Raw genomic sequence first — 65,059 nt, 5'->3', positions numbered from 1 at the left:
TAAGGACACTCTATCACTCACACACACAAACACACACACACACACACACACACACACACACACACACACACACACACACACACACACACACACACACACACACACACACACACACACACACACACACACACACACACACACACACACACACACACACACACACACGAAAATACTGAAAAATGCTAACTGCAAAGTGTTAAAAATGATTTTACTTTTAAATTATGCAAATAGATGTATGTTTTCAGTGGTATTCATGTTATAACGTGCTTCTAACATGTATGTCATACTGACACAGTAACTTCCTGTAAAGCAGCTGTTAGCAGTGGTCCATTCTGATACAGTAACTTCCTGTAAAGCAGCTGGTAGAAATGGTCCATTCTGATACAGTAACTTCCTGTGAAGCAGCTGTTAGAAATGGTCCATTCTGATACAGTAACTTCCTGTAAAGCAGCTGTTAGAAATGGTCCATTCTGATACAGTAACTTCCTGTAAAGCAGCTGTTAGAAATGGTCCTCTTGTAGCTGGTAATGTCACAACCTTGAGTCCGTGCGTGCGTGCGTGTGTGTGCGTGCGTGCGTGTGTGCGTGTGTTCTCACATCAGTGTGTATCTCCTCAGGACCTAAGGATTCAGGGAGAAGACTCTACAGGATGGTTGCTGTGAGCTTTGGGATGCTGTGTGTTCTACAAGTCACTCTCAACATCTCCCTGCGACTAGTCTGTGAGTTTCAGATGAATTTTATCATCTGTGTAACTAAGGTCCTTGTTTGTTAGACATGTTTAAAAGGGTCAATATACAGTTGTTACATACATTTTTGAGTCTGTTAAATTAATGACATATAGCCATTGATTCTTGAAGACTATAACTTACAAATAAATGGCCGATGAGCAAGTTCAACTGTCATACCCCATCCGAACTTAAAAGCTGACTTGAAGTGTCAGGTTTCAGATCCTACATTTGCATAGGGAGTGAAGTGCAGTTTGAAGGAAGTTGCTAACTAGCGCTAAGGCAATTGTTATCTAGCGTTAGCTCAATGACTGGAAGTCTATGGATATCTGCTAACATGCCGTTAAAGGCTCTTTATTTCCACAGAGTCAGATGAACTCGTCGTTACCAAGGAAGTTGTTAACATGTGTTTGATGTATATGAACTGGGTGAGCAGTGTTGGCAGAGATCAGTCCATCCAGATGAAGCTCTCACCAAAGGAGTGGAGCTACTGCAGGTGACCGGAGTGGCTCCATTCTGGGTGTGCACAGGAGGCCTTGGTGTGGCTCCATTCTGGGTGTGCACAGGAGGCCTTGGTGTGGCTCCATTCTGGGTGTACACAGGAGGCCTTGGTGTGGCTCCATTCTGGGTGTGCACAGGAGGCCTTGGTGTGGCTCCATTCTGGGTGTGCACAGGAGGCCTTGGTGTGGCTCCATTCTGGGTGTACACAGGAGGCCTTGGTGTGGCTCCATTCTGGGTGTGCACAGGAGGCCTTGGTGTGGCTCCATTCTGGGTGTACACAGGCGGCCTTGGTGTGGCTCCATTCTGGGTGTACACAGGCGGCCTTGGTGTGGCTCCTGTTGCAGGGTTGGGGCTGCCATGGGGGGGCAGGAGTGTCCCAGGCCTGTCCTGGGGATGGGAGTAGGGAGAGAGCCTCAGAGGGAGGTTGTGGGGGGAATTGAAGAGGGAGGTACGGAGGGCAGTGGGACTGGCAAAGCTCCAAACTCTCAGCATATGAGGGCTGATAATGTGCTAGGAATTTGCAATTTATACAATTTAGAAGTTTTAAAACAAATTTCCCAGCAGGCCCCCCCAGATAGCACATGAACACATTATAAGCCATGATTTTTTTTTTTTTGAAATACAGGAAATTAGCTTTAAAACTGCAACATTTTCTCTCAGTCTCATGTAAAAATGTGTAAAATAGCATGAGATTAGCTATAAAACTGCTCATTTTTCTCTCTGCCCCATCCTTGGGTGACCACATGTCCCGGATTGTGTGTGACAGTCCTGCATGTTGTCCCTTTATCCTGAGTCTCAAACCAAACAATCATGTCCTGCATTTTATCAACAAATTCAAACACCACTAATTTAGAAACAAAGGTTGATTTGTCCCATACTTCAGTCAGACATTCCAACCTGTCTCGTGCACCCCCACTTTTTCCCTCAGAACAGCCTCAATTCACCAGAGCATGGACTCTACAAGGTGTTTAAACGTTCCACAGGGATGCTGGACCATGTTGACTCCAATGCTTCCCACAGTTGTGTTAAGTTCACTGGGTGTCCTTTGGGTGGTGGACCATTCTTCATACACACGGGAAACTGTTGAGCTTGAAAAACCCAGCAGCGTTGCAGTTCTTGACACAAACCGGTACACCTGGCACCTACCCCTTTCAAAGACAATTAAGTATTTTGTCTTGCCCATTCACCCTCTGAATGGCATGCATATTCAATCCATGTCTCAATTGTCTCAAGGCTTAACCTTATTTAACCAGTCTCCTCCCCTTCATCTACACTGTGACATCAATAAGGGATCATAGCTTTCACATGGATTAATCTGGTCAGTCTATGTCATGGAAAGAGCAGGTGTTCTTATCACTGTCTCCTGACCCCTCCTGTCTCAGCCTCCAGTATTTATGCTGCAGTAGTTTATGTGTCGGGGGGCTAGGGTCAGTCTGTTACATCTGGAGTATTTCTCCAGTGTCCTGTGTGAATTTAAGTATGCTCTCTAATTCTCTCTTTCTCTCTTTCTTTCTTTCTCTCGGGGGACCTGAGCCCTAGGACCATGCCTCAGGATTTGATTTGATTCTTAATGTTTTGTACACTCAGTGTATTAAGGAAGTGGTACTGGTCATGTTAAACACATCTCCAATCCTTGTTGAGATCTGATATTCTAAGCAGCGCAAGACAAGATGAAGGCCAACGTCATAGGCCTATCGTCAGCCAATCACATTTCTCAAATTCTTTCAGGGCAAAATTTCAATTTGGAGAGGACAGTTAGGACTAAGTACTTACTAAAAGCGTGCTTCTGATAAAGAGCTACAAAAGTAAGTAAATGGTCGTATTAGACTGAAAGATAGAAGGTGATTTAGTCAAACTTGTGAGCCTCTCCATGCTCATTAGAAGCTCATTCAACATATTTTTGATGCTACTTCATTTAATACCGTTTTAAATGTTTCCCTTCCTAATGCTTTACATTCCCTGAGACCAACCAGAAATGTAAAGAAGAGCATTATGGCCAAGTGAAGAGAAACAAATAAATCAACAGGGATGGGGATAACTTGGATAACAAAAAAAAAATAATTAAGGATAGTACTTAGTACTTTTGAGAAAGTCAAAATCAATTTCGGAGAATAAAGTCCAAATTAAATGTTGTGAACAAAGTGACAACATTTTGAAAATATAGTGGCAATACGTGGCAACAGTTCTAGAATGTTCTTTTTTTTTCAGAAGGAGGAACTACACAGACTTGGATGAGTTACTTCATCCATGTCCTGTGGTTACATATACAGTATACAGAGACGGGTAGGTTGTGTGTGTATGCAGGTGTGTGTGTGTGTATGCAGGTGTGTGTGTGTATGCAGGTGTGTGTGTGTATGCAGGTGTGTGTTGGAAGGAGACTGTAAACTCTCCTTCCAGACTCATATTAAGCATCTCCAATCCAAAATTAAATCTAGAATCGGCTTCCTATTTCACAACAAAACATCCTTCACTCATGCTGTCAAACATACCCTCCTACCGATCCTCGACTTTGGCGATGTCATTTACAAAATAGCCCCCAACACTCTACTCAGCAAACTGGATGCAGTCTATTACAGTGCCATCCATTTTGTCACCAAAGCCCCATATACCACCCACCACTGCGACCTGTATGCTCTAGTTGGCTGGCCCTTGCTACATATTCGTCACCAAACCCACTGACTCCAGGTCATCTACAAGTCTTTGCTAGGTAAAGCTCCGCCTTATCTCAGCTCACTGTTCACCATAGCAACACACAGCCGTAGCACGTGCTCCAGCAGGTATATCACACTGGTCATCCCCAAAGCCAACACCCCTTTGGCCGCCTTTCCTTCCAGTTCTCTGCTGCCAATGACTGGAACGAATTGCAAAAATCACTGAAGTTGGAGACATATCTCCGTCACTAACTTTAAGCATCAGCTATCTGAGCAGCTTACCGATCGCTGCAGCTGTACACAGCCCATCTGTAAATAGCCCATCTGTCCGGCCCTGACCTTAGAGATCCCTTTTATTCTCTATTTGGTTAGGTCAGGGTGTGACATCTATGTTTCTATTTCTTTGTTGGCCTTGTGTGGTTCCCAATCAGAGACAGCTGTTTGTCGTTGTCTTTGATTGGGGATCATACTTAGGCAGCCCTTTTTCCCACCTTAGATTGTGGGATCTTGTTTGTGTGTAGTTGCTTTCTGCACTGCATATAGCTTTATGTTCGTTTTTGTATTTTGTTGTTTTTTCCGGTGTCATTTTTAATAAAAGTAAAATGTACGCCTACCACGCTGCACCTTGGTCTCATTCCAACAACGAGCGTAACACCATCCAACTACCTACCTCATCCCCATATTGTCATCATCTGCAGATATCACTCGTGCTAAATTGTAACTACTTCGCTACTATGGCCTATTTATTGCCTTACCTCCTCACGCCATTTGCACACATTGTATATAGATTTTTCTATTGTGTTATTGACTGTACGTTTGTTTATTCCATGTGTAACTCTGTGTTGTTTTTGTCGCACTGCTTTGCTTTATCTCAGCCAGGTCGCAGTTGTAAATGCGAACTTCTTCTCAACTGGCCTACCTGGTTAAATAAAGGTGAAATATATATTTTTGTATTTTTTTTACTTCAGACTATAGTCATCCACTCTTCTAACAGACATGATGCATTATTAGCAAAAACAAACTATCTTAGCATTGTCACTGACTGTGAAGAGACATGTGGTTGAGTCCCTGTCTGTCATTGACTGTGAAGAGACCTGTGGTTGAGTCCCTGTCTGTCATTGACTGTGAAGAGACCTGTGGTTGAGTCCCTGTCTGTCATTGACTGTGAAGAGACATGTGGTTGAGTCCCTGTCTGTCATTGACTGTGAAGAGACCTGTGGTTGAGTCCCTGTCTGTCATTGACTGTGAAGTGACATGTGGTTGAGTCCCTGTCTGTCATTGACTGTGAAGAGACCTGTGGTTGAGTCCCTGTCTGTCATTGACGGTAAAGAGACCTGGGAATGAGTCCCTGTCTGTCATTGACTGTGAAGAGACCTGGAAATGAGTCCCTGTCTGTCATTGACGGTAAAGAGACCTGGGAATGAGTCCCTGTCTGTCACCGACTGTGAAGAGACCTGTGGTTGAGTCCATGTCTGTCATTGACTGAGAAGAGACCTGGGAATGAGTCCCTGTCTGTCTGCCCTCTGAATTCACTACACCGTTCTGCTGCTTAGTCTTGGCGAGCACCTTGCATAGCCTACACACAGTCATTTAAAGAGTCTAACTAGGCCTACAGTGCATTCAGAAAGTATTCAGACCCCTTGACTTTTTCTACATTTCGTTACGTTACAGCCTTATTCTAAAATGGATTAAATTCTTCCCCCCCTCGTCAATCTACACACAATACCTCATAATGACAAAGCAAAAACAGGTTTATAGAAGTTTTAGCAAAAAAACAAATATCATACTTACATAAGTATTCAGACCTTTTACTCAGTACTTTGTTGAAGCACCTGGCAGCGATTACAGCCTTGAGTCATCTTGGGTATGACACTACAAGCTTGGCACACATGTATTTGGCGAGTTTCTCCCATTCTTCTCTGCAGATCCTCTCAAGCTCTGTCAGGTTGGATGGGGAGTGTCGCCACACAGCTATTTTCAGATCTCTCCAGAGATGTTCGATATAGTTCAAGTCCGGGCTCTGGCTGGGCCACTCAAGGACATTGAGACTTGTCCCGATGCCACTCCTGCATTGTCTTGGCTGTGTGCTTAGGGTCGTTGTCCTGTTTGCTCCATTCATCTTTCCCTCGATCCTGACTAGGTCTCCCAGTACCTGCCGCTGAAAAACATTCCCACAGCATGGATCACCTTAGGGATGTTGCCAGGTTTCCTCCAGACGTGACGCTTGGCATTCAAGCCAAAAGAGTTCAATCTTGGTTTCATCAGACCAGAGAATCCTGTTTCTCATGGTCTGAGAGTCCTTTAGGTGCCTTTTGGCAAACTCCAAGCGGGCTGTCACTTACACAGAGGAGTGGCTTCTGTCTGGCCACTCTGCCATAAAGGCCTGATTGGTGGAGTGTTGCAGAGATGGTTGTCTTTCTGGAAGGTTCTCCCATCTCCACAGAGGAACTCCGGATCTCTGTCAGAGTAACCATCAGGTTCTTGGTAATCTGTATAGCTTGCTTTGATGGTTGAGCTATGTACTCAGAATATTGAAAAATGTGCTTTCTCCGTAAAGCTACTTTAAAATCTGACACAGCAGTTGCATTAAGGAGAAGTATATCTATATTTCTTTCAATAACTCTTGTAAATTTTATCAATGTTTATGATGAGTATTTTTGTAAATTGATGTGCTCATTCACCGCATGTTTTGGTGGGAATACATTTTCTGAACATCACGCGCCAATGTAAAATTGGGTTTTTGGATATAAATATGAACTTTATCGATCAAAACATACATGTTTTGTGTAACATGAAGTCTTATGTGTGCCATCTGATGAAGATCATCAAAGGTTAGTGAATATTTTAGCTGTATTTTTGTTTTTTGTGATGCATGTCCTTGCTTGGAAAATGGATGTGGGGTTTTTCTTGCTTAGTTTATGTCCTAGCATAATCAAATGTTATGCTTTCGCCGCCAAGCCTTTTTGAAATCGGAAATGTAGTTAGATTAACGAGAAGTTTCTTTAAAATGGTGTAAAATAGTTGATTGTTAGAAAAAATGAAATTATGAGATTTTTGCTGTTTTGTATTTCGCGCCATGCTATTTCACTGGCTGTTGATAGTGTGTACCACGGCTAGCGTCCCACCTAGCCCATAGAAGTTAACGTGTAAATGCCTTCAGTCGTCGTTTATCTGTCGGATCCAAGCCTTCTTGTTAAGGGTTTTGGTGGGGTCTCATGTGTGTGTAATGCTCTGATTGTCCACAAGAGGTCACAATGTCCTTCTTCTTAGTTGTCTGGTCTCCATGGGTGTTCATTCCTCAGAACAGCTACTTAGCTGTACCAGTGACTGAGAGGGGAATCTTCTCCTTTCTCCACCTCATGTGGATAGTCAGAGTTTGAACCACTTTACATGCGCAGCTGCAGACTGGCGATGTCCTGGTCTGGTAGGTAAGTTCATTTTCTTCACCTCATGTTGAGGTTGAGAGTTTCAACCATTTCAAACGTGTAACTCTCCGCCTCACGTTTCCTGGTCAAAAGGTTGATTTCTCTTCCAATCCTTTATCTTGGTCAAAAGGGGTGTTCGGTCATGCTGGCAAGCTCTCAGACATCACTGGGTGCGTGGCTACGGAAAACCTGTTAGGGACAGACGTTCCGCTAGCGGAACACCTCACCAATATCCAATGCTATAGCGTGGCGCGAAATACAATACCTTAAAAATGCTATAATTTCAATTTCTCAAACATATGACTATTTTACACCATTTTAAAGACAAGACTCTCGTTAATCTAACCACATTGTCCGATTTCAAAAAGGCTTTACAGCGAAAGCAAAACATTAGATTATGTCAGGAGAGTACCCTGCCAAAAATAAATCACACAGCAATTTTCAAAGCAAGCATATATGTCACAAAAACCAAAACCACAGCTAAATGCATCCAAGATTTTGAATGACAACACAAAATAATCAACCATATGACATTAGTTCTCCATAACTCCCCACATTCTTCATGTTAGAATTATTGTTCCATTATCCACTTTTTGAACATTAGAGTTTTGGGTGGGCAAAGGTCTCTGGAGACAAAGGGACATTCCTTTAGCCAATACTGGAGGGTAGAGAGAGTCACCTCCTGCTTAATTCACAACCTTGTGTGGAGGTTGACCCATTGTGATCCTCACAGGCCCCAGCCAGGAGGATCACTGGGTTCCTCTACTACAGTCTACTGGCGTAGAGAGTGCTGAGCAGCAGTCTGTCTCCAAGCAACAGACACCGGTTGTCACAGGCAATGAGGATGAGTCCAGGGAACTGGTTTCCCTTACAGAGGAGGATGTAGTGCCTAGTGCGAGTGCTGGGGTGCAGGGAGGGAGTGATGTGGCGGGGGACAGCCAGGCGGCTATGACCATTGAGGATGAGGATATAGATGTCGGAGCCTGCTGGTGATAGCCTCTGGTTCCTGTAACATGTTTATAAAAATGTTCTCTCTCATAAATATCATTCAATGAGCTGTCCACACATCATAGAAAACAGGTACTATTTCCATATGAAAATGTAATGGAAAGAGTTTTGTTTCAAATCCTTTTTGTTGATGGCCCGCTCTTGATGAGGGAATGTACAGTACATCTGACAGAGCGTGGCTTTAAACCTGAAAAACAGACTTGTGTGTAGGCTATCATTAAGGACAATGTTTTTACCACAGTGTCTGATTGGTTCTGTGTGTTGGTAACCCTCTAGCTGCTGCGGGGCAGGACAGCCTGATGATGCCCACGGGAAGGAGGCCTGTGTTGAGATATACTGGGGATAAGAAAACCCTGTTAAGACATGGAATGATTTCAATTGAGGCACAACCCATACCTGGATTTGTGAGAAAATGGTTTAGCAATAATCTACTGTAACAACTCCCCCCTCCCCCCTCTCCCATCTCCATCCCTCTCGGTGATGTGCTTTCTGTTCTGAACATATTCATAACATTCCTATTTACTTCCTGATATACAATAGAAGCTTCCTGTCTTCAGTAGTTATATGATATAAACATCACCAGACAAAGATAATGAATGAGACATTTGGCCGGTTATCTACTTCCCTTCGCTCGGATGCTAGCTGTTCCTGTAGACTTCCAGTCATTGCTTTAATGCTAGTTAGCATTGACTCGCAAAACTACCTCCAACTTCCTTCCTGCTGGACGCAGAGACATAGAAATGGTATCCATGAGTCTGTGGTACTACTTAAAATCTTTCAAACGGTCAAATATTTTCAGCATTTGCTTTACTTTAGCCTGCCTGGATTGGCAGATGGGTTTTCTATTGCAACAGGCAACAGCACAGCTTAACCTGCCAAACATACTAGTACTGACACACACACAGCTGCTGCTATTTTGCACAAAACACAATACTAATGATATGGCGAAAGAAGAAAATGCCAATCACAAAAGTCCTGTTTGTCAAAAAGTGTTTATTGATACAAAGTCATCAGAGAGAGAGACAGACAGACAGACAGGTACAGTTGAAGTCGGAAGTTTACATACACTTAGGTTGGAGTCATTAAAACTCGCTTTTCAACCACTCCACAAATTTCTTGTTAACAAACTATAGTTTTGGCAAGTCGGTTAGGACATCTACTTTGTGCATGACAAGTAATTTTTCCAACAATTGTATACAGATTATTTCACTTATAATTCACTGTATAACAATTCCAGTGGGTCAGACGTTTACATACACCAAGTTGACTGTGCCTTTAAACAGCTTGGAAAATAACAGAAAATGATGTCATGGCTTTAGAAGCTTCTGATAGGCTAATTGACATAATTTGAGTCAATTGAAGGTGTACCTGTGGATATATTTCAAGGCCTACCTTCAAACTCAGTGGCTCTTTGCTTTTCATTGGAAAATCAAAAGAAATCAGCCAAGAGCTCAGAAAAAAAATTGTGGACCTCCGTAAGTCTGGTTCATCCTTGGGAGCAATTTCCAAATGCCTGAAGGTACCACGTTCATCTGTACAAACAATAGTACGCAAGTATAAACACCACGGGACCACGCAGCCGTCATACTGCTCAGGAAGGAGACACGTTCTGTCTCCTAGAGATGAACGTACTTTGGTGCGAAAAGTGCAAATCAATCCCAGAACCGCAGCAAAGGACCTTGTGAAGATGCTGGAGGAAACGGGTACAAAAGTATCTATATCCACAGTAAAACGAGTCCTATATCTACATAATCTGAAAAGCCACTCAGCAAGTAAGAAGCCACTGCTCCAAAATCCCCATAAAAAAAGCCAGACTACGGTTTGTAACTGCACATGGGGACAAAGATTGTACTTTTTGGAGAAATGTCCTCTGGTCTGATGAAACAGAAATATAACTGTTTGGCCATAATGACCATCGTTAAGTTTGGAGGAAAAACGGGGGAGGCTTGCAAGCCAAAGAACACCATCCCAACTGTGAAGCACGGGGGTGGCAGCATCATGTTGTGGGGGTGCTTTGCTGCAGGAGGGACTGGTGCACTTCACAAAATAGATGGAATAATGAGGCAGGAAAATGATGTGGCTATATTGAAGCAACATCTCAAGACATCAGTTAGGAAGTTAAAGCCTGGTCGCAAATGGGTCTTCCAAATGGACAATGACCCCAAGCATACTCTCCAAAGATGTGGCAAAATGGCTTGACAACAAAGTTAAATTATTGGAGTGGCCATCACAAAGCCCTGACCTCAATCCTATAGAAGATTTGTGGGCAGAACTGAAAAGTGTATGCGAGCAAGGAGGCCTACAAACCTGACTCAGTTACACCAGCTCTGTCAGGAGGAATGAGCCAAAATTCACCCAACCTATTGTGGAAAGCTTGCAGAAGGCTACCCGAAACATTTGACCCAACTTAAACAAAGGCAATGCTACCAAATACTAATTGATTTTATGTAAACTTCTGACCCACCGGGAATGTGATGAAAGATATAAAAGATTAAATAAATGATTCTCTCTGCTATTATTCTGACATATCACATTCTTAAACAAAAGTGGTGATCCTGACTGACCTAAAACAGGGAATTTTTACTAGGATTAAATGTCAGGAATTGTGAAAAAAAGAGTTTAAATGTATTTGACTAAGGTGTATGTAAACTTCCGACTTCAACTGTAAGTCATCACTTTGTTATAGTATGTGTTATACATGAGCAGGTGCTGACTGACTGACTGACTCCTCTCAGCCTTCCGGTTTTATCACAGACAATAACATTTTCTCAAGCTGTTGGTTAGTGGGTGTGACCTTGCTAAACCTTTCTGTTAAAAGGCTTGTTGAACATTGTACTGGACAAAGCTGTGTAGCGGCAGAAGTCTTATGTTAATGGAGGTTATTATTGGGGGTTATTATTACTAAACTCACAACACGCTCACACACTCTTCTTTTAGTTCAGAACGACACTCTATTCCACCATGTCTTTGTGATGAGTGTGATGCAACAGTAACACTCTTGATAAGATCTCAGATGTTTCCTCAATGATGTGTATGTTTCTATCCTCCACTGATCTGCCATGTCATCCAGGTTCAGCTTAGTAGCCAATAGTCCATCTATATCTCATGTTCTCTCCGCCCTGCCTCTCCCTCTCCTCCCCCTGCCTCTCCCTCTCCTCCCCCTGCCTCTCCTCCTCCCCCTGCCTCTCCCTACCTGCCTCTCCCTACCCCTCTCCCCTGCCTCTCCCTGCCTCTCCCCCTCAGATATCCCCCGCCTCTCTCCGTCCCCCTCAGATATCCCCCGCCTCTCTCCGTCCCCCTCAGATATCCCCCGCCTCTCTCCGTCCCCCTCAGATATCCCCCGCCTCTCTCCGTCCCCCTCAGATATCCCCCGCCTCTCTCCGTCCCCCTCAGATATCCCCCGCCTCTCTCCGTCCCCCTCAGATATCCCCCGCCTCTCTCCGTCCCCCTCAGATATCCCCCGCCTCTCTCCGTCCCCCTCAGATATCCCCCGCCTCTCTCCGTCCCCCTCAGATATCCCCCGCCTCTCTCCGTCCCCCTCAGATATCCCCCGCCTCTCTCCGTCCCCCTCAGATATCCCCCGCCTCTCTCCGTCCCCCTCAGATATCCCCCGCCTCTCTCCGTCCCCCTCAGATATCCCCCGCCTCTCTCCGTCCCCCTCAGATATCCCCCATCTCTCCCCGTCCCGGCAGAGTAATCTTTTTATTACACCCATCACACCCTGCCACCCTTGTCCTCTCTTTCATATTGTAGTCAAAGCGTGGTAGGAGAAGGACACTGGGGTCTCTAGGATCTCCACCTGGTGACCTCTCCTCCTCTCCCGCCATGATGCTCTCTACCAAACACATGATGGCCGCATCAATGTTGGTGTTGTCCTACGAGGGGGAGTGGGATGGGGGGAGAGAGAGAGAATTCAATGTTGATAAACTCCCATATCTACTGGGTGAAATACCACAGTGTGCAATCACAGCAGAAATGTTTGTGACCTGTTGTCACAAGAAAAGGGCAACCAGTAAAGAACAAACACCATTGTAAATAAAGTACAAAATCCCCTTTTGTACTTAAACTATTTGCAAATCGCTGCAACACTATATATAGACATTATTTGACATTTGAAATGTCTTTATTCTTCTGGAACTTTCTGTGAGTGTAATAGACAGAGAGAGACAGAGGGAGAGAGAGACAGAGGGACAGAGGGACAGAGGGAGAGAGGGACAGAGGGACAGACAGAGGGACAGAGGGACAGACAGAGGGACAGAGGGACAGACAGAGGGACAGAGGGACAGACAGAGGGACAGAGGGACAGACAGAGGGGCAGAGACAGACAGAGGGACAGAGACAGACGGAGACAGAGACAGACAGAGGGACAGAGACAGACGGAGACAGAGGACAGAGACAGACGGAGACAGAGGACAGACAGAGGGAGAGAGAGAGAGACAGAGGGAGAGAGAGAGAGACAGAGAGAGACAGGGGGAGACAGAGAGAGACAGGGGGAGACAGAGAGACAGGGGGAGACAGAGAGACAGGGGAGACAGAGAGACAGGGGGAGACAGAGAGACAGGGGGAGACAGAGAGACAGGGGGAGACAGAGAGACAGGGGGAGACAGAGAGACAGGGGGAGACAGAGAGACAGGGGGAGACAGAGAGACAGGGGGAGAGAGAGACAGGGGGAGAGAGAGACAGGGGGAGAGAGAGAGACAGGGGGAGACAGAGAGACAGGGGGAGACAGAGAGACAGGGGGAGACAGAGACAGGGGGAGAGAGAGACAGGGGGAGAGAGAGACAGGGGGAGAGAGAGACAGGGGCAGAGGGAGAGACAGGGGCAGAGGGAGAGACGGGGGCAGAGGGAGAGACGGGGGCAGAGGGAGAGACAGGGGCAGAGGGAGGGACAGAGAGGGGCAGAGGGAGGGACAGAGGGAGGGACAGAGGGACAGATAGAGAGGGAGAGAGACGGAGAGAGACGGAGAGAGACGGAGAGAGACGGAGAGAGACGGAGAGAGACGGAGAGAGACGGAGAGAGACGGAGAGAGACGGAGAGAGAGGAGAGAGAGGGAGAGAGAGGGAGAGAGAGGGAGAGAGAGGGAGAGACAGGGGCAGAGGGAGAGACAGGGGCAGAGGGAGAGACAGGGGCAGAGGGAGAGACAGGGGCAGAGGGAGAGACAGGGGCAGAGGGAGAGACAGGGGCAGAGGGAGGGACAGGGGCAGAGGGAGGGACAGGGGCAGAGGGAGGGACAGAGAGGGACAGATAGAGAGAGAGGGAGAGAGAGGGAGAGAGAGGAGAGAGAGGGAGAGAGAGGGAGAGAGAGGAGAGAGACGGAGAGAGACGGAGAGAGAGACGGAGAGAGAGACGGAGAGAGACGGAGAGAGAGGAGAGACGGAGAGAGACGGAGAGAGAGGGAGAGAGAGGGAGAGAGAGGGAGAGAGAGGGAGAGAGACAGAGAGACAGAGAGACAGAGAGAGACAGAGAGAGACAGAGAGAGGGAGAGAGAGGGAGAGAGAGGGAGAGAGAGGGAGAGAGAGGGAGAGAGACAGGGAGAGAGAGGGAGAGAGACAGGGAGAGAGAGGGAGAGAGACAGAGGGAGAGAGAAGGAGAGAGACAGAGACAGAGGGAGACAGAGGGAGAGAGGTAAAAAGACAGTTTATAATCACAGTCCCTCACTCAGCCAGCAATTAGTAGGTATTTACATTCTATGACTGTGCTCTGTTAAGACTCACACACAGACACACTGTCTGCTAACATATCCTAACATAAAGCATAAATCCCCTGATATACACTCCCTCCCTATGCCGCGACCCCATGTAGTGACTTTTTACCTCTTCACTTCTGACCTCTCACCTTGGCTGAGGTCTCGTACCAGCCCACAAAGCCGTGGTCTCTGGTGAAGTTCTCCAGTTTGGGCAGTTTGGAGCAGAGACCAGTGCTCAGTTGGTCACACTTATTACCCAATAAGACGGCCGGAACTGGCCTCCCGTTACCCAGAGCAACCTGGGAGGAGAGAGGGATGAAGGAGTGGTGAGACAAAGTTGTGGAGAGAGAGAGAGAAAATGACTGATCAAGGTCTTTATAAAATGTTAACAAAGGTTATTATTAGCAAATATGACAGCAGCCACTGGCTGCGAGACAGTGAGAGAAGAAACAAAGACAGATAGGAATGAAGGAGGGAAGGAGGGAAGGGTGAAATAGAAGAGTGAAGGGGGAATGTAAACAAAGCTCTATTAAATGTAAACAGAACTTGAGCCTCAGAATCTACTATGTCTTTCTGTTATTTCCATGCATGTGCGGAGCATTACAACTGGTTATAAGCATGTTATAAGCATATTATGTCCCTTGTCTTAGACCTTGGAGTCGAGGTCTCCCTTCCACTTGAAAACAGCCTGGGAAGTACAGGCCCGTGTCACGTCAAACACCACCAGGTATAAGGCTTTATTACTGGTTATAAGCATGACTTGTCAGTAACCTTGGAGTCGAGGTCTCTCTTCCACTTGAGGACAGCCTGGAAGGTAGAGGCTCGGGTCATGTCAAACACCACCAACGCACCCAGAGCCTCACGGTAGTACACCCTCGTCATGTTGCCATAGCGCTCCTGGCCTGGGGACACAACAACAACGATATACCTACAAAAATCTTTTTCAATTAAATTATGTAAGCAACTAAGTGTGTGTGTGTGTGTGTGTGTGTGTGTGTGTGTGTGTGTGTGTGTGTGTGTGTGTGTGTGTGTGTGTATATATAAGTGAGTTTTGTAGTGTGTAAATGTAATTTCTCCTGGATGTTAACCTCACTCACATGATACTAATATACCGGCTGATAGACAGACACGCTATTTTAGGGCACACACACACACACACACACACACACAGGTCTGAAAAGACCATAACATTTAGTTAAGAGAGAACAGGCTCTCTCTTAACAACACCACATTCCGTTCAGGATGTGTAATGAAAAACACTATATATACAAAAGTATGTGGTCACCCCTTCAAATTAGTGGATTCGGCTATTTCAGCCACACCCGTTTCTGAATCTCCATAGACAAACATTGTCAGTAAAATGGCCTTACTGAAGAGCTCAGTGACTTTCAACGTGGCACCGTCATAGAATGCCACCTTTCCAACAAGTCAGTTTGTCAAATTTCTGCCCTGCAAGAGCTTCCCCGGTCAAATGTAAGTGCTGTTTTTGTGAAGTGGAAACGTCTAGGAGCAACAGCGGCTCAGCCGCGAAGTGGTAGGCCACACAAGCTCAGAACAGCACCGCTGAGTGCTGAAACACGTAATGCGTAAAAAGAATCTGTCCTCGGTTGCAACACTCACTACCGAGTCCCAAACTGCCTCTGGAAGCAACGTCAGCACAAGACCTATTTGTCAGGAGCTTCATGAAATGGGTTTCCATGGCCGAGCAGCCGCACACAAGCCTAAGATCACCATATGCAATGCCAAGCGTCGGCTGGAGTGGTGTAAAGCTCGCCGCCATTGGACTCTGGAGCAGTGGAAATGCAGTATCTGGAGTGATGAATCATGCTTCACCACATGGCAGTCCGACGGACGAATCTACGTTTGGCGGATGCCAGGAGAACGCTACCTGCCCCAATGCATAGTGCCAACTGTAAAGTTTGGTGGAGGAGGAATAATGGTCTGGGGATGTTTTTCATGGTTCGGGCTAAACCGCTTCGTTCCAATGAAGGGAAATCTTAATGCTACAGCATACAATGACATTCTAGATGATTCTGTGCTTCCAACTTTGTGGCAACAGTTTGGGGAAGGCCCTTTCCTGTTTCAGCATGACAATGCCCCCTGCGCACAAAGCAAGGTCCATACAGAAATGGTTTGTCGAGATAGGTGTGGAAGAACTTGACTGGCCTACACAGAGCCCTGACATCAACCCAATCGAACACCTTAGGAATGAATTGGAACACAGACTGCGAGCCAGGTCTAATCCCTCCCAACATCAGTGTCCAACCTCACTCATGCTCTTGTGGCTGAATGGAAGAAGCATATGTGGCAAGTCCTCACAGCAATGTTCCAACATCTAGTGGAAAGCCTTCCCAGAAGGGTGGAGGCTGTTATAGCAGCAAAGGGAGGGACCAACTCCATATTAATGCCCATGATTTTGGAATGAGCACGTGTCCACATCCTTTTGGTTGTATAGTGTAGCGGTTGCTGCTAACATGCATTGCTTGAATAACATCAGATTAGCAGGGCTTTTCTGTCAGGTTTTCCTACAATGTCTATCTCTGTTTACCACACCATCTCTGTCTATCCACTGCATGCATGCATTGTGCCATTCCACAACGTCTACCTCCCTTCACTAAGTCCACATATGCTTCTTCAGGAGAGATGAGTTCCCACTGAGCTTTAAACACATAGCCCTAAGGACAAACTGTATAGGACTCCTATTGACACAATGAGGCTCAGGGCAGGAGTGCTGATGTAGGATCCGTTTAGGCCGATGTAGGATCCGTTTAGGCCGATGTAGGATCCGTTTAGGCCGATGTAGGATCCGTTTAGGCCGATGTAGGATCCGTTTAGGCCGATGTAGGATCCGTTTTATATCTTTATATAGCAGCGTTTCCCAAACTCGGTCCTCTGGACCCCAAGGGGTGCATGTTGTCGTTGTTGTATAATTTTTGGGGGCTACTTTGACCCCTTTTTCGTGATCTCGAAATTGGTAGTTACAGTCTTGTCCCATTGCTGCACCTCCCGTACGGACTCGGGAGAGGTGAAGGTCGAGAGCCATTCATCCTCTGAAACACGACCTTGCCAAGTCGCACTGCTTCTTGACACACTGCTGGCTTAACCTGGTAGCACCAATGTGTCGGAAGGAACACTGTCCAATTGGCAACCATATCAGCGTGCACTGCACCCTGCCCGCCACAGGAATCGCTAGAGAGCAATGGGACAAGGAAATCCTGCCGGCCAAACCCTCCCCTAACCTGGACGACGCTGAGCCAATTATGCGCTGCCTCAAGGGTCTCCCAGTCACGGCCGGCTGTGACACAGCCTGGGACTGAACCCGGATCTGTAGTGACGCCTCAAGCCCTGCAATGCTATACCTTAGACCGCTGCGCCACTCAGGAGGCCTGATGTTTGTTTTTTTGCCCCAGCACTACACAGCTGACTGAAATAGTCAACTAATCATCAAGCTTTGATCATTTCAATCAGCTGTGTAGTGTTTGGGCAAAAAAACAAGAAGGTTTGGGAAACGTTGGTCTATAAATGACAATAAACAGGATGATATGGACGTGGCAGGGGACCTGGAGGCTGTATGTATAAAGCGTATCAGAGTCAGAGTGCTGATCTAGGATCAGATTTCCCCCTGTCCGTATACTCCAATTCATTTTTATCTAAAAGGAAATCTTGACCCTAGATCAGAGTTATTCAAAAAAATACAGACAGACCCTGGCGTGAGAATGATCGATCATACACTTTCCCTTTTAGATCATAATGAATACGATTATATGGACAGGTCCCAGATCAGCACACCTACTCTCAACGGAGCCCTGGCGTGACCTTCATACACACTGACAGCTGGTAGACATGGTGTGATGATGTCATTATCTATGGTGGAGATGATTAGGAGGAAAAGTCTAAATGATACAGCACCATAAAACGGTCTGTTGACAGATGGGCTAAAGTACACACACACACACTTTACTATACCTGAGAAGACCTTTTGTGGACCAACAATTGATTCTCATTCAAAATCCTATTTTCCCTAATCCCTAAACATAACCTCAATTTTAACCATAATTTTAAAACCTAAAATAACCTTTTTACAAGTGAGGACTGGCCAAATATCCTCACTTCTCTGAATGTTACAAAGACGCAAGAATATTTAGGTGCTTGTGTGCGCGCCTTTGTCCGGGGTGCGTGCATGCCAGCGTTTTGGGCATCGTTTGCTACTGATTAGGAGCTTAACCTAATTGTTAAGACTCCGATGTGTCAAATAAAAATAGAAACGTTACAAAACTATAGGGTATTCTAGTTACACGTAATTAACTTACCAACCGAGTGGCCGATACCATTTAACGTGGAGCATGGCTTAAGTGCGTGACATATTGTAGACTTGTGTGTCTTATAAAATAGAACACTTATAAAACCAAAAAGGTAAGCGACGTTAGGGTAGGTAATTACAATAAGGTAATTCATTTAGGCTACTAACCGGCTATGTCCCATAACTGCAGACGCACCACCGTCTTGTGATCCCAATTGAGGATTTTGAGGGCGAAGTCTACTCCTATGGTGGCCCGGTAATGTTGAGAGAATATCTGATGGACATAACGCTTGATTATGGACGTCTTGCCGACACCCAAGTCACCGATGACCAGGACCTTGAGCAAGCGATCTTGATGCATGGTTGGGTTATGGGTTGGTAGAAAACAATAAAGTCTAGTTACACCACATTGTTGTCCACATAGAAAAAATTTATGAAAAATGACATGCAGAAAAAAATATTCCAAAAGGCAGTGTCTCTTTTTTCAGTTGTTTTTATTCCATATGGGTCCACTTTTCGCCGCTCTCTTTTCCCGTTACCTGAAGTTGTCTGGATGACAAATAAGGCAATCCTCCACAAGATAGTATACAAATGAATTGATAGAGAGAAAAAAACAATTACATCCTGTCTCACTTATTCAAAATGTGCATTTTCAAAAATATTCCAGAAGTTATTTTTTATTTTCTCCGTTTTTCCTATACAAGTCCAATGAATCCACGCAATAAATCCACGCACGACTGTGCGTATTGGTGACTCTTCACCTGTTACCCAACCTTCATTCCATCTAGCGCAAAAAAATGAGAACTTCTAAAAAGTGCTGTCAGCGGAAAGTCATTAACTAACTGTCAAATGAGGGCAAACAGCCTGCGGTCTGTGTGCGTGCTCAACTTTTCGAGAAGTCGTTGCCGTTTCTCTGCCCGTCAGCTGTTTGACGACCACACCCCTTTCACCGATCAAATAAAGGCCAACAACACCACATAGTTGTCCACATATAAACATGTCATGAAAAATGACATAAAGAAAATAATTGTCCAAGCAGTGGGTGAAAAAGGACCCAATTGTCATACTTGAGTAAAAGTAAAGATACCTTAATAGAAAATTACTCAAGTAAAAGTCACCCAGTAAAATACTACTTGAGTAAAAGTCTAAAAGTATTTGTTTTTAAATATACTTAAATATCAAAAGTAAAAGGTATTGCTAAAATATACTTAAGTATCAAAAGTAAAAGTAAAAATAATTTCAGATTCCTTATATAAAGCAAACTAGACGGCACAATGTTGTATTTTTTAAATATACGGATAGCCAGGAGCACGCTCCAACACTGACTTAATTTACAAACGAAGCATTGTGTTTAGTGAGTCCTCCAGATCTGAGGTAGTAGTGATGACCAGGGATGTTCTCTGTTTAGTGAGTCCACCAGATCAGAGGTAGTAGGGATGACCAGGGATGTTCTCTGCTTAGTGAGTCCTCCAAACCAGAGGTAGTAGGGATGACCAGGGATGTTCTCTGTTTAGTGAGTCCTCCAGATCTGAGGTAGTAGCGATGACCACGGATGTTCTCTGTTTAGTGAGTCCTCCAGATCAGAGGTAGTAGTGATGACCAGGGATGTTCTCTGTTTAGTGAGTCCTCCAGATCAGAGGCAGTAGGGATGACCAGGGATGTTCTCTGTTTAGTGAGTCCTCCAGATCAGAGGCAGAAGGGATGACCAGGGATGTTCTCTGTTTAGTGAGTCCGCCAGATCAGAGGCAGTAGGGATGACCAGGGATGTTCTCTGTTTAGTGAGTCTGTCAGATCAGAGGCAGTAGGGATGACCAGGGACGTTCTCTGTTTAGTGAGTCCTCCAGATCAGAGGCAGTAGGGATGACCAGGGATGTTCTCTGTTTAGTGAGTCCTCCAGATCAGAGGCAGTAGGGATGACCAGGGATGTTCTCTGTTTAGTGAGTCCTCCAGATCAGAGGCAGTAGGGATGACCAGGGATGTTCTCTGTTTAGTGAGTCCTCCAGATCAGAGGCAGTAGTGATGACCAGGGATGTTCTCTTGATAAGTGTGTGAATTAGGCAATTTTCCTGTCTTGCTAAGCATTCAAAATGTAACGAGTACTTTTAGGTGTCAGGAAAAATATGTATATATATAAAAAGTAAAGTAAAGTACAGATACCCCAAAATACGAATTAAGTAGTACCTTCAAGTATTTTTACTTAAATACTTTACACCGCTGAGCCCAAGTCAGTGTATATTTTTTCCCCATTCCATATGGGTCCACTTTTCAGCAGCTCCCTTTTCCCCATTACCTGAAGTTGTCTGTATGCCAAATAAGGTAATCCTCCACATCTTCTAGCCTAAACGAGTACATTAATTGATAGAGAGAAGAAAAAAAACAACATTCACATCCTGTCTCACTTATTAAAAATATGCATTCTCCAAAAAATATTCCAGTTGATTTATTTTCTCACTTTTTCTATTTCCATACACGTCCAATGAATTTACGCACAACTGTCCGTATTGGTGACTCTTCTTCACCTGTTACCCAACTTCCATTCCATCTAGTGCAAAAAAAAAGTGACGTCATCAGCTGTCGAGTCAGGTCAAGCAGCCTGTGTGTGCGCGCTCGTCTCATGTAGAAGCAGTTTCCATTCCTCTGAGCGTGAAGCGTCTTCTGCCCAGCCGTCAGCTGTTTGACGACCCTTTAACGGATAAAAGTTGTCTAGGCCCACACAAGCCTGGTCGTTCTACGCCTGCTACGATAGGTTAACACAAGCCAAACGTTCACTGTACTGTCTGTCCATCGCTCTGACGCAACATAGCGCAGCAGGGGGAAACAAAAAATATATACGTATACCAGTGTATATGTCCCGAGTGGAGCAGCGGTCTGAGGCGTCACTACAGACTCTGGTTCGATTCTAGGCTGTCCCATAGCGCGGCGCACAATTGGCCCAGCGTCGTCTGGGTTAGGCCGTCATTGTAAATAAGAATTTGTTCTTCACTGACTTGCCTAGTTAAATAAAGGTTAAATAAAATAAAGAAAAATTCGTCCCAGCGCACTGCCAAGCATTGGTTGGTTACCGACATGTCCCCCTTAACGCATAAAATAGTCAATTTTACACGCAGAATTATAAACCGTTTCCTCAATTGAACAAGCTCCAATACATGTTTTATATCAGCGGGTCTGTCTGGTAGGCAGTATGTTGGGAATAAACCGTTTCGTTATTAAGGATTCATGCGTTTTCACCCACCAAAAAGGGTTGTCATACAACAGGTAAAATGATATGCAATAAAAACATAACTACAATATTCGTTTTTTTATAATGGTGTTATAACAAGAGTTGATATATAGGCCTATGCTTATCGAGTTTTCTATGCTATCTGTGTCGCTGTGGGGTTTTGTAGAGATGAGAAAAGTGGTTGTCCGCCTCTATATTGATGTTTACGGTAGTAGTGGTGCTGATGCGGGCGGGCGGGCGGGCGGGCGGGGATGAGTCAGGTTCTGTAATGCTGCTGCTAGCGCTGCCATTTCATCAACAGCAACATTCATTTCAGAACATTTAGCGGCCTTCAAAAACAGGAAACGAACCCTTCGAATGTATCACATTCGAAACCAGTGTGGTTGTAGACAATAGTGTAGACTTCCGTCTACAAATTATAACCTTTTGTGGAGTAAAGCGTGCTGTGGATTTCTCTCTTAGACCTAGGCCGTTCGAGCCCGTTGTTAGCGTTATAGACCGTAATATAGACATTACACAGAAGACCCGTCGTTGAATCTCTCCAGGGGAATTGTAAACTGTGGTTTATGTGTTGCTGTTAAGACTTTTTTTTCGGCGTTTGTTCTACGAAAGAGGAGACGAGCTTCCCGATACGATGGAACCTGCAGCATTCGGGTTCTGAACGCCGCAACCAATCAACGTAAGATGAAACCATTCCATGTTCTCGTAGGCTATAGGCCTTTCTCGTAATTGTGACCTAAATCCCAATAAAATACATTTTAATTTCAGCATAATAATGAGAGAAATAAGAAAAGGCTTTGAATAAAGTGGATGAAGTTACACTGCTTGGTCTTGGAAGCCTATTATAAGAGTGACAGATGGGATGTTGTGGTAAAGTTCAGCATCAAATGATCGTGTAGATTCTAGCCTAATGTTCTCCATTCGATTCCCCATTAGCCTACTGACAGATCAGGTTGAATTATCCCTACAATAATAATCAATTATCCTGCCATAAGGAAAAATGGAGGGGCCCATTCATTGACCTTGGTAGGTCTGGAAAAAAAACATTTGATTTGAATCCAAAAGCACCTTATGTGAAATATCATTTTGACATTTTAGTCACTTAACAGACTCTCTTATCCAGAGAGTAGTGAGTGGATACATTTACATACTGGTCCCCTGTGGGAATCGAACCCACACCCCTGGCGTTGCAAGCGCCACGCTCTACCAAATGAGCCACATCCACGGTATGCTCTACAATAGACATCGTTTTGTCCTCTTTAGGTGACTGTAATAGGTTATATCCAACTGTCTGTGTCAACGCTCCAGAGATCCTAAAGCCTGTATCCGGGCTGAGTCAACAGCTAGGGGGGTGGGTGTTATGGTTATTCTCTAGGGGATCTGTGTGTCCACGGTAGACCCAGTGTTTGCATATTAAGCGGACTGTGTAATCCCCAGGCCAAGCAGAGTGAGGTAGTGTCGGTGGGCTTTAGTTGGCACTAGAGGCAGTGTGATGGCTGGATAACCAGGCCCGCGCATAGAATGCAATACCATAATAAATTCTTGCATTGTGGGGTTTTCAAGAAGCATAGGTCTATAGAACATGGGATTATAGAATAAAATATGTTAGCTATATTACCTACTTGCCACTGTGCTACAACTAGAATGAAATAACTATTTTTCTTAGAGGGAAATTCAACAGGGCTTTTTATATTCAGCAATCAAATAAATCATTGATAATGTAAAACAGACTATGAAATAGGTGCCATAACCAAATCAAGTGACTTGAAAGTAGGCCAACATAGGCTAGTAAATCGGATTTCCAATAGTCACATGCTTGTAATTTAACATGTGGATATAATAGGCATAATAAACTGGGTGGTTTGAGCCCTGAATTCTGATTGGCTGAAGGCCATGGTATATCAGACCGTATACCACGGGTATGCCAAAACATGAATTTTTACTACTCTAATTATGTTGGTAACCAGTTAATAATAACAATAAGGCACCTCGAGGGTTTGTGGTGTATTGCCAATATACCACGGCTAAGGGCTGTATACAGGCACTCCGCGTCGTGCAGAGGAAACAGTCCTTAGCTATGGTATATTGGCCATATACACCACACCTCCTCGGGCCTTATTGCTTAATTATAACACCGGGGGCCCAGATAAAAACCATGGCCAAATCAAGATGAGAAGTGTAGCCTTTTTTCTCCTCACCAAAGGCAGGGCCGTCTCTAGCCTTCTGGGGGCCCTAAGTCAACACTGTTGTTACGGGTTAACTGTCTGACTCTGGTTTTATACGTGCATCCGCCTGTGTCTCTCTCCACGTGCCTGATTTACCCGACAACAGACGCTAGACAGTAGTCACCATGGAGGCGATTTGGCTGTACCAGTTCCGACTCATCGTCATTGGGGACTCGACGGTGGGGAAATCGTGTTTGATCCGGCGGTTCACAGAGGGACGCTTCGCCCAGGTGAGCGACCCCACAGTCGGCGTAGATTTCTTCTCTCGCCTGGTGGAGATTGAGCCGGGGAAACGGATCAAGCTACAGATCTGGGATACCGCGGGACAGGAGCGTTTCAGGTATGGTGTGTGTGTGTGTGTGTGTGTGGGGGGGGTCTAAGGATGGTGACAGGTATTTATAGTCGAATATTAACTGCTTTCGGTAGTGATCTATCATAGCCTACCTTTCAAATGACAACACACTGTGGTGTGTCAATGCTGTTTCTTGTCCAACAAGACTCAGGCCTCCGAGGTCCACACTGAAGACTCAGGCCTCCGAGGTCCACACTGAAGACTCAGGCCTCCGAGGTCCACACTGAAGACTCAGGCCTCCGAGGTCCACACTGAAGACTCAGGCCTCCGAGGTCCACACTGAAGACTCAGGCCTCCGAGGTCCACACTGAAGACTCAGGCCTCCGAGGTCTACACTGAAGTCAGCTTGTGTCATTCCACTACTGATTAGGGTTATTGACTAGTCAAAAGAGCCTTATTATGCAAAGTACAAAGGGTATGCGGTTATTGGCCTATTTCAATATTTACTTTTTGGAACATCAGTGACACAGTGAATATGCATACCTAAATAGGCCTGATAGACATTTCTAAAACATAAAAAAACAAGTATATGAGGACCCTTTTTTCATAAATAAAGATACATTTTACATTTAAAATAGGTAGCAGCCTTTGAACACACACACTTTGCTTCGTCAGCGTTCCATCTGTCTCCATTTCCTGCTCTATATCTGTGTCTTCTGATTCATTTCAACAGTTTATGAATATTTTACCAGCCTCCTATCTTCATTCTCTTTCTTGAAGTCCTCTTCTTCCACCTCCCCTTCCCTCTATCCACCCACACCTTTCCTGCCTGTCATATCCCTCCTCCCACTTCCTCTCCCCTTCCTGTCCTCCCTCCCGCCTCTCACATTTTCTCTTTCTCTCTTCTGCCAAACTTTCCCTCTCCCTCGCTACCCAATCTCTCCCCTTTTCTAACCTTTATATCGGTCTCCTAACACCTCTCTCTCCCTCACACACACTCTTATTTTAGTTCAGAACGACACTATTCCACCATGTCTTTGTGATGAGTGTGATGCAACAGTAACACTCTTGATAAGATCTCAGATGTTTCCTCAATGATGTGGATGTTTCTATCCTCCACTGATCTGCCATGTCATCCAGGTTCAGCTTAGTAGCCAATAGTCCATCTATATCTCATGTTCTCTCTCTCTCATCCCTCTCTCAGGTCCATCACCAGAGCCTACTATCGTAACTCGGTGGGCGGGCTCCTGCTGTTTGACATCACAAACCGTCGCTCCTTCCAGAACGTTCATGATTGGCTAGAGGAGGCCCGGAGTCACGTCCAACCACACAGCATCGTGTTCCTATTGGTCGGACACAAGTGTGACCTGGAGCCTCAGCGTCAGGTAGCCTATCGGAATGTGTGTCTGTGTGTTTGATTGAGCATTGAAAGAAAGAAAGAATCCTCACCCTAACTAAGGACACTATAAATGACGCCTGAAACACATTTCTATGAAATCAGACAATAAAATCAAATCTTTACCTTTAAAAATCGCCAGGTGACTCGTCAGGAAGCTGAGAAACTCGCCGGCGCCTACGGGATGCGTTACGTAGAAACCTCGGCCCGCGACGCCATCAATGTGGAGCACGCCTTCACGGAGCTGACCAGGGACATCTTCCACCTGGTGAGGAGATAACCTTCTTCAACCCGAGTCAAGAATCAAAATGGAGTCACATTTTCAATGCTAACCCTTGACTATTAAAGCAGTGGGCTAGTCCCATAAACTGGTACCAAATGGTACAAACCTACGCTTGTGAAAACATGAATCTCAAAGAAACTAAATTGTAATTATTATACAATTATTAGGTTATTGCCATTTTAACAAGTAATTTCAAAATAAATACCTGACAAATACTTGGGCTGGGAATTGCCAGGGACCTCACGATACAATAGTATTACAATACTGACAATAGTATTACAATACTTAGGTGCCGATACATTATGTATTGTGATTCTCCCGATTCTATATGTATTGCTGTTCGATACTGTGATTTTATTGCGATGATGATGTTCCAAACATATCTCTCACTATGTGTCTGCTGCAGAGAGACGAGAGAGCAGGAGGAAACAGTTTTAATCAGTCAGGGAAATAAATAGCATGTTGGCTCACTATTTAAAAAGAAGATGGAGAACAAGCTATAGGTTTTGGAGCAGGTATAGCCAACTAGTGCTAGTTAACGCTACCTACAGTAGCAATAAATAAATACTTGAATAATATTGCGATATGTAACTATCGATTTTTTCCCCCCCATCACTACTAATACTGGCTGTAAAATCAAAGTGTTACCTTGGTTAATTAATCGAAAGCCTCTGCATGTGAATACGACGTCGTCCCTCTTAACCTTGATATCTTGGTCCTAGGTGAGGAGTGGTGACATCACTATCCAGGAGGGTTGGGAAGGGGTGAAGAGCGGCTTCGTCCCCAACGTGGTCCACTCCTCCGAGGAGGTCACCAAGAGCGACCGGCGGTGCCTCTGCTGATCTGGAGGGATCACTAGAGAGATCCCTGACCCAAGCCTGGTTTCACCTGGATCCATTTCAGCTCTCTAGTTTAGCAATTTCCCTCTGCTGATCTGCATCAGGATGGAGGGATCTTACCCACAACTACACTACATGATCAAAAGTATGTGGACACATCAAATTAGTGGATTCTGCTATTTCAGCCACACCCGTTAATGGCAGGTGTATAAAAATCGAGCACACCGCCATGCAATCTCCATAGACAAACATTGGCAGAATGGCCCATACTGAAGAGCTCAGTGACTTTCAATGTGGCACCATCATAGGATGCCACCTTTCCAACAAGTCAGTTAGTCAAATTTCTGCCCTGCAAGAGCTGCCCTGGTAAAATGTAAGTGCTGTTATTGTGAAGTGGAAACATCTAGGAGCAACAGCGATTCAGCTGCGAAGTGGTAGGCCACACAAGCTCACAGGTTGTCGAGATCGGTGTAGAAGAACTTGACTGGCCTGCACAGAGCCCTGACCTCAACCCCATCGAACACCTTTGGGATGAATTGGAATGCTGAGTGCGAGCCAGGCCTAATCGCCCAACATCAGTGCCCGACCTCACTAATGCTCTTGTGGCTGAATGGAAGCAAGTCCCTGCAGCAATGTTCCAACATCTAGTGGAAAGCCTTCCCAGAAGAGTGGAGGCTGTTATAGCAGCAAAGGGGGGACCAACTCCATATTAATGCCCATGATTTTGGAATGAGATGTTCAACTAGCAGGTGTCCACAGACTTTTGGCCATGTAGTATAGATCCCTGGTTTCCCCCATCTCCTTTCTTCCAATATGCAATCCCATAACACAATTTATACAGACAGGAAGTATCGCACACCATGGTTGGGCAAGGTTTGGCCAAAACGACATTCTATTTGACTCAGTTTAAAGGAGACTAAGATGGAGGGGGCTCTCAGTCTCTCCCCCTAAAGGAAACTAAATCTGCTCTCAAAAACTCTGTGGTTCTCTACCTTTTTTTTCGCCCATCATCCAACTACCACTGTACAATCCTTATCCAACACCATAATGGACTTTATGGACCCTTTGGACAGGGATGTAAGGGAACGACTGTTTGACTGACAGTACAGGTGGACAAAGTGACTCCAGGGACGTATTCACTTGATATCAAACGGAGGAAAATGGACAAAACAGGAAGAGACAACCTGAACCAATAAGAAACTTGTTTTTTTTAATGGTGTGCACTAATGAATATGACCCAGTAAAAGGTGGACTATAATGGGATATTAGGCATCCCTGAGTACCGGTACATTACCTGTCCCCTTTGCAAGAATCCAAATCCCTGAGGAGGGTCAAACTGACAACAGAGGAGGTCTATTTATTTTAGTACGTTTGAACAACGACTCATAATGACTCTGGAACTTGTCCTCCTAGTGATTCTGGAATCTAGCTGAGGAACCCATGGTAACAGTGGAGAGACAGCTAGGAGAACATACTCTAAAAACACCACATTATCTATAATTCCATACCTGCGGACATCTAAATTACAGTTAACTCTATAGATACAACAAGTATGGCAACAGACATGTGCATTTAATATCTCAAATCAGTATAGAAATAAGGACATTCATTCCAAAAATAAAATCACATTTTGTTAATGACTAAGACGATGTAACAATAACCTTTCTGGTTTGGTAACTGAAACATGAAATGGTTTGGGCACAATAGGTGGAGGGACAGAACTTGCTGCATTGTAACAAATGGTGTCCTACATTTTATTTTCAGTTGAAGATGTTTTGTAGCCACTGTGTTCAAGGTCAATTTCTTTCTCATCAGAAAAAAAGGTATTCCTTCGTCTCTAGTGATGAGATTGAAATAAGATTTGATCCATAATCTGATAAGGTTATTTGGTTTGGATAGGGGAAGCACCATTGCTTTCCTCTGAATGGGTGAGTGTATACTACTGATTCTCTAGGGCACCTTTTCATCTACTTGATTTGTGTAATAACTGCAAGGATGAACTGCTATCATCCACCTTTTCCAAAGAGTGATGCATTATCGTATGTCAATCTAAGATTTAAGGGCCAGGGGAGCTGGGGTGACTGTGTACATCTATCATGTAGGATTACCCTTGACAAGGAAGAGTGGATGGGAAACGTTCTCAATCATTAAATCTGGGACCATTTTGCAGAGTCTTGACGAGGGACTTTTCACTCCTTTACGACTTGGAACAAGAATGGACTTCTTTGGGTTACCATGTGCTTTTCCCAGTTTCATGGACATTCTGGTTCTAGAATAGAATCTTGGACATGATGATGTTCCACCCATCGAATTAGAACAGTAGAATTCTATTCAGTGCTCTTAACTGAACAACGGTGGCTTCACCAAATCTCCACACACTTATAATCTCCTCCAATGCTTATATCGTATCAGAGTAGTCTGTCTCGACAGATGGGTCGAGACTAGTATCAGAGTAGTCTGTCTAGACAGATGGGTCGAGGCTAGTATCAGAGTAGTCTGTCTAGACAGATGGGTCGAGACTAGTATCAGAGTAGTCTGTCTAGACAGATGGGTCGAGGCTAGTATCAGAGTAGTCTGTCTAGACAGATGGGTCGAGACTAGTATCAGAGTAGTCTGTCTAGACAGATGGGTCGAGACTAGTATCAGAGTAGTCTGTCTAGACAGATGGGTCGAGACTAGTATCAGAGTAGTCTGTCTCGACAGATGGGTTGAGACTAGTATCAGAGGGTTGAAGGAGTTTGGATCAGTTGCTCCTCATCATCTAATAAGACACTATGTAGGAGTAATGTCTCTAACCACAGATCTATGATCAGATTACCAGAACCCCCAGCACTAACCTTTACCAGTAGACTAAAGAAAGACATCGGATCCTGTATCAGTTCTTAGAAGTTGCCTCTATCTACTATGTCACACACAAGCAAACGTGGGGCACGTTCAGCAACGTTTTGGAAAGTTCAGATAGAAAATATGCTCTGTGGCATATAGAACAATTTTTAAATCGTCAGCTCTATTCATGGAAATTCTAACTGCAGCATTCGACAACGTCGGCTACTGAAAGTGGACAAGCAGTTTCTTAGCCTGATGAAACCAGACATAATAAAGGGAAACAAAAGAGAAGTGTTGGGAAATCAGTTGGATACCAGACTAGCTGTTGCTCATAAACAATATAACATGCAAGTAGACCATCAATGTACAGCATTACTAGGGTCGTATTCATTGGGCACCAAACGGAAGACAACAGACTGAAACAGAGAGGGAACTACCCCTCTCTGTTTTGCAACGTTGTGCCCTAATGAATACGACCCAGGATGAATCTTTTCATTTTACTCAATGATATCTTTGACTCATCTTCTTCTCTTTATCTCCAAGCTGTACAATACCATGTAACTAGTGTTCATTCAATTCAACATCTACGGAACTTTCTGGGCCACTACTATTCTATCAAAACAACTTGAAATGTACTAAAAAAATAAAAAAATGTGACCGGTAAAACAGCAGTTTTGCTCTGTGTCTTACAATGTAGCACCCCTGTGTGTGGCTAAAATAATGTACTGACCTCATAATGGGTTACTCATTGCAGTGCCAGAAACCAACCACTAGATGGCAATACAAGGCAAATAGGCGTCATTGTCAACCAGCTTGTATCCGTCTGGGGGGGGGGGGGGGGCGTCTAGTTATACCCAGACCAGAGGTGTTTTCTCTCCTCCACTGATTAGTAAGGAACTCCCCCCTCACCTGGTTGTCTAGGTCTTAATTAAAAAGGGGGGGGGAAATATGCATGGAATGAGTTTGACACCCCAGCATTTAGAAAGGGAAATACATAGTTGTCCAACTAAATGCATTCAACTGAAATGTGACTTCTGCATTTAACCGAACCACTCTGAATCAGAGAGGTGCGGAGGGCTGCCTTAATCGACATCCACGTCTTCGGCGCCCGGGGAATAGTGGGTTAACTGCCTTGCTCTGGGGCAGAATGACAGATTTTTACCTTGTCAGCTCGGGGATTCGATCCAGCAACCTTTCAGTTACTGGCCCAACGCTCTAACCACAAGGCTAACTACCGACAATGGATAAATTAATAATTGCCGGGAGAAAAAAAATAGGACATTGAAGGAATTATCCAAATGGCTAGATCAGGTCAAACTCTCCAAAGCTCCCTATTTCACTCATAGCGGTGAGTCCGGTGATACTTTCCTAATCCTATTCAGCCCTTTAGGCACATAGGCTTCAGTTCAGATCACATGGGTTAACCCCTCATAGGGAATAATTCAACCTAAATACCAACATTTGTCAGACATAAAATCTCAAAAGCCTGGTTCCTCTCTAGGTTTCTTCCTAGGTTCTGGCTTTTCTAGGGAGTTTTTCCTAGCCACCGTGCTTCTACACCTGCATTGCTTGCTGTTTGGGGTTTTAGGCTGGGTTTCTGTACAGCACTTTGTGACATCAGCTGATGTAAGAAGGGCTTTATAAATACATTTGATTGAAAAGTGATGCCAAGCATCCCGAACCTTTGGGATTGAGGCCTGTAGATTTCTCCTCTTCCATAAATCACAACAAATGGTGTGGAATTGTCATTGTAAATAAGAATTTGTTCTTAACTGACCTGCCTAGTTAAATAAAAAATGAGATGTTACTATCAGATAGTTTGACATGTGGTTGGAGGGGGGGGGGGGGTTGCTATCCTTTTATTACGTTGATAGAGATCAGCCCCACAGTCTCAGAGTAACCACTTGATCACAGTCACCTCACGCCACTGGTAGGCGTGCTCTAGATGTCACGGTAGAATTAACTTGACAAATGGACACTGGAGTACTATTACTTTATATCTGAAGCATGGTAAGAATTAACACGGCACACAGGCACACTTCAAACCGCAAGACTGCTCATTTACATATCCCCTTGACCGTCAACCTCAGGAGTGATACTGATTGGTTGTTAAACACAAGGGTGTTTCATTAAAAGGTGTACAGTTCCGTATATTACACAACTCTGTTCCTGGAGTGATGCAGATACTGCAGGATTTTGTCCCAACTAGGCACCACACCGAGGTACTTAGCTAATTGATCAGTTCAGTGTTTAAAATCAACATGTGGTCTTCCAGGTCAGTTAAATATAAAACATGCCGTGTCTACTGATGAAACTCTGGGTTTGCACCAGTGGAGGACCATCCTCAGTGAATTTCATTAAAAAAAAAAAAAAAAATGGTAAAACATTTTTTTAAAGTTATCCTTTTTAGATAAAACTATACTAAATATAAATCACGTCACCAAATAATTGATTATAACACACTATTTTGCAAATAAGGTCTACAGTAGCCTCAACAGCACTCTGTAGGGTAGCACCATGATGTACCCAGAGGACGGAGGCTGACTTCAATACAAAACCTAGGAGGCCCATGTTTCTCACCTCCTTCCATTGACTTACACAGTAATTATGACAATTTGTGGACGTCTTCCAGCCTATCAGAGCTCTTGCAGCGTGTACTGACATGTTGTCCACCCAATCAAAGGATCAGATAATTCATCTAGTACTGACAGCATAAACTACAGCTAGCTAGCACTGCGGTGCATAACATATGTTGAGTAGTTGACTCAGAGAGAAAGACAATAGTTGAACAAATTAATTTCTTTCAAAATTAAGCAAGAGAGAAATATTTCCCCCCCCTCACTTAGCTAGCAAATACAGCTAGCTAGTTTAGCCTACTGAATCACCCTGCTCAGAGGGATGCTATGTTAGCTAGCTGACTCTTCCAAATCAAGGTAAGTTTATGGTATTACTAATTTATTGCCACCGGGGCCCGCGGTGTAACTGCTTACTGACTGTACGGTTACTGCATGAAGCGGGTTTACTAACGCGCTAGTAGTCCTGTTAGCTATGCTGACTGACGTTACTTTAGCTAATACGGTGACGACGACCTAGGCTGTGTAGCGGTTTGGCTTGGAAAGGGTTTTTCGCCTGGTCACATACAGCTAATGTGTTGTGTCTTTAACGGAATTGCATTTAATTTGTTCCCATTGTCGTGCCATTCATCTGCTGCTATCACCTCATGTTTCAGCATGATAATATATGGCCCCCAATGAGGATCCTAATGAACTACACTACCTGCGAGCTGTTGGCTGGAAGCGCAGGTGCCAAAACCAGAATAGGAACATTTGCAGATTAGTCACAAAACTATCGGTCGAGTTGAAAACGTTTAGATTTTTTTCTTCTTTTTTCGGTGCATGAAAACTTAACCAAAAATGTATTTTGTGTGCACCATTATCACACATTGTTTTTTTTTATACGCAACAGGTCCATTTGGTGGAAACATAGCCTACCACTAGGAAAAATTAAGCATATTCTCTCTATGCGGATTATAGAATATTCGCATAAAAATCTGTTCGAAACCTAGTTACTATTTTCCTCCAGCAGTTCCTCAACAATCTAGTTCAGTGGAAATGCACAGTAGCAGGCTATTTTTCTTTGCCAACTTTTTAAATAATAATACAACAATAAAATAAAAAGTGGACAAGTTGATGGAAAACATAGCTATTGTTGCATGACTATTGTGTAAGGAATTAACAAGAGCAGATACTGCCTGGCACCAAACACAGATCACAAATAGAACACAAGACCAGCAGGTACATTTCGCTTTCCCAAAATGTTCTTTTGTTGTTTGTCATTTCTTTTTTTCCACTCAAGTATTCTAATGAATACAACGTGACATATACATTGACAGAGAGGAGGAAGGAAGACAAGAGGAAAATAAAACAACACAGACAGGCAGCAGAAGAGACTACATTCAAAATGGGACCCTATTCACTACGTAGTGCACTACTTCTGGGAATAAGGTGCCATTTCGGAGGCAGTCGGGGGACTAGGAGTGAGGGACAGAACCTACAAGAGAGTGGGCTCGACATTTAAACATTCTCATAATCACAGGAAGGTGTCAGCTTGAACTGGTGAGATGCTCCTCCTCCTCCTCTCCCATTTCCTGCCCAGCAAGGATTATGGGTAATGTAATAGCCGGGGGTGTTCTGAAAGCAAACCAAGGCACCAAACGAGTATATAGCAAAGATCAACGTCAATAAGAGTTTGGAAGAAGAAGCCGTACTCAACAACTTAATGGAAGAAAACACAACAAAAGGAGGAAGAAATGTAGGACAGTGACAACCTAAAGACTAAGCAGGGGGATAAAAAAATATTAGTGCTTAATAAAAAGAATACAAAAAACTGCCATAGTAACTTTTGTTTTGTCTTTTTTTACTTGAAAAAATATTTTAAAAAGTAACAAATCAATAGAATAACGCTTGGTCCACATCCCAAATGGTATCCTACTCCCTATACAGTGCACTGCAGTGGAGGCTGCTGAGGGGAGGACGGCTCATAATAATGTCTGGAACGGAGTATTCCGCTCCAGCCATGACCACGAGCACGCCCTCCCCAATTAAGGTGCCAACAACCTCCTGTGGTGCACTGCTTTGGACCAGAGCCCTATAAGCCCTGGTTAAATGTAGTGCACTACCCTATGGGCCCTGGTTAAATGTAGTGCACTACCCTATGGGCCCTGGTTAACAGTAGTGCACTAAATATGGAATAGGGTGCCATTTAGGTCGCAAACATGTTGTAGAGACTAGAGATGTGAACATGGAGTTGGGGCGGGTTACTGGGGGGGGGGATTTATTGTGGGGGGGGGGTCCCCCTCTCTCAAGACTTCTTGACTGATTTAAGGAGGTTGTCCTTGCTCCTCCTCTTAACGTCAAAGTTGTAGACTCGTGCCATGTCTGAGGGAGGCGATGGGTTAAGGATTACACACTTCTCATTTTTGTCTAGTATTTTCAGAAGCACTGTAAACACTGTCATTACCAGTCTATCAAAACAGTACTTACCAACGGTTGAAACAAGATCCAATTGTCAACACGAAGTATGCAACTCGGTTTCAAAATGTTATTTTCTCCTGGTTCGTGTCTACTGAACACAACCCTACTTTGACACACCTGTCTGCCACACCTGCACCAGTAACTCTGCCCTGCCAGACCATAAACTGCCTCAAGTCGTAAAACCACAAGACAAGGCAGCACCCAAAGACAAGTTTAACCATCCCTGACACACAGAGAACATTGTATCACAGCTTTCTTCACTCAGGGTATCTGTAGGTTCCATCAGGTTGAATTTAAGACTGAAGACCTTTTTTAATGCCACTTGAAATGCAATTTAATACCAATGGGAGGTCTGCGTGCGCCACAAACCTGCTAATATTCGCATATTGTTTTCACACCATCACCAATAGAAATAAAGAGTAGGCTAATCATCTTCGCATGCCGTTCACAGTGCTTTAATAAAGAAGTGCAATTGACTACTGAGATGGTATTCAAATAACTTGGTTCATCTAGGCAGGAATGCATGATTGAAGATATTTTGATGATGTGCACTGCAACCTAATCCAGTGATCGTCATAAATTTTGGGTAGACAATTAGACTATTGTTGTTATAATTTAGTGTTAAAAATAGGTCAATATTTTTTGTTAAAAATAGATTAATTTGCCGAAAACTTTATGTGCACTAATATATTTGGTGCTAATTCACCAGCTGGGTAAGTGGAAACTCAAAACACATGAGCTAGATCACTTCCTCTAAATCTAATTTTCACTGGAAGTAGCCAGGTTTTAATCTAACAGTAAAGTAATTATTAATGTCCTAAATAAAGATGTTGTCATAGCCTAATACCCAATGAGGCCGAGGCTCATATCAATAACTCTGTTGTAAAATAGACAGCTGAGAATATATATATATATTTTTTTTAAATACATACCTGCATAAAGCTGATAACATCTTCTCTTCAACTGTGACAAGTATTGCCAGAGCCTAAAACGAACTGTTTTGCATACCAGCCACTGTGGCAAGTAGATAAATAAAAAAAATCTACCCACCACTCATTTTTTTTACCAGCCAATTTTGTTGTTGCCACAATTACACAAAGAAACACAATAAAACAGATGAGCATGCTTAGTAATGTTGGGGCAGTTAGAGCGTTGGGCCACTAAAATGCATTACTAGTAAGATTTTATTTAATTATCCGTGACCTGAGTATTTTAACAAAAAATGTTAAGTTGCCCCTTTAAGGTTACCTTGGTAACAGGGCCACTGAGTAATCACAGTGCCAGTGAGAATGTCACTACTAGAGGCCAGATGTCTCTTTTTGCTAGCAGTAGGAGCAAACTGAAACACTGAAAAACAACCTAACTTGTGAACTAAACAATGTAAATAGCCAAGAAGCACGAGGACAGTCTCACTTTTGTAGACTTTAGAGTAAATTAGAACAACTTGTATGTCTGTGTCCATTGGTTCTTAAAGAAAAACTAAATCTTTCAGCACTCACAGCTCCCCAGACAGGCAGTGTTTCTGCATAAGGTGGGATAGCTTGCACTTGTCCCCATACGTGATTATTTTTATTAAAATGCTCACACTGTAGGGCCCGGCGTGTTACCACCTGCCAACCTGGCTGATGAATTAGACATTCTTACATGCCAATGGCAAAATCTACCTGCGTTTGGCAGGCGGCAGGTGTTAATTTTAGGCCCTGAGTATTACACAGGATAGATGTGTTTTTTTCTTATTAGATATACATCTGATTTCTACAGGAGCAGTGTGAAAGGCAGAAAAAAAGTGTCTTGCTCATTATCACCGCAGCAGGGCCCAGAGACACAGGCACACTTTGATTAGAGGAATTATGAAGAGACTGCACTTTACGGTTTGACAAAATCACTTAATAGCTAAACAGTTAGCTTTTTAGTTAACGAGTGAGCTAACTAACCAAGCTAAAAGCAATGTTTCGAATTGGCCATCTTACTCGCTGTGCCCTCTCGGCTGGCCATAGCCAGCAGACTTGCAGTGGCACACAGAGAGAGACACAGTCGTAGGCTACATGTGGAACTCTCTAGCATCTTGAAAATGCGCCTCGGTAGGAATAGGCTATAATTTTATGTTTTTATTTTATTTTAACCCATGCTGCCCATTAACCCACGCTGCCCATGGGCCTATTGACCCACGCTGCCCATGGGCCTATTGACCCACGCTGCCCATGGGCCTATTGACCCACGCTGCCCATGGGCCTATTGACCCACGCTGCCCATGGGCCTATTGACCCACGCTGCCCATGGGCCTATTGACCCACGCTGCCCATGGGCCTATTGACCCACGCTGCCCATGGGCCTATTGACCCACGCTGCCCATGGGCCTATTGACCCACGCGGCCTATGGGCCTATTAACCCACGCTGCCTATGGGCCTATTAACCCACGCTGCCTATGGGCCTATTAACCCACGCTGCCTATGGGCCTATTAACCCACGCTGCCTATGGGCCTATTAACCCACGCTGCCTATGGGCCTATTAACCCACGCTGCCTATGGGCCTATTAACCCACGCTGCCTATGGGCCTATTAACCCACGCTGCCTATGGGCCTATTAACCCACGCTGCCTATGAGCCTATTAACCCACGCTGCCTATGGGCCTATTAACCCACGCTGCCTATGGGCCTATTAACCCACGCTGCCTATGGGCCTATTAACCCACGCTGCCTATGGGCCTATTAACCCACGCTGCCTATGAGCCTATTAACCCACGCTGCCTATGGGCCTATTAACCCACGCTGCCTATGAGCCTATTAACCCACGCTGCCTATGAGCCTATTAACCCACGCTGCCTAGGCCTGTATGCTGGCTTCAGGATACTGTTTACATCTCAACTAAAAATCAGTGTTTACCAACTCTCTTGGCGGACCACCAGACACATTTTTGTTCTACCCCTGCACTGCTGGAACTTTTGGAACTTCAGAACACTTTTGGCAGCATCACATACTTCTCCAGCCTCCGAGCCTGTTCACCCATAGTCCCTGGGCTGAGTGGGCCTATATTTAGGCGTAAGGATACTGACTTCGGTGGTGGTGAACTGGTCTCTGAGGAAGTCCAGGTCTTCCTCCAGGGAGTCTAGGTTGCGTGATGCGGTCGCTAGGTTCTTCTCCAGAAGAGACTGGGCCTCGTCGATGTCATACTCCAACATCACATTGGCCTGGGTGAGGGGATAGAGGGAAGAAAGGGAGGTTAGAGTATGGAATGGTAGTATATTGTAGTTTTTACTATTGCTTGCTTAATGGTTCCTTCCTAGGAGAAACTGGGAATTGTCCCTAACAAGGCTCCTTCTAGTCTTCATTTAAGAGGGGTGGGAGATGGGTCAGTCCAAAGAACATCACTTTGGATATACATGCACAGGCTGAGGAGGATCAATCCCAAAGTACTCACCCCTAGCCACTTGAGGACCTATCCCAAAGTACTCACCCCTAGCCACTGGAGGACCTATCCCAAAGTACTCACCCCTAGCCACAGGCACACTTTGTCGGTGGGCGGGACTGACGCCTTGCAGTAAACGTTGTCAGCCAATAGGAAGTGTGTCTCCATCGGGTCTGTGGTTTCCTATTGGACGAGAGGAGCGGGACACAGGGTGAAACACAATACTCTACAGTGGTTTCCTGTCCTCAGTCCCTCCCCTCTGAAGGCTCTGGATAAGCAGCATAGTTTCCACCATATTACTTAAGGGTCTGCAAACATTGAACAGTTAGGGCAAAGGAGGAGTAGGGAGAAAACGGGGATGGGCTGGCAAGGTCTGAGGAGAAGACAAAGTAAGTAAACACCACATTTGTTTGTTTACCTTCTTCTTCTGCATGTGTCGTAGGATTTCTAGAGTCTGCTTGATCTGTGGGATCTGGCTTTTCAACCTGAGGATCGCAGCGAGAAACACCATAGAAGAAGAATTAGAATCATTGTATTACATCTCAGGGTTTCCTTTAGCCGCTAATTGCTGGATATTGGCTGATAAAATAAATTAAATAAAAAACAGATAAATAAAACTGTAGCTTGGCCGGGGCTGCATATCATAGGCTACATCCCGTGTTCATGGTTCGGCACCATTCCTTCACTCCTTGCATGTTGCTGCGAGAGAGTGCACGCACGAGAGAGAAGCCTTGGGCTACTGTTGACTGAAGGAGGCTGCATTTTTTATTTTCGTAAAATGAAAGTTAGCGAGTATGCCTATAGTCGGCGATTCAGATGTAGGAATTTATGCCTAATTTATGACATTTTCAGCTTCCAGGAATTGTGTACAGATCCATGCGACATGGGGGCCGTGCATTATCACGCTGAAACATGATGGCGGAGGATGAATGGCACGACAACGGGCCTCAGGATCTCGTCACAATATCGCTGTGTATTCAAATTGCCATCAATAAAATGCAATTGTGTTCGTTGTCCGTAGCTTATGCCTGCCCATACCATAAACCCACCATGGTGCACTCTGTTCACATCGGCAAACTGCTCGTCCACATGACACCATACACATGGTCTGTGATTGTGAGACCTGTTGGACGTATTGCCAAATTCCCTAAAACGATGTTATAGGCGGCTTATGGTAGAGAAATGAACATTCAATTCTCTGGCAATAGCTCTGGTTGACATTCCTGCAGTCAGCATGCCACTCAAAACTTGACACATCTGTGGCATTGTGTGAGAAAACTGCACATTTTAGTGGCCTTATATTGTCCACCAGCACAAGGTGGAATGTGGATTGATCATGCTGTTTAATCAGCTTCTTGATAAATGAAGCAAATAAAGTTAAACAATGTAATTAAATAATGTAGACTATACCAACTGAAGGGAACTAACAGTAAATTGGCAGTTGAATGTGTTGTTAGGCCTACTGACGGTCTATCCTGATAGTAACTAATATCTAACATGTTAAAAATAGGAAACAGAAAGTCGGGTAGTCTAAAATTAAGAAAGTTAAAACGCCGTAAAATTTCAATTCTGCATAATGGAACAGGATTTCAAAAACTTTACTTTGTGAAAGTTGATATGCTTCAGTTTTGCTGCCGTATGACTGGTTTCACATGTCTTCAGCGATTAGAAGGTCAAATATATTTTTTTAATATGTATTATTTATCTAGGCAAGTCAATTCTTATTTACAACGACGGCCTAGGAACAGTGGGTTAACTGCCTTGTTCAGGGGTAGAACGACATTTTTACCTTGTCAGCTCAGGGATTCGATCTAGCAACCTTTCAGTTACTGGCCCAACGCTCTAACCACCTGCCGCCCCTGTTATTTCTATCGGAAAAATAAAGTACATACCTAATTAATTCAATCTCCACCCCAAACGAATCGTGGGTGAAAAGCGTGCTATTCTCATGCTGAAGTTCAAAGTTTGAATATACATAGAGGGAAAAAAAGTGAATTACGTTCCATTTACGAGGCGCTTAACTCAGGTCGGAATTCCCCCAGATGGGAAGCCTACAGGGGGAATGTCCTCTGTATGGACAAGTGTTAATATTGTAGTGGACAAAGATGAGAAGAGCGTTGGCACGGCTACTGTGCAACTTCCTTTTAGGTAGGATGCCATTTTGTAACTTTATTTTTTCCTTATCTGTTTTATCATCATTATTGTATATCGTTGTTGTAGGCGTATTTATTAATCTAAACATGTTTTGTTTCATTCTGTTGAGATATTTGTTGGCTAAATTAAGTTTGATCTGTTTTTAAATTGTGTGCTCCATATTTAGTTTAACATAGGCCTGTCGTAAAAAATAAATATCATTAGCTTATTGCTGTCATTTGTTGGGTATGGTAGGCACTAGTCTTTCTTGGTTAATACTGCAATATAGCCTGTTCAAAACTTTTGTGAAGGTTTAAACCAGTTCGCAAGTGTTTGGTTTTGTTCTGTTGAGTCATTTTCTTTGGCCAAATACAGTTCCAACTGTAATGTGTTTGCCGCAATATATATCCTGCTCGTATTTTCCCTATAAACAACGTCTCGATTTACTTTTGATATTACCTTAATAAAGTTTAGAAACTTTTGTTAAGGTTTGGTGTGGTTATTAGCTTATTATACTGCCTATAATATGAAGGCAGTGCACACCGGTGCTCCAGAGTTACTCCTATAATCTAACAATATAATGCTTCTTTATTTAAAAAATTAAGATAGAAAATTAATAAATTAACCTCGTCCTGTAGACCTACATCTGTATATCTGACAAGGATAAAGAGATAATGTTGGTATCGTAGCACGCCACTCTGGGGCTAGGCCTAAGCTTATCTTTTATATTTATTTAATATATCATACAGTGGAGACCAAAGCCTAAAGGCCTAAGCATGCAATACCCTGATGCATTTAGTGCTCAAATCTCCGACAGCTGAACCGTGTGGAGGACGATTGTTGTTTTAGGAAACAATAGGCTATAAAGTTGTCTATATGATACACATGGAAACACAAGGAAGTGTTTTTGTAATTTGTTATACTGTTAAGGTCCCGTAAATGTGGCCAATTTGGCCAATATCCCGCTTTTATTGATGCCGCTGGCTGGCTGGAAGCCCTAATGGGTTACGCACCCAATGCATATGGGTGACCGGTAAAGTTCTCAAATGTCCGATAAATGTAAACCTTTTTACCATTAAATTCCCATGTACCGAATGAAAAATACAAGTTAAATGGGTTTCCATTACATTTTCAACTCCACTGATGGGTTTGTCACAAAACAAATGTTGCGTTATATAGCAAATGTGCCCAATCTGATCTTGTACTGATAGATAGGCCTAGTGCACGGTTCTGACTGGTGGCCGACCTGACTATACGGTTCCCCTTCCCTGAGTGACTCTCACTCACTTTTTTAAATTTGAGAATACACAGAGCTGGTGAAAGTATTTCCGGATAATTTATTCTGCTAAATTAGATTTAAATCATAAAATTCCATGAAAACTATAGAATGACAAACTAAATACACATGTAGGCTATATCAGCCTATTAGGTGGGTAAATTGTGGTTTCTTCCCTGTCTTCTCTCTCTGGTGGTGGTGGTGCGAATGATGAATAACTGTAGGTGTGTGTGCAGAGGCCCGTCGGTCGGAGGCTTGACCACTTCGAGCGGGCCAAATCCGACGCATCAAGAAGAGCCAGAGACAGAAAACTCTACCAGGGGTTGCTAAAACAGCTATCGTCCATGCACAATGCACTTTCAACTCACCCTCCTGTCCAAGCTGAGCTTATAGAAACGTACCACCTCTATGGCATATGCAGACAAACTGATCCACCGCATGAACGTTAATCACACCAACGAGATCTAGGATCCAAATTCACAGCGTGTCTGCCTTGATGTTCATAGAACTCCGCGGACTCTTGCACAGTGGAACCCAGAATGATATGGGAAAGGGGGATACCTAGTCAGTTGTACAACTGAATACATTCAACTGAAATGGGTCTTCCGCATTTAACCAAACCCCTCTGAATCAGATGGGTGTGGGTGGCATGTGTGACCAGCACCATGATTTCAACGGCGCTCAAATCGATTAAAATAGTAATGAAGATATGTTACCTACGCCTAATAGTCCTACTAATCACTTACTATTGGTTAATCAATATGAATTAATGTCTCGCAATATCACATAACGATTTATTAGTATTTTACAGAACCAAATATAATAGCATATAGGTCAACTGTAGCATAGTATGATTATAATATGTTACACCAAAAACACCTCAGTCATTTCTTATATGAAGCTGAATAGTACATTTTTTTAGTACATCAATAGTACATCATGTGGCCAAAACCCAACAGTGTGTGCCACTAGGCAGGATAGATGCTTTGATTGAAACAAAATACAAGAAAATCTACTGGTTTGTTAACACCGTGTGCTCTAATTCACTGACGAAACAGTACTTCAAGAAGACCTGAACTCATATTCCCATGAAATTGATTGAGATCAAATGATTGGCATGCAGTTTAATGATTTCACCGGTAAAAATGTGATGGCCATACCAAATTTCAAAATAGGCTAACTTGTTGTTTGAGGGTATTTTAAAAAAAAATGACATTTTCTTGAGACAATGTGTGTCTCAGACGTTGCAATAGGAGGATGCATTTTATGCATAGGCCTACTCTACAATGACATTGAATAGGCTACATCTGTCGGTAAAAACTTTGAGAAATGATGTCAATCATTTCTTTGCATTCCCTCACCTAAAAAAAAAATAGCACTAGACCACTGCCTGTATGGCAATACTTTGAGAAGTTAAATAAGAAGGAATTGCAAACTTTGTGTGGTGGAATTGAGGTACACTATTGGTAGCACAGGTGCAAAGCTTAACCAACTGAAAGGGACATACGTGAAACCTAAACCTTTGCTGGAAGTAAAGCAGCTGCATTGTGAATTCATGTGGAATGTCATGAATTTTTCTTATCGCTTTAATGTTAAAACAATTTTTTTTTAATGGCAGTTTAAACGTTAAGAGAATGTTTCCATTTGTCACATTCCTAATACAGGCACACTTTACTAGGTAACGGCCCAGCTACACTATAGCCATAGAGGAATTGCTTCCTTTGAAAATCAATGAAAGTTGCTACACTGCCCGTGTTGTGCTCATGTTGCATCACGTCCAATGGCAGCGTCCAAGCTCAAGAATCACAGAGGTTCAATTCTCTATGGCTGACGCGGGCCTTCATTCTATCTTGCGAATTTAACTTGTTATGGATAGGGGGCAGTATTTTCAAGGCCGGATAAAAAACGTACCCGATTTAATCTGATTATTACTCCTGCCCAGAAACTAGAATATGCATATAATTATTAGCTTTGGATAGAAAACACTCCAAAGTTTCTAAAACTGTTTGAATGGTGTCTGTGAGTATAACAGAACTCATTTGGCAGGCCAAAACCTGAGAAGATTCCAAACAGGAAGCGCCCTCTCTGACCATTTCTTGGCCTTCTTGACTTGATCATCTCTATCCAAAACAGGGGATCTCTGCTGTAACGTGACATTTTCTAACGCTCCCATACGCTCTCAGAAGGCGCCAGAACGTTGAATGATGACTTTGCAGGCCATGGCTGAAAAACAGTAGCGCATTTGGTAAGTGGTCGATCTGAGAACAATGAGACTGGTGCGCGCGTGCACGAGACGACTCCATGTTTTCATTTTCAGTCTTTGAACGAAAACAACGACTCCCGGTCGGAATATTATCGTTTTTTTACGAGAAAAATCACATAAGAATGGATTTTAAACAGCGTTTGACATGCTTCGAAGTACGGTAATGGAATATTTTGAATTTTTTTGTCACGAAACGCGCGTCACCCTTCGGATAGTGTCTTGAACGCACAACAAAACGCCGCTATTTGGATATAACTATGGATTATTTGGAACCAAACCAACATTTGTTATTGAAGTAGAAGAAGTCCTGGGAGTGCATTCTGACGAAGAACAGCAAAGGTAATCCAATTTTTCTTATAGTAAATCTGAGTTTGGTGAGTACCAAACTTGGTGGGTGTCAAAATAGCTAGCCATGATGGCAGGGCTATCTACTCAGAATATTGCAAAATGTGCTTTCACCGTAAAGCTATTTTAAAATCGGACATATCGAGTGCATAAAGGAGTTCTGTATCTATAATTCTTAAAATAATTGTTATGTTTTTTGTGAACGTTTATCGTGAGTAATTTAGTAAATTCACCGGAAGTGTTCGGTGGGAATGCTAGATCTGAACCCTCACATGCTAATGTAAAAAGCTGTTTTTTGATACAAATATGAACTTGATTGAACAAAACATGCATGTATTGTATAACATGTCCTAGGAGTGTCATCTGATGAAGATCATCAAAGGTTAGTGCTGTATTTAGCTGTGGTTTTGTTTTTTGTGACATTATATGCTAGCTTGAAAAATGGGTGTCTGATTATTTCTGGCTGGGTACTCTGCTGACATAATCTAATGTTTTGCTTTCGCTGTAAAGCCTTTTTGAAATCGGACAGTGTGGTTAGATAAAGAGGAGTCTTGTCTTTAAAATGGTGTAAAATAGTCATATGTTTGAAAAATTGAAGTTTTCGGATTTTCGAGGAGTTTGTATTTCGCGCCACGCCTATCATTGGATATTGGAGCAGGTGTTCCGCTAGCGGAACGTCTAGATGTAAGAGGTTTTAAAGAATGAGAAGTTAAGTCGATTTTGGTTGCAAATGGTCTCGACTATACACCACTGGTTATTTTACTAAGATTTATGTAGTCAAGAAGCTACTCCAAGCTAGCAGATACTCTAGCTAGCTACATTGACTCAGGGGTCACGTTACACGGAACCCAAACCGGCTGCGCTCGTGCGCCATCGTGCATAAATGTATTTTGTTCCCCCCCACACCAAACGCGATCAGGTTAAAATATCAAAACAATCTCTGAACCAATTACATTAATTTGGGGACAGGTCGAAAAGCATTAAACATTTATGGCAATTTAGCTAGTTAGCTTGCACTTGCTAGCTAATTTGTCCTATTTAGCTAGCTTGCTGTTGCTAGCTAATTTGTCCTGGGATATAAACATTGAGTTGTTATTTTACCTGAACTGAACAAGGTCCTCTACTCCGACAATTAATCCACACATAAAACGGTCAACCGAATCGTTTCTAGTCATCTCTCCTCCTTCCAGGCTTTTTCATCGTTGAACTTATATGGTGATTGGCATCTACACTTTCATAGCATTACCACAACAACCGGCAAAACAGTTCATCTTTCAATCACCCACGTGGGTATAACCAATGAGGAGATGGCACGTGGCTACCTGCTTCTATAAACCAATGAGGAGATGGGAGAGGCAGGACTTGCAGCGCGATCTGCGTCAGAAATAGGAATGGCTTCTATTTTAGCCCTTGGCAACGCAGACGCTCTTTGGAGCGCTCGAGCAGTGTGGGTGCAATAATTGAATAGCGTATATTCTTACATTTATTTTGCAACGCTCGCGCCCGCGACACGAGCGGTGTAGTCAGAGTATTAGAGTTCAGAAAATCTGCCTTTTCATAATGCTGACCATCACAAAATCACGTTTCAAACCATTTCACCTGCATTTTATATTGAAAGTCAGTGTTGTTTTGCGTCAATAGAGTGATCATGGATGTGGAACTGTAGTTTTCCTTCACATAAAATACATTAGTGCAACACATTCAGCAGAAAACAGCTTCATTTTCATCAGAAGACAACATAAGTGCAACGTTATTTTGGCTGGCAGGCACAAGTAAATGAGTTTACACTGAAAAAGCAAGGTAATTTTGCAAAACCAATGCATGGCCATCATATTTCTAATGTTTCTCATGGAAAGAATGTAGCCAGCTACATTTCTTCATGTTTTGCTTGAGGCTAATCTTGCATTTTACCAGAGAAAAGTAGGCTACTCTGAGAAAAGTACCAGAGGAAGGTAGCTACACATCTGTCAGAGAGCTGTCTGCTGATGCCCATTTGTAAATTCTCATCTAAGTGGAGAAGTGCAACTGAAGCACAAAGTTAGTCTGATGCCGAGGAGAACTTACAATAAGAGGCATTGTAGATAGGCATTTACAAAACGCAGAAAGATATTTCTTATGCATTCCATTTTTTGGTTTATTCTGCGTGTACACAGAATTCTGCATTAACGCGACCGCTGTGACTGTTCACAATGTAAACAAAAGTAACCTATGAGGATAATTTAGTACAACCACTAGTAACAATTTATGAGTACTCGTTGGCAGTCATTGTAAATAAGAATTTGTTTTTAACTGACTTGCCTAGTTAAATAAAGGTTAAAATATTGTAACGACCCTGGGTTTATAAGCGCGGAAATCGACTCTGCCGCTCGAGCATGCTTTTGCGGCACAGTCGATAGTGCGCCGGACTTCGGGCTTGAAGGTCGAGGGTTCGAGACCTGCTCCCTGCCTGTTTCATTACAATATATATAATCCAGAGCGATTTACAGTAATGAGTGCATACATTCTCATCGTTTTTGTACTGGTCCACCGTGGGGCCTACCTTTGTTTCTTCTGCGCCAAGTTTAGCTCCATATATTTGTATTTCTGGTACTGTTCATCCAGTTTCCTCAGTACGGCGTCTGCGGTGTCGTTGCCTGGCTGCTTCATAAACGACTCGACATCCTCCTGCAACCGTTGACAAAATAACGTTAGCCATCTTAGCTAATATTAACGTTATATCAGACGAGTCATTCTCACACTAAACCTATGGTGACATACAAGGTATTTAACGTTAGATAACTGTTTAATTGCATTTGGACGACAAGAGAAATTGGATAGGTAGCCAGGCCGGCTAATGGGCTTCGTCGGCGTTATTTCCCTAAAAGGATGTAAATGAGCATAGCACCACTTTGCTTGATAACGTTAGCTACCTAGCATTAGCTTAGTTAGCATTTGTGACAGGCTAGCATAGAGGCTAGACAACGGCGAATTATTTTTTTTGGGAGAGCCTCATTTCACAAAGTAACGTTATAAATGACACACTGTCTATAAACTTCATATTTTACCCACCACAAATATTGCTTCGGGGATTCCGAGATGCTTTTTGCTTGTCGCCTGTACGGCATTGCTGCTGTCTATGGTCGTTGCCATCTTGGAAAAGACTTTCTACTCTCGTTACGTAGAAGTTGGGCGTGCGGTTCCTACTGAAGAGCAAGCGAGACACCCCACTTGCTGTTTCTTTTTTCTGGTTCAATGAAAGTTAATGATTTAAGTAGACCAGACCCAGCAGCTATTGCCACCTCGGGCGTTAAGTAGACCGGAACTGACATTTTTTTGTATATATAGTTAAACAGCGAAAGTGAGTCATCTTTATTTATCCACCATCTTTGGTGCCCGTCTTGAAAGCTTGATTTTGCGCTTGTGAAGTGACTTACTTATTTTCCTTGTGTCCTCGATCACTAGGCTGACATGGTTAAATAAATATATTGGAAGACCATATACATTTACTATGTAGTAGGCAAGTGTAACAGTAAAATCTACTTTGCAAGGCTTGGGAACTGTCTAACAATCTGTTTGATTTGAATACCAGGGAAAACACAAAAATACTTCAAAGATGATTGGTTTAGAATTTGTTATACATGATTTATACAGTTTCCATTTCACATGAAATTATGGATACCTCATTGTTATTCTTCAACATAACCTTTGTGGGCTATACTCGGCCTTGTCTTAGGACGGTAAGTTGGTGGTTGGAGATATCCCTCTAGTGGTGTGGGGGCTGTGCTTTGGCAATGTGGGTGGGGTTATATCCTGCCTGTTTGGCCCTGTCCGGGGGTATCATCGGATGGGGCCACAGTGTCTTCTGATCCCTCCTGTCTCAGCCTCCAGTATTTATGCTGCAGTAGTTTATGTGTCAGGGGGGCTAGGGTCAGTCTGTTACATCTGGAGTATTTCTCTTGTCTTATCCGGTGTCCTGTGTGAATTTAAATATGCTGTCTCTAATTCTCTCTTTCTCTCTTTCTTTCTTTCTCTCGGGGGACCTGAGCCCTAGGACCATGCCTCAGGACTACCTGGCATGATGACTCCTTGCTGTTCCCAGTCCACCTGGCCGTGCTGCTGCTCCAGTTTCAACTGTTCTGCCTGCAGCTATGGAACCCTGACCTGTTCACCGGACGTGCTTGTTGCACCCTCGACAACTACTATGATTATTATTATTTGGCCATGCTGGTCATTTATGAACATTTTAACATCTTGACCATGTTCTGTTATAATATCCACCCGGCACAGCCAGAAGAGGACTGGCCACCCCTCATAGCCTGGTAGCCTAGTGGTTAGAGTGTAGGGGTGACAGGTAGCCTAGTGGTTAGAGTGTAGGGGTGACAGGTAGCCTAGTGGTTAGAGTGTAGGGGTGACAGGTAGACTAGTGGTTAGAGTGTAGGGACGACAGGTAGACTAGTGGTTAGAGTGTAAGGGTGACAGGTAGCCTAGTGGTTAGAGTGTAGGGGCGACAGGTAGACTAGTGGTTAGAGTGTAGGGGTGACAGGTAGACTAGTGGTTAGAGTGTAGGGGTGACAGGTAGCCTAGTGGTTAGAGTGTAGGGGCGACAGGTAGACTAGTGGTTAGAGTGTAGGGGCGACAGGTAGACTGGTGGTTAGAGTGTAGGGGCGACAGGTAGACTGGTGGTTAGAGTGTAGGGGTGACAGGTAGACTAGTGGTTAGAGTGTAGGGGTGACAGGTAGACTGGTGGTTAGAGTGTAGGGGCGACAGGTAGACTGGTGGTTAGAGTGTAGGGGCGGCAGGTAGCCTAGTGGTTAGAGTGTAGGGGTGACAGGTAGACTAGTGGTTAGAGTGTAGGGGCGACAGGTAGACTAGTGGTTAGAGTGTAGGGGTGACAGGTAGACTAGTGGTTAGAAGGTAGGGGCGACAGGTAGACTGGTGGTTAGAGTGTAGGGGCGGCAGGTAGACTAGTGGTTAGAGTGTAGGGGTGACAGGTAGCCTAGTGGTTAGAGTGTAGGGGTGACAGGTAGACTAGTGGTTAGAGTGTTGGGGTGACAGGTAGCCTAGTGGTTAGAGTGTAGGGGTGACAGGTAGACTAGTGGTTAGAGTGTAGGGGTGACAGGTAGCCTAGTGGTTAGAGTGTAGGGGCGGCAGGTAGACTAGTGCTTAGAGTGTAGGGGTGACAGGTAGCCTAGTGGTTAGAGTGTAGGGGCGACAGGTAGCCTAGTGGTTAGAGTGTAGGGGCGACAGGTAGCCTGGTGGTTAGAGTGTAGGGGTGACAGGTAGCCTAGTGGTTAGAGTGTAGGGGCGACAGGTAGCCTAGTGGTTAGAGTGTAGGGGTGACAGGTTTGTAGTGGTTAGAGTTTTTTTAATTTTTTAAATTTTTTTTATTTCACCTTTATTTAACCAGGTAGGCTAGTTGAGAACAAGTTCTCATTTGCAACTGCGACCTGTCCAAGATAAAGCGTAGCAATTTGACACATACAACAACAGAGTTACACATGGAATGAACAAAACATACAGTCAAAAATACAGTAGAACAAAAGAAAACAAAAAGTCTATATACAGTGAGTGCAAATGAGGTAAGTTAAGGCAATAAATAGGCCATGGTGGCGAAGTAATTACAATATAGCATTTAAACACTGGAATGGTAGATGTGCAGAAGATGAATGTGCAAGTAGAGATACTGGGGTGCAAAGGAGCAAGATAAATAAATAAATACAGTTTGGGGATGAGGTAGGTAGATAGATGGGCTGTTTACAGATGGGCTATGTACAGGTGCCGTGATCTGTGAGCTGCTCTGACAGCTGGTGCTTAAAGCTATTGAGGGAGATATGAGTCTCCAGCTTCAGAGATTTTTTGCAGTTCGTTCCAGTCATTGGCAGCAGAGAACTGGAAGGAAAGACGACCAAAGGAGGAATTGGCTTTGGGGGTGACCAGTGAGATATACCTGCTGGAGCGTGTGCTATGAGTGGATGCTGCTATGGTGACCAGTGAGCTGAGATAAGGCGGGGCTTTACCTAGCAGAGACTTGTAGATAACCTGTAGCCAGTGGGTTTGGCGACGGGTATGAAGCGAGGGCCAACCAACGAGAGAGCGTGACAAAACAGATGGCACTGTGATAGACTGCATCCAGTTTGTTGAGTAGAGTGTTGGAGGCTATTTTATAGATGACATCACCGAAGTCGAGGATCGGTAGGATGGTCAGTTTTACGAGGGTGTGTTTGGCAGCATGAGTGAAGGATGCTTTGTTGCGATATAGGAAGCCGATTCTAGATTTAATTTTGGATTGGAGATGCTTAATGTGAGTCTGGGAGGAGAGTTTACAGTCTAACCAGACACCCAGGTATTTGTAGTTGTCCATGTATTCTAAGTCAGAGCCGTCCAGAGTAGTGATGCTGGACGGGCGAGCAGGTGCGGGCAGTGATCGATTGAATAGCATGCATTTCGTTTTACCTGCGTTTAAGAGCAGTTGGAGGCCACGGAAGGAGAGTTGTATGGCATTGAAGCTCGTCTGGAGGTTAGTTAACACAGTGTCCAAAGAAGGGCCAGAAGTATACAGAATGGTGTCGTCTGTGTATAGGTGGATCAGAGAATCACCAGCAGCAAGAGCAACATCATTGATGTATACAGAGAAGAGAGTCTGCCCGAGAATTGAACACTGTGGCCCCCCCATAGAGACTGTCAGAGGTCCGGACAACAGGCCCTCCGATTTGACACACTGAACTCTATCAGAGAAGTACTTGGTGAACCAGGCGAGGCAATCATTTGAGAAACCAAGGCTGTCGAGTGTGTGTGTGTGTGTGTCTGTGTGTGTGTGTGTGTGTGTGTGTACTCAGGTGTGTCTCTGTTTAGGTTTGTTTTGGTATAAGGTCGTGTGTGTGTGTGTGTGTGTGTGTGTGTGTGTGTGTGTGTGTGTGTGTGTGTGTGTGTGTGTGTGTGTGTGTGTAAAAAAGCTGTCGTCTGTCCCTGAACAAGGCAGTAACCCACTGTTCCTAGGCCGTCATTGTAAATAAGAACTTGTTCGTAACTGACTTGCCTAGTTAAATAAAGGTAAAAAAAGAGACAATTGTCACTGTATTGATCAATTTGTTCACAGGAACAGAAGCTAATAACAACATTCAGTTGAAATAAAAGTCTGTCACATGTTGAACAATCCAAAAGAAGCATTCCTTACCCCAGGACAGTTAAATCCAGGAAAATAAAGAAGAACGAGAAGTCTGTGTCTGGCTGCATAGATCTGAGTTTATTCACGGGACAAACAAACAGGCTTACGTTCCGGACGCCTTCATAAGAGCCTGGTATTGTGCACTGCCAGAGAGGTAACAACCATGATTTGGAAGGCAGCTGGAATGTTTATTTTCCTACTCTTTATTTCAAAATCATCCTCAACTTCTCTTCCTATCAGTATGACAGCATATTTCAATGACACTGTTACACTCCCCTTCTCTGGATCATGCAATGGTTATATCATTGAATGGACGTATCGTCAGAAGACTGCATCAGGAGAAATTAGGCCTACCACATTGGTCGCTAAACTTGATCAACGGCCTTTGGTATTCACACTTGGAGTGGGCTTTGAGAACAGGGTTAAACGCAGGGATGGAGACCTGACTCACGACCTTGGGTTTGAGAACAGGGTATCTGTGTCCAAAGATGCTTACCGACAGGGAGACCTTTCCATCACCCTATCTTAAGCCTGTCAGATCAGGGGACCTACCACTGCTTCTTTGGCTCTAAAGAGCGGGGAACACCAGATGCTGTCACTCTCATTGTTCAAGAAGAGTGCTGGTCAACAACATTGAAATTGGTGCTTATAATTGTAGGAGGGTTTGTAATACTCTTAGCAGGGTTTGCTATTGTTAATCATGTAGACAGAGTGAGATTTGTACGTTTTCTGAGATCTCCCTATGGTCGTCTCAACCAGTAAGTGGAATCATCACACTCAGTGCCTTCTAGATCATCTCAGGCCTTCTAGATAATCCGAGGCCTTCTAGAGGAGCCCCAATAGTCTGATTATGTTCGAGCGGCTGTTAGAAATCAGTGAGGTGAATGAGCCCACATGGAAATGGAGGAACGCATGAAGGCGGGTGTGGAAGAGCTAGCCGATGCCCCCACTTTAAGGCTTAAAAATATACAAGAGATGAAACTGTTTTGAGTAGTAGAATTTGTGTTGGCCTATCGCCTGTGCAGTGCTAATTAAAGGATACGGTTAGACCATGTGCCACCGGAAATGAATGTTGTCACATGTACAGTAAGTGAAGAGGAAGTATATGCAAAATCATTTTTATCTTCCTATATTGTGCACGTTCTACAGGGGTCCACCTGTCAGTCAACCTGCGGTCTACCAATCACTGTAATGCCTTGAATGGGCCGGGGCTGGGAGGGGCTTAGGCTGGGGCTCTCCATGTTTGCTTTAAGGTTTAAACCTATATGGCTTTTCCGATATGCACTTATGTTAGGTTAAGGGAACCAGGACATTGTACATCACACATGTATTGTTATGTTATCTTCTGGAATTCATAATACTGTTATGCTAATACAGCATAATAATAATAATGTCATTTCTGTGCTTGTTTTTAACCTGCTATTTACTGTAGGCTTATTGTAGTTGTTAAGATCTGGCTATTCTGCGTTTCTGTATAAGCACTTTGTGACATCTGCTGGCATAAAAAGGGCTTTATAAATAACATTGATTTGATACAACTACACAAAGTGTATTATCAGATAGTTGAGGAAAAATGTATAACAACCCATTTACTAAACAAAAACTAACTAATAGGTAAAGTCCTCCATTTAGTGGTAAAACATCTTCCCTGTCTCGCAATTTTCCAATCTGTTTGCACCCATGAAGATGATTTCAAATAATGTTATTCGTAAAAAATACAAAATAATGTCCGAAAAACGACTTAACACAACAAATGATGTAACTCATTTCTTGTGGATGCAATGGTTTGGTTTTCTGAACTGACCCCAGGCTTTGGTTGTGTCAGCTGGGGTGTGACGTATACGGAAACAAATACCGACCGGTCGGCAACAGGAACCGCATGGCTAGTTGTTTTTAAACCGATGCAAAACTTTGTAAACATATTTAACGCAGGATATTCCAGAAACTTGCAGGATTCATTTAAGCTATTTCGTAAACCAATCATTTCTTCGGAGGAGTTTTAAAAAGTCCGACTTACAGCTGAGTGTGAAGCTAGCTGAGCTAACGAATAGCGAACTATTAACGTTACCGCTACAACAGCAGAGGAATTTGAAGCCTAGCTTGAGCACAACCATTAATACTTTTTTAAAGAAAATGCTTGTTGCTTGTTTCCTCCATGTATTATTTTACAGTGCAGAATCCAACTCGCCTCAAACAATTACAGTGGTTGTGAATGCCCATGTCACGCTCCGGTTCAATGGATCATGCGAGGGTGCGGTCGAATGGAAGTATCTTCAGATGATTGCACCCCAGACCCTGTCTGAATCTACATTGGTCGCTCATCTTGATCAAGGTACTGGCCGACTCACACCAGCAGAGCGCTTTAAGGACCGGGTTAAACGCGGGGACCAAGACTTCGATCTCAGCATCACCACTGTTGTATTTAACGACAATGGATGGTATGAGTGTTACTGCAACAGTAAACGAATTTCACTGGATGTTATGCTAGTGGTTTTGGTCTCCATTGAAAAAGCTGCTCATGTTGGAGAAAATGTGACACTTACCTGCCATGGCTTAACCGGTAACCAAACTGCTGACATCTATTGGGAAAAGGATGGAGAGACTGTGCTGAATGTCACGGCAGGGCATTTTTTCTTAGGCCATGGGTTTAAGGACAGGGCATCTGTATCCTTGAGTGGTTCCCAACACGGAGACCATTCCGTCACCATCACTGACTTTCGCCCCTCTGATCAGGGGGTATACCAGTGCTTCTTCAGCACCGCTACAGATAGGCTGAGACAGAGAGGACGTCCAGACTCTTTCAATCTCACTGTCAGTCCCAAAGTTGAAGAAAAGCAACCCGAGGAGGCTGGAACATGTAGCATTTATAGAGTGGGTCTAGCGGTTTCGGTGGGGATCAGTTTTCTCTGTCTCTCGCAAAAAGATTTGTTCAAAATTTCAACGAAGTTACTGTCCAGAAGTGGGATCACGCCCCCAGCACGAGACTGAGAGAGCAATCACTACGATTCCAGAAGAGCACCAAGAGAGTCCTGCTGATCCTAATGAGGAGGGGCTGTCCCTGTGTAATGAGATGTCGGAGCAAGGGGTGAATGATCCACGTGGAACAGGATAGGGAGCATGAGTCCGAAATGGAAGAAGACAAGAGTGGGACAGTGCCACGTGTTTATTTTTTTAATCAGATACGCCCGCTGTCATCAGAGCTCTGGAAAGACCTCTTTCTGCCCCAGGCCAAGCCCCCAATGCCACATATTGATGTTCTGTTACTCCAGGCCTTGGCCCCAAAGCCCCGGAAGGACTTCCACCCAAAGCTACTGATAGACCTTCAGTTACCCCAGACCCTGTCTCCAAAGCTACTGAGGGACCTCCCACTATCCCAGGCCCATCTGAGTGTAATGCTCTTTACTTGATATACTATACTATAATCTGAGTGTAATGCAGGAAGCGGCGCAGGTCCTAGTCCAGGCACTTGTCATCTCCCGTCTGGATTACTGCAACTCGCTGTTGGCTGGGCTCCCTGCCTGTGCCATTAAACCCCTACAACTCATCCAGAACGCCGCAGCCCGTCTGGTGTTCAACCTTCCCAAGTTCTCTCACGTCACCCCGCTCCTCCGCTCTCTCCACTGGCTTCCAGTTGAAGCTCGCATCCGCTACAAGTCCATGGTGCTTGCCTACGGAGCTGTGAGGGGAATGGCACCTCCGTACCTTCAGGCTCTGATCAGGCCCTACACCCAAACAAGGGCACTGCGTTCATCCACCTCTGGCCTGCTCGCCTCCCTACCTCTGAGGAAGCACAGCTCCCGCTCAGCCCAGTCAAAACTGTTCGCTGCTCTGGCACCCCAATGGTGGAACAAGCTCCCTCACGACGCCAGGACAGCGGAGTCAATCACCACCTTCCGGAGACACCTGAAACCCCACCTCTTTAAGGAATACCTGGGATAGGATAAAGTAATCCTTCTACCCCCCCCCCCCCCCCAAAAAGATTTAGATGCACTATTGTAAAGTGGTTTTTCCACTGGATATCTTAAGGTGAATGCACCAATTTGTAAGTCGCTCTGGACAAGAGCGTCTGCTAAATGACTTAAATGTAATGTAAATGTAATGCTCTTTACTTGATATACTATACTGTGATATCTGGAACTTATTTTATTACTTAGGGACAACGAATTCTCAGGAGGGGCTGTGGGGTAGTGAAGCACCCCCCAGGCCCCTGGAAACGAGTCGATATCAAATCCAAATGTATTTATGTAGCACATGTCTTATGAAGAATACAGTTCAAAGTGCATTTTACCATGACCTGATTGTGAAGCTAATGTCTTGATATTCTATACTAATATTGTGCATTTTCCACATGGGTACACCTGCCAGCCAACCTACCTAAGGAATGCCACCTTGAATGTATAGCGCCAGGCGTCCTTGTGTTTGCTAGAGCAGCGTACACTGTGATTCACCAATGTACCTTTTAACATCACAAGATGTTTGACAATACTTCAGTCTTATTTCATCAGGTGCATTAAAGGACCAAATGGACCAGTTTTATTATTTAAGCACTAAAGCCCAAGGAGGTGTGGTATATGGTCAATATACCACGGCTAAGGGTTGTTCTTAGGCTCGACGCAACACTCTAATTACGTTGGTAACCAGTTTATAATAGCAATAAGGAACCTCGGGAGTTTGTGGTATATGGCCAATATATCACAGCTATTCTGTGATTAGAGATTGTTAGAAGGCCAAATGTTTGACTTTAGATCATGGAGATTTTGCACAGTTGTGAGGGAAATGTTCTGTTAAACCTTACTAATGCTTGTGTACTAAAATATCCTTCTTTAAGCCTAAGCATTGGGCTTGAGATTGTTTTGTTTTTTCTCTAACTCATATAAGCTAAGTAACAAAGATTATTAAGATGTTTTATCTGCAGAATATGCTTATATGATTGAACTGTTGAAACTCTTGTTATTAGAATGTCTTCTTTCGGACTGGTGCACTTCCTCCCATATGGGCCTCAGTCACCTGGGGTCCAGAGAGGGGAGAAGTCAGGCTTTTCTATCACATGTCCCTGTTGCTATGCAGAATATCAGCAAGGAGTGTGGAAAAGGAGGTCAGAAGGAAACATGCTTTCCATATGTGAACTGTGTGTCTTTATTGCAATCCATGTGAAGGGATGGCGTGATTAATGGGGAACCAATCACTTGTCTCCACAGTGTCTGTGCATCAGTCACCTCCTCCTAGGGGGAGATAGTTTTCCACCTTGAACTAGGGGAGAGAACAAAGTAACAACAAATGTTCTTAGTACTGAACAAAACAACAAGTTATTTGTATTTGGGGCCCAAGGTCTGACACAGGATGTGTGGGGTTGGTGTTTGGAACCATTGTACGTAATCTCTGAGGTTGCACCTATCCTGAGACAGTATATAACCCAGAAGCTAACTCCACTCAGGGGACTCTCACTCCACCACCTGAAGGGGTGGGGCGACCAGCCTCCTTGTTAGAACAAGTATTTTAATGAAAGTAATACCTTGATTGATTATTCATTTTGCCTCTCCTCATTATTGATTAAGGGTAGCATTTCCACCACACAGTTCTGTATTTATTCTTTGCTGCTCCTTTTATAGGATATAGTGCATTCAGAAAGTATTCAGACCCCTTGACTTTTTACACATTTTGTTATGTTACAGCCTTATTCTAAACTTGATTAAATGTATTTATAAAAACCTGTTTTTGCTTTGTCATTATGGGGTATTGTGCGTAGATTGATGAGGAAAATGTTTTATTTCATACATTTTGAGAAGGGATCTGAGACCATTCCTCCATACAGAATCTCTCCAGATCCTTCAGATTCTGAGGTCCACGCTGGTGGACTCTCCTCTTCAGCTCATCCCACAGGTGTTCTATGGGGTTTAGGCCAGGGGACTGGGATGGCCATGGTAAAACATTGATTCTGGGGTCAGTGAACCATTTTTTGTGTTGATTTTGAGGTGTGCTTTGGATCATTGTCCTGCTGCAAGATCCAACCACGGCCCAGTTTAAGCTTCCTAGCAGAAGGCAGTCAGGTTTTGATTTAATATCTGCTGGTACTTGATAGAGTCCATGATAATATGTATCCTAACAAGTTGTCCAGGGCCTTTGGAAGAAAAACAGGCCCACAACATAAAAGATCCACCACTGTACTTCACAGTGGGGATGAGGTACTTTTCTGCATGGATATCTGGTGTTTGTTTCCAAAAAGCTCTATTTAGGTCTCATCTGACCATAGAACCCAGTCCCATTGAAAGTTCCAGTATTGGCAAACTGTAGGCACTTGAGTTTGTTGTTTGATGACAGCTAAGTTTTTTTTTTATGGCAACCCTCCCAAACAACTTATGGTTATGTAGGCGGCGTCTGATCGTAGTTTTGGAGACTTTCTGACCCCAAGACCCAACTAACGTCTGCAATTCTCCAGCTGTGATCCTTGTAGATTTTTTGGGCCACTCGAACCATCCTCCTCACTGTGCTTGGGGTCAATATAGACATGTCCTCTTCCAGGCCGATTGTTAACATCTCCTGTTGCTTTAAACTTCTTCATTATTGCTCTGATAGTGGAAATTTGCATTTTCAACCTTTGAGCTATTTGCTTACAGCCATTTCCTGATTTGTGCGGCTCAACAACCTTTTGTCGCACATCATTACTGTATTCTCAGAACTTTCCCATAGTGATGGATGACTATGGGAACTTGGCTTGTGTGTCACCTCATATGTATACCCCAGTGAAAATGCAGCAAACAGTTTGACAACTCCATTGCTCTCATTATGAAGCCGTGAAATGACAGTTCCATTAAGGAGTTGGTAAGAGATCAGAAACAGACTGACACCCAGGATAACTCTACACACTGTCTGTTGGATTTCAGTATTTATCCACACAACAGTTCTAGACTGATTAGTGTTTGAGACATTCTCATATGAAGTGTAGATGAAACAAACTTGACTTATTAAAGTGTAAAAACAGTAAGAACTGGGGGAAACAGGCCCAGATCCAAACCCAGGTCCTGTATGCCCATGTACAACCTGATGTAGAACCCCTAGTTCATCCAGACCATGCAGATGGCAGTTTATACGGTATGCCCCCCTACACACACTTCCTGCCCCGGCCAGCAGGGGGGTTCTCCACCCAGTCTTCCCCAGGGACAGTAGCAGTAGCTCTGCTGGGGCATCCAGGACAGGGTCTGAGTCAGGTCGTGTCTCCCCTGATCTGTCCTTCTCCCCACCCAGCCAGAGTCCCAGTCCCTCAACCCCTCCATCTTCCATCCAATTAAGACAGACCCCGGGGAGCCTAGGAACCCTCTCACCATCCCTACAGGACTTTTAGAGGGAACCTTCCATCTAGATTCTTTATAAACTATTTTACAGTTCATATTTTCTTTGGTTGACGTTAGAAGTATAGCCTAAGAGCAGAGGGTGTATTACCAGATTTTCTGTAGTTTTCTGTAGCAAGAGCAACAGGATATAAACAACATCGGGAGTCTTGACTTCCATATTTATCCACAGGGGGACAACAGTGTCCGACTTATCAGGGGAACTTAAATTGCCAGTACACTAATGCCCTGGCATTTGCAGCCCAGTAGTAATGTTTAAAGATGGGTAAATATTCAAAAGCCCACTTTCCTTGGGCTTTTGCAAGTGAGCTTTTCAAATACGATGAGCTTGATTGTCGAGTCCAATATTTAAAAAAAAAATGAAGAGGTAAGAACCTTTTTAATATTCTGGCAAAGGAACCTGGAAGAGAAACCATTACTCTAAAACTAGGAGGAGTGCTTCACCTTGTGGCTGGGCTGGTGTGCTGGTATACCAAAATAGATTAGATTGACACAGACGCAGGAGTGTCGCACTCAGCGCACCATACATCATTGGTCTCACAGCAGGAAGCGCAAACAGTAGCCTACGAACTTCATAGGCAAAAACAAGGAAAAAGAGAAAACAAATCTACACTTTGAGGACAATCTCTTCTAAATACAGAGGTAACAATATATTTAATAATGTAGCCTTAATACATATTCAACTTAATCAGATATTCATTATTTGACTTAACCTGTTTGCTTGTTAACTGTACCAAATATACGTTTTAATTTGGTGAAGGGAAATTCTACTTACTCATAGTGGTTTAACTCTATGTTTTAAACGCATCTGCATTTGAATCGGGGATATTTTGAGATGATTTAGCTACGCTGTTGTTTTCTTTGAGCAGGACAACTCTAATTTTAGCATGTGATGGCAGCAATGATATGTCTATTTCAATCCTTGGATGTCAGTGGCAGAATCAAAGTGAGGATTGCTGTCTTTCAAATCTAATCAAATCAAAGTTTATTTGTCAATTGCGCCGAATACAACAACCTTACAGTGAAATGCTGACTTACAGGCTCTAACCAACAGTGCAAAAAAAGGTATTAGGTGAACAATAGGTAAGTAAAGAAATAAAAACAACAGTAAAAAGACAGGCTATATACAGTAGCCCAGTCTGTGTTTTAAATGCATTTCAATTTGAATCGCTTGTTGGGACATTTCGAGATGATTTGACCATGGAATAACAGCCTATATACAGGTACCTTCATTTACAATGTGTTTTTTTTTTTTCGTCCATATACTAAGGACAAATACCTAAATATACGTTTAGATAGAAGTACCATCTCTAGTGGTCAGGGACACATTAGATTCAACGATAGTCAGTCTATAGATCATCTTTGTGATGATTCATTGAGAAGTGTCACCAGTAGGGTTGTGCTCAATCCAGAATTGAATTGAGAATGAGAAAAAAAGAAATGGAATTGAGAATGCCTAATAAATGCTAATTAAATTATTGAATTTGAATTGGATTTGAATTGCAGTAGTAAACAGGATACATAATTGCAATTTGAATTGAAGGAAATATAATTGAATTCAGTGAAATTCAATGAAATCAAATGTCTCTTCTATTCTGTGTAGTCTGTACAAATATACATATTGTACATAAAACATGTTGTTGTGTACATGCTTATAAAATATTGTTGAAATAATGGATTTTCAGGACAAACTCTTAAAATGAACGATCAAAGAAAATAAAATCTGTATGCAAATATTCTAAGTTATTATTTTTCAATAATCACTTACATTTTGGTCAATATGGGGAAAATACTACATTTCCCAGAATGCACTTAATGCTCAAGTTGCCCGTAAAGCCTTCTAAAACAAGCCAAAGTAATCAAATGGCTAATATAATTGGCTATTCTAGTGTTAAAAGAGTATATAAACTGTGTTTCCAGAGAAAAGTTATACATTCTTTGGTATCTGGAAGTGTGAGACTCAATGAAGCTCATATTATATGACTGAGTGGAATTTATTTGCACTTAATTCAATTCTGATTCATGTCGCTCAAACTCAAATTCAAATTCTACGTAATGTGGGGTGTTGCCAATTCAATTATAATTTTAACTCATGAGTTGAATGGGACTCAATTCAAAAATTCTGAATTAAGCACAACCCTGGTCACCAGAGATGATGCATGCTTAGGAACCGATTCAGACTTAGGAAATGTATGCCTTTCCTACACGCTTTTCAGTAGTTGGTATTCAGACTTACCTTATGCAGATGCGTGGCGCAACAGTTCCCTTGCGAGCGCTGAATAAATGTAATTCAACCGCTGAAAACCCTCTCACTTGCTGGCCAACAGATTTTCTCGTGGAGTTTTAATTCAATAGGGTTTTCAGTAGATTTATCTTAAACCATCCCATTAAATTTGGTGTAGCTTTAATTTGAATATTCTTGACAGACTCACTATAATATTTGGAGAGAACGGTTCAGAATATTATGGATCAATGAGACAAATCCACAATAACATATTTATCTCCTTTTCAGCACCAGTTGGTAGATTTAAAAATACTTTATTTATGTTTTGGCAATCCTTTATGCAAAAAATATATTAGCGAATCAAAAATAGTGGTTTGATTCCTCCTGAAAGTTGCCATATTCAATTGTTTAATCCATGAAATATTGGAAGGTGAGTAACTTGTAATATACAGGTTGAACAGTGGTCCTATAAATGTACCCTAATACTCCTTACTAATCATCACCTATAAATGTACCCTAATACTCCTTACTAATCATCACCTATAAATGTACCCTAATACTCCTTACTAATCATCACCTATAAATGTACCCTAATACTCCTTACTAATCATCACCTATAAATGTACCCTAATACTTCTTACTAATCATCACCTATAAATGTACCCTAATACTCCTTACTAATCATCACCTATAATTGTACCCTAATACTCCTTACTAATCATCACCTATAAATGTACCCTAATACTCCTTACTAATCATCACCTATAAATGTACCCTAATACTCCTTACTAATCATCACCTATAAATGTACCCTAATACTCCTTACTAATCATCACCTATAATTGTACCCTAATACTCCTTACTAATCATAGAACTGGGATGATGCCCTGCTTTTTTAACACCACACTTCACCAAGAAAGTCCTGCAGGCTCTAGTTTTGTCTTATCTTGATTACTGTATAGTCGTGTGGTCGAGTGTGGAAGCTGCAGCTGGCCCAGAACAGAGTGGCACGTCTTGCTCTTCATCGTAATCAGAGGGCTGATAGAAATACTATGCATGCCAGTCTCTCTTGGCTAAGAGTTGAGTTGAGGAGAGACTGACTGCATCACTTCTTTTTATAAGAAACATTAATGTGTTGAAAATAGCATAGTCAACTTACACACACACACTTACCCCACCAGACAACCCACCAGGGGTTTTTTCACAGTCCCAAAATCCAGAACAAATTCTAGGAAGCGTACAGTATTATATAGAGCCATTACTGCACGGAACTCCCATCTCATATTGCTCAAATGAACAGCAAACCTGGTTTAAAAAAACAGATAAAGCAACACCTCACAACGCCTCTCCCCTATTTGACCTAGATAGTTTGTGTGTATGTATTGATATGTATGTGTTGATATGTATGTATTGATATGTATGTATTGATATGTATGTATTGATATGTATGTGTTGATATGTATGTATTGATATGTATGTATTGATATGTATGTATTGATATGTATGTATTGATATGTATGTATTGATATGTATGTATTGATATGTATGTATTGATATGTATGTATTGATATGTATGTATTGATATGTATGTATTGATATGTATGTATTGATGTGTATGTATTGATGTGTATGTATTGATGTGTATGTATTGATCTGTATGTATTGATGTGTATGTATTGATATGTATGTATTGATATGTATGTATTGATATGTATGTATTGATCTGTATGTATTGATGTGTATGTATTGATATGTATGTATTGATATGTATGTATTGATATGTATGTATTGCTATGTATGTATTGATATGCATGTATTGATGTGTATGTATTGATATGTATGTATTGATATGTATGTATTGATATGCATGTGTTGATATGTATGTGTTGATATGTATGTATTGATATGTATGTATTGATATGTATGTATTGATATGCATGTGTTGATATGTATGTATTGATCTGTATGTATTGATATGTATGTATTGATATGTATGTATTGATATGTATGTATTGATATGCATGTATTGATATGTATGTGTTGATATGTATGTATTGATATGTATGTATTGATATGTATGTATTGATATGCATGTGTTGATATGTATGTATTGATCTGTATGTATTGATATGTATGTATTGATATGTATGTATTGATCTGTATGTATTGATATGTATGTGTTGATATGTATGTGTTGATATGTATTGATATGTATGTGTTGATATGTATGTATTGATATGTATGTATTGATATGTATGTATTGATATGTAGGCTACGTGTGCCTTTTTATATGCATGTAGTTCTGTCTTTGAGCTGTTCTTGTCTATTAAATGTTCTGTATTATGCCATGTGTCATGTTTCATGTGGACCCCAGGAAGAGTAGCTGCTGCTTTTGTAACAGCTAATGGGGATCCTAATAATATACCAAATAACCACAGTATTAGTTATAACCATAAAACGGTCATGTTTGTAGTTCTGTCCTTGAGCTGTTCTTGTCTAATGCTGTTCTGTATTATGTCATTCTGTATTATGTTTCATGTTTTGTGTGGACCCCAGGAAGAGTAGCTGCTGCTTTTGTAACAGCTAATGGGGATCCTAATAAAATACCAAATGACAACAGTCCAGTCGTGGTGAACCGTACTCCAGGTTTAAACCGCTACTTATGCTCTGCGTTCCATAATGATTGAAATAGGCTACATGTCCCCAACTTGTAATACATTAGCCTAATATGATCCACTATTTCTAGCGATCCTCAGGAACGACCGCAGGAACGACCGCAGGAACGACCGCAGGAACGACCGCAGGAACGATCGCAGGAACGACCGCAGAGGATAGAAAGGTCAAGTGACGATGTAATGGAATGATGCAAAATGTATGAAACTAACACTAAAGTGACAGTTATAAATGTAAGGAAACCAACACTAAAGTGACAGTTATAAATGTAAGGAAACCAACACTAAAGTGAGTTATAAATTTATGGAAACTAACACTAAAGTGACAGTTATAAATGTAAGGAAACTAACACTAAAGTGACAGTTATAAATGTATGGAAACTAACACTAAAGTGACAGTTAAAAATGTATGTGGGTATAACTTACAGTGGCTACGGTGAGTGGCTAATATTTAAAAATATTTACAAATAGTAAAAAAAATACAGTCAAAGTCTGGGCATATAATTAAAACATTCTACAAATCATAAATCAACTAGGTAGGTTTGGTGCTATACTATCATTTGCACATGGCTACAGAAGCCTACAGCTTGGATCTCCAAATGTAATCCCTGCAAGTTATAACGCCAGCATTTAATTAACTTCACTGTGGAATAGTTGATATGTTGCTTTACTTCAGTTTGCTGCCGTATGACTTGTTTCCCATGTGCCTCCAGCGATCATAAGGTAATATAGATCTAAAACAATTGGCATTTATTTTTACAATCCCCTTATTCAAACGTCTTACTCATTTACCTCTTATCAGTAGCTCTTATCACTTTGTAAATTGCAGTGCAAGGAGAATGGTGTTTGTATCAGAAAGAATTAAGTAGATTGTTGTTCCACTTGGAACCGACATGTTGCTCAACTTTATTCATGGTTACATCACAGGAATGAAGTCAAGGTCAGAATACGGCATAACAGTAGACACCTTTATTTCTCTGATCGCCACGCCAAACCAACAGCTAGCTGGTGAACAGCTAACTGGTGAACAGCTAGCTGGTGAACAGCTAACTGGTGAACAGCTAGCTGGTGAACAGCTAACTGGTGAACAGCTAGCTGGTGAACAGCTAGCTGGTGAACAGCTAACTGGTGAACAGCTAGCTGGTGATTAGCATGCGATTCCCATACTTAAGTTCAGGGTCAGAATATGCATAGAGAGAAAAGTGCATTAAAAGGGAATTACGTCCCCTTAACTTGGGACTGAATTCCCCCCTTCAGGAATAGGAAGAGGGCGTTTTCCCGCTTTCTGGACCTGCGCCATCTGCTGGTGGATACTTAACACTCCTACAGGCACCTTCACTACAACATGGGCTATAATTAGTAACTAGTGAGCCTGATATGTGCAAGTGTCCATCCATCAATGTCAGTTCAGTGGAGTGATTGCCACAGTTAAATACAAAACATGCATCTGATGTAGATCTTGTTTCATATGACTGAAAGAAAGCTTTATATTTCCCCTGTTATGTATATTTCACATCCAGGACTTGAGACAGCCAACACATCCTGGACATACTGGAGACTGCAGCGGAATGCTTCTTACTTTGGATGACTTTGAGCTTTGTGAACACAGGCGTTTCCAGGGAGACGCTGCAGAAGCCGCCTTTAAGATTAGCCTAGAAACCCCAAGCAAAATTACCCTTTAGCTACCACAGTGAAAAATGTCTGTTTTTGTGAATAAGAATCTTCAAAAAGTGAAATCACCCCCCAGATCAATTTGTTGAAGAGAAAATAATAACAGGTGCTAAATATCTGTCAGTTAGGCATTGTGCACTGCCAGACAGATATCAACCATGGCATTGTG

General features: G+C 43.1%; 3 protein-coding genes across 3 annotated transcripts; 1 reads left to right on the top strand and 2 right to left on the bottom strand.

The window, feature by feature from the left end:
- Positions 1-11,968: 11,968 nt before the first annotated feature.
- On the bottom strand, positions 11,969-19,326 carry LOC115194997 (ras-related protein Rab-38-like). Its single transcript, XM_029754897.1, has 4 exons — positions 18,464-19,326; positions 14,767-14,897; positions 14,145-14,294; positions 11,969-12,184 (listed from the first exon to the last, which is right to left on the bottom strand). The coding sequence occupies exons 1-4, from the start codon at positions 18,654-18,656 to the stop codon at positions 11,969-11,971; spliced, it is 690 nt and encodes a 229-aa protein (XP_029610757.1). The 5' UTR covers positions 18,657-19,326.
- A 2,451-nt stretch (positions 19,327-21,777) lies between these two features.
- Positions 21,778-26,752, top strand: LOC115194648 (ras-related protein Rab-39B). The gene is made up of 5 exons (XM_029754508.1): positions 21,778-22,194; positions 23,847-24,080; positions 25,237-25,417; positions 25,571-25,696; positions 26,434-26,752. Exons 2-5 carry the CDS (start codon positions 23,866-23,868, stop codon positions 26,551-26,553), a joined length of 642 nt encoding a protein of 213 aa, XP_029610368.1. The 5' UTR covers positions 21,778-22,194; positions 23,847-23,865; the 3' UTR covers positions 26,554-26,752.
- A 6,421-nt stretch (positions 26,753-33,173) lies between these two features.
- LOC115194647 (prefoldin subunit 3) lies at positions 33,174-47,004 on the bottom strand. Its single transcript, XM_029754507.1, has 6 exons — positions 46,882-47,004; positions 46,373-46,497; positions 38,235-38,301; positions 37,901-37,999; positions 37,460-37,598; positions 33,174-34,313 (listed from the first exon to the last, which is right to left on the bottom strand). The coding sequence occupies exons 1-6, from the start codon at positions 46,960-46,962 to the stop codon at positions 34,237-34,239; spliced, it is 588 nt and encodes a 195-aa protein (XP_029610367.1). The 5' UTR covers positions 46,963-47,004; the 3' UTR covers positions 33,174-34,236.
- Between the last annotated feature and the right edge of the window lie 18,055 nt (positions 47,005-65,059).

This window comes from Salmo trutta, chromosome 5 (genome assembly GCF_901001165.1).
Source record: "Salmo trutta chromosome 5, fSalTru1.1, whole genome shotgun sequence".
Taxonomy (NCBI): Eukaryota; Metazoa; Chordata; class Actinopteri; order Salmoniformes; family Salmonidae; genus Salmo; species Salmo trutta.
This window is presented reverse-complemented; position numbering and strand designations above follow the sequence as displayed.

Coding starts and splice junctions, on each gene's coding strand:
- LOC115194997 (XM_029754897.1), bottom strand. CDS start 18,656: ATGCATCAAGATCGCTTGCTCAAGGTCCTGGTCATCGGTGACTTGGGT. Junction 14,295..14,766: donor AGAGAGACCTCGACTCCAAG/GTTACTGACAAG, acceptor CTCTCCTCCCAG/GTTGCTCTGGGTAACGGGAG. Junction 12,185..14,144: donor GGTACGAGACCTCAGCCAAG/GTGAGAGGTCAG, acceptor TCCCCCTCGTAG/GACAACACCAACATTGATGC.
- LOC115194648 (XM_029754508.1), top strand. CDS start 23,866: ATGGAGGCGATTTGGCTGTACCAGTTCCGACTCATCGTCATTGGGGAC. Junction 24,081..25,236: donor GCGGGACAGGAGCGTTTCAG/GTATGGTGTGTG, acceptor TCCCTCTCTCAG/GTCCATCACCAGAGCCTACT. Junction 25,697..26,433: donor CCAGGGACATCTTCCACCTG/GTGAGGAGATAA, acceptor TCTTGGTCCTAG/GTGAGGAGTGGTGACATCAC.
- LOC115194647 (XM_029754507.1), bottom strand. CDS start 46,962: ATGGCAACGACCATAGACAGCAGCAATGCCGTACAGGCGACAAGCAAA. Junction 38,302..46,372: donor TTGGCGCAGAAGAAACAAAG/GTAGGCCCCACG, acceptor TGCGATCCTCAG/GTTGAAAAGCCAGATCCCAC. Junction 38,000..38,234: donor GACACATGCAGAAGAAGAAG/GTAAACAAACAA, acceptor CTCGTCCAATAG/GAAACCACAGACCCGATGGA.